Genomic DNA, 70,553 nt, shown 5'->3' with positions numbered 1-70,553 from the left:
CTAAATCCCCTCCCCCAAACAGGGGTTGTGTTGTTACACAATATAATCGTGTAAAGGTGCATTTTTGTTACTTGGGGTATATAACTGGGGTGCAAAATTGTCTTGCATTTCCACAGTTTCCACTCCATTTTTCATGTGCAGGTTGATAAAGTATATAAAAACAGTTGGATAAAAATACACTTAATAGAGGTACAGACCAAATTGGTCATACAGTCTCCTAGAGAGGCCTCCATTACACTTGTGATCTTCATTTTGAACTGAATTTTTAATACATGTTTTTTTTTTGGTTCCAGAACCCTGAATTATCAGTGGATAAAACTAATTCCGACAATCTTAGCTATATCACCTACATTGGATCAGCACTCTCCGTCTTCTTCACAGTCATCAGCTTGATCATCTATATATGCCTACAGTGAGTTTTTTGTTTCTTATTCTAAAATTCTTATTTCCATCGGGTGACTCATCCAAATATTGTAACCCTTATTTCTTGGTCGGTAACGTTCTCCAGTCTCTGTGGCTGACGAGCAGGCTACAATTTTGTTGTAGCTGTATTCTATAATCAACCCTCATCTTTGTTGTCAGTAATAACAACATGGTTAACTTGGTCAAGCTGTCATGAATAAAAGAAATAAAATAAACGACTGCTTTCACAATGGAATCGATTTATATTCCTGTATTTTATTGACCCATCCATCTCAACCTGCTTTTCACATGCACTTTGTCGCTCTATATACTACATCTCCGGACTTTTTCTTTTGCTCCTGTCATCATTACTATGCTAGATGTCACCAAACAAAACAATGTAACATGCTGCACAAAGAACCTGTGGGCTCGTTTGTAATGGCACCTGTGCATGTTCTCTCTCAGGCAGCCCAGAGGAACCGTCTTCCACTCTTCTTTGCACAGCGGTGCATGTAGACAGGGATATTTATCTTGCATGACTGATACCAACAGGAAATAACACTCAATAAAAAATGTTACACTTTATGTGAACTTTGTCCTCCTCGCACCAGTGGTGAGATCAAACCCACAATCTGTCAAAGCCTCTTTCGCAAACTTTATTTTTTTATTTACACAACGATTTCAACAATCAGCGTATGAGTGCAGCCTTTTGAGCAGCTATAAACATTTCTCTCTTCTGACAAGCTTGACAGCATGTCCCAGAAACTACTTCCCCTTGAGCATACCTCCACCTTAAAGCTTTGAGGGTACAGTCGCTCATTATTATATACATTCTGTATGACAGGAAGATCAAAGCAGGCACTGTGCTGTGGTAAAGTATTTAGTCAGCCTGCACAGGTTGAACTGAAATGCTAAATGAGTTTGACTAACATCCTTTTACCCAGAGGAGACGTGAAGAAGTGAGTATGTGAAAAAATATATATGGCAGTCCACTGGGCTCATAGGACCATGTTGAGGTGAAAGTACCTGCAGAATTTGGGTAAAAAATGGCCACATATCTGATAAATGATAAATGATAAACTGTGTGCTGTTTGTCTTGTCAGACGGCGGCGTCCAGAGAAGGCCATCGCTTTGCATATGCAACTCACAGGGGCACTGTTCTGCCTCCACCTCAGCTTCCTGCTGTGCAGCTTCTGGGTGTCGCTGATGAAGGAAAATGAGGAGAGCTTGGTTTGTAAGTCACTGGGTTTCTTGTTGCACTGGTCTCTGCTGGCCACCTTCACCTGGACGGCATTAGAGGGATTCCACCTCTACCTTCTCCTTGTCCGAGTCTTCAACATCTATGTGAGGAGATACCTGCTCAAACTCAGCTTGGTGGGATGGGGTGAGTGGAGTATGGTTAGGACAGTGTTTCTGCCAAATTTTAAAGGTGTATGAATGTGATTTCTCCCAATATACTGTTCACAAGACAGGAAAATATCCATATCCAATATACAGCTAGGGCTACCCACTGAGGTTTTCGACCACAAGGGGAGCATTAGAGTAATGTTTTGCTGTCAGGTTACACTATTTGTATCTCATGCTGTAGCATGTACACATAGTGCATGTACACTAATATGCTGAAGTCAAGATTGCCAACTGGATGAAGCAGGCTGACCCCAGATGCTGAAGGTCTTACATTCATTGCGTGTGGGCTGCTTTGTGGTTTATAGTTTGTTTTCTGGGTATATGCACCGCAAAAGCACAATATCAGCTGAAACGTTAAGGTCCTTTAACCTGCAACAGACACTTTTGGCCACTTGGGGCCAGCAGAACATCCTATAGGCGCTCATCTTTTAAGTTGATATGGCAATCATGTCACACAACCGGCAGATATGGAAGAATAAAAGCATATATCTGATTTGAGTCTCTGCTATTTCCTGACGAAAATGTCTGCTAGTTGCTAACTTCTGTCTGATGTTTGTTGATGGGTAGGTAGTGAATAGTCACTGAAAGAAGCTGCTTACTGCATCTGGGAACAATACTGATGAGAGCAATGAGAGTGAATAAAGACATATAAGAAAGGTGCAGGCAGTGATGTGGGTATTACAAATACTTGAAGGTTGATGTTAAGGTTTATTTTGCTCTCTGAATTCAATAACATAATATTAAAAACTGAGGACAGAAGTGTAACCGAATGCTCAAGCAGGAACAGTTAACCATAGTTGGGGCTTGTTCAATTAAATTCTGCACTGGCTCATCTTTCTGCAGGTCTTCCTACACTGATTGCAGTGGTTTGTGGGATTTCGGGTGTTTATGGTAAATACACTCTACAACTGAAGGATGACAAAAACACAAGTTCAACAACACAGATGTAAGAAATCAAGATTCATTGTCATGATTTTAAATGTTCAGCCATGGTGATTGATTTCTTAGCAAATACATAATCTGGTTTCACCTGGGCTCTGCTTTATTCTTTGCCTGCATGAAGGAATTCAGAGTTAACCTTTTGAATTCTTGATTTCAATGTTTTGTTGGGTTTTTTTTTTTTTTTTTTTTTTTACTAACCCACAGATGCTGGATGAGCAGCCAGTTCCCACATCGGCTTGTAGTCAGCTACATCACTACTTTGGCCTTCCCATGCCTGGTGATACTGTATAATTCCTGCATGCTGGGGGTGGTGGTGTTTAAGCTTTGGAGAGTAAGAAGAAGTAGTGGAGGTACTCAAAGCAGCAGTGTCTGGAAGAAGATGAACAAAGAGAACGGGAGCAGGTTATGGAAGGACTGTGCCACAGTGCTGGGCCTCAGCTGTGTGTTGGGATTACCTTGGGGGTTGGAGACCACCACCTTCACCTCTCTCCCTGCGATCTATGTATTCACTATACTAAACTCCCTGCAGGGTTAGTATCCATTTGATCCTCACATACTGTACGCACCATGCTTTTATGATTTGCTGAAGAATTCACAGCCTTTCTTTTCCTTTCTCAGGTTTATTTATGTTCCTGTGGTCCGTGGCTTTGTCCTGCAAGTCTCGATCTGAAAACAACTCCTCAATCAGAGACCTTTCCTCTCAGAAAATAATGACGACCAGTTTCAATAATTGATATTTACAGCTAAAACATACATATTATCCATTGCCTATATTAGGTGTTTATTGACCTTTGGACTCCAGTCATATTCAGTATTCAGTTAACTAACAATAACTTAATTTGTTGATATTTAGCTGTTAAATAGAAAATAATGGAGCATGAGCAATCTAGTTATTTATTCATGCTACAATTATGATCCTTATGGTTAAAATTATATCAGATATGAAGAGGTAAATGTTGTTAATGATTTCCTGGTGAATCGATTAATAAAGAATCTCTTATTCTTTTCTGCAAAAGTGATCATTACAACACCTTTCAGGATCAGAAAGACATCTTTGTATTTAAAGCAGTGACTATAAAACAGCTTCTAAGTTTAAAACATATTTTCTTACACTTGAGAATCACCCTCAAAAACCTTGCTGTGGCCCTAAAGTGCAAAACACAACCTTTCATAAAACAAATGGTCAAAATGGAAACAGTGTGGAGGAAAACAAGTTATAGTGCCAGAGGTCACCAAAGTTGAACACGAATGCTGACCACTGTGAAACCATTTCAATGAACTGATTTTGCTGTTGAAAATGCTGGTGTGACCAGGACTTTTAATTTGGAAAGAGCTGTTATCTGTTTTTTTTTTTATCTTTTCAATCTCCAACAAGAGGGGCCCCCCATGACCCTTTGGCCAGTGGCCCTGTGTCTAGTGATCCATGTTTGTTTACAGGAGCAAGTGACAACAGTTGTCTTCATGGCCACCACTGAATTGTTATCTGTTACTTACATTCCTGCAAGTGTTCGACTCAGCCTTGGTTACTATGTTTGATAAAAAATGAGTGGTTCATTTTGTTAATTTTATGTGTCTGGGCTTTTGTTTTCGTCACTTTGTTAAGTGATATGTGGAGTCTGTCGTTAGTGTTGTAAATGCTGCTTTGCACTTTAGGGAGAGTGTTTAACCTGTTCTGCCGGCATGGTAGTTGAAACCATCAGATTCAAGACATACCTCAGAAACAAACGTTTTTGTTTGTTTTTTGTGGGTTTTGTTTGTTTGTTTGTTTGTTTTTACAAAAAAAACTGTATACAAAATAAATAAGATACTTTTAAAAATCAGTTGGTCTAACAATTCTTTCATCCATAAAAACGTGGATTACGGTACTCACATCCTAATCAACTATTATTGATGACCAAAACATAAGAAATAAATACCCATAAAATAAAAACATAAATAAAAACAACATATAACTATATTTCATAATAAAACAGTTGAACAATCTTAACAACTTTTTTAAAAAACAACAAATTTCTGAGTGTTGAATCTCCTGTGGGATAACATACACGTTTAACCCCCAAAAAGAACACGATACTTAAGAAACATTACACTCGAGGTCGTGACGTTGTACTGACGTTGTTGTAAAGCGGAATGATACGTAGTTAAAAGTCCCAGTGCTGGTATATCAGCGCTCAAGGAATGCCTCTCGTCCAATCAAATTACTTGGTCGGAACTAACTGTTGTATTTAAGTTAAAATGTTCTACTACTAAACAAAAAACCTTAAGCTTGCATTTGATTGTTGTTCTATTGAGTTCGTCACCTGAACTCGCGTGTTGGTTTGATGAAGGAAACAGGACACTCATTCAAAGTTCAAATCCCAGCATTTATTAAAGCTAACAGCAATATAGCATTAGAAAAAGGAGAGCTCTGGCCCAAACTATCTCTCCCTGACAACAACATGCAGTTGTGCCAGTTCACGAAGTCTGACACACTACCTCTTCCTGACCCAGTCTTTCATATTCTTACACAGAGGAAATGATACAATGTGGGTTGAGTCTCTTCTTATCGGTCCATGCCGCTGTCTTCTTGTTTTGCTCCTCCACGTGTTCTCTGTTTTGTTTCACCTTGTGTTATCTGACTCCTCTATGCGGGACAGCCCTCGTGGCGGTGGATCTGTGAGAGATTCACACAAAGAGAGACAATACGCTACTCTATTCCTCGTTTTTTTGTCTTACTTCTGTTCCGGGATGTCTACCATATAAGGAGTTGTTTTTCCCCAGGTGGCCTTCAAACAATATCATAAGTTCAGTCTGTTCTTCTGTAACGTTGCACAGCAAGTTTTATAAAAAGTCACTTAGTTATAAGCATATTATGGTTACATCAACAATGCAAACATTATTTTATTAAAAGTATAAAAACAGATTAATTTAAAATCCTCTACAGTTCTCGTAATGTAAAATCATAATCTAATCTAAATAGATACATACAGTAGATAAAGGTAACCTACAGACCTGTATAATCATGCACAGGATAAACAGGTAAATGGACTGATTGATTTCAGAAATACATATCCATTTATCAAAGTCAGCCTATTCCCGAACAACACATACTTATTGAGAAAAATAGAAGTAATGGGTAAATGGTCGAAAGGTCTAGCTTCTGTTACCAGTATCTAGAAATGTAAACTTGATCTAACAAACAACAACAAACTGAAACACTGATGTTCAATTGTATGAAAACTATTGCAACAATACCAATTAATATATAATTTTACATAATTTTCAGTTTAAAATCAAAACAAATGAATACATTTGAAACACAATGGGTGTTAATGAAGGGACATGGCAGGGTGTGTCTGGAAACAAAGCTTTCTGACTTGAGCGATCTGACTTAAGTGATGACTTAAGTGATAGGAAATAATAAATAAAAAATAAATGATAATAAAAAACATTTGATTTAATCAGTTTTCAGTTCAGTTGAACAATGGAGATCCTGAGAGGCGCAGAGTTGTTACCACCATCATTGAAACAGGGGCTGAAGAATGGGAGGAGTTTGTTTGGAAAGGAGCAGCCAGTGAAGGAGTAGATAATATCTGCAGCATCAACATTATAAAAGGAGACCAGTCCCTCCTCATAGTCCACAAACACCCCCACCTTCTGAGGCTGTGATTTCAGAGACAGCACAACATCAGGGTCGGCAAGAGCTACATACTCATTTCCATTCCGCAGCTGCAGGGTCCAGTAGCCGGCCTCCGGGCTTGATGTCACTTGTCCTTTCCTGTTTGCCGACACGCTGGTCACTCCTAAATCCCATTTAGTTTTCCCTTTAACCTCCACCTCATAGTAGAATCTGCCAGAGGAGAAGCTCTGCTTCCCCAAGACCATGACACAGTATGAAAATCTCTCTGGATTGTCTGGGAGATTCTTCTCCACATCACTGTGATTTACTTGCTTACCATCATCAGACAAGATGAGTTTAGGATGTGCCGTGTTAGGATCAAGAGTCACATCCACTGCGCACTGCTGCACCCTCTTCAATTCAGACTCAAGCAGCTTCGTCGTAACTTTGTTGAGCGTTTCCCTAAGTTGAGCCACAGCTCTGGCCACAGCTCCCTCAAACGATGGCTGATGGAGGCTGACTTTGTTCCAGTCCTTAGTGTTTGGACAAGTATTCAGAGATGAGAAGTTTTGCAGGAGGTGGAAGTGATCAGAGCATGAGAGCTGCTGAGCCTCGCTGTTCCTCTTCATCAGCTCTGAGATCTCCTGGTCCAGCTCTTTGATGAAGCCCTCGGCAGATTTAGCTGTCATTTTCTGTTTCTTTTTAATCTGCTCACTCAGCTCAGCCAGGCCTGTCTCAGCAAACTGCATCAGATCGGAGAAGACATGCACACCATCTGCTGTCTCTTTGTCTGCAGCTGCCTTGCTGATCTCTGCTGACCGTCTGAGCTCCTGTATCTTCAGCTCTCTCTCCTGGATCATCTGCTGAAATCCAGCCTGCGTCCTCTCCAGGTCAGTCTTCCTTCCTTCGCATTCTTCACTAAGAGGAACAACGTCATGTGTTTCATGGTCCGACTCATTACAAAACTGACATACACACATCTGCTCAGTCTTGCAGAACAGCTCCAAGAGTTCATTGTGCTTTGTACATATTCTGTCTTCCAGGTTATCCAGCGGGTCCATGAGCTTGTGTCTTTTTAGGCCTGACACTGTCTGATGTTGCTGCAGGTGAGTTTCACAGTACGAGGCCAGACACACCAGGCAGGACTTGAGAGCCTTCAGTTTGACCCCAGTGCACATGTCACAGGGGACCTCTCCTGGTTTGGCAACCTCTGAGGCTGTCTTTACAGCTGACTCTCTGAACTGAGCAACCATCTCAGAGATAAAAATATTGACATGCAGCTCATGACTTGTGTCAAAACGCTTTTTACACACAGGACACTGGATTTTTCTATTGATTCTCCAGTTTTGAGTGATGCAGCTCCTGCAGAAGTTGTGACCACACTGTAAGGAGACAGGAGTGTTGAACACATCCAGGCAGACGGAGCACAGAAAGCTCTCTTCAGACAGCAGACAGGTGGCAGCTGACATGTTGAACACACTAAAACCAGAAGTATGGATGTGAAATACCATCAGATTATTCAACGGAACGGATCAATACTTGTCTGAAAACGTGTCTTAAGTTATTCAGAATGATTGCCCTCCAGAAATGTTCATTTTTTTCAAGTGAAATATCCCATCTACATTTGCTAAAATTGCTCCAGAGTAAAAATTGTACCAACCTGTATAACTGTGGGACTGTTTTAGTTTCCTGAAAAATGCTGGAAGAACCAGGTTTCAGTCTAAAAGCAGAGACCTGTGTCGACTGCTGCCCATCACTCTGAAAGAAAACTCTAGTGACAATGGGGGATGTGACTTCTATTTGTCAGTGTTGCTCCACCTCTTCTTGAAATGTCCCCTGACTAACACCCTGAAGTCGAACAGTCTGTTGTGTTGTTTTTCCCTCTGTCTTTCTAGTGTCCAGTTCTAAAGGCACTGTAGCCCTCCTATCACAGGATGTGTACAAAGTATGATAAAACTGCTGGAGTAGTCGATCAAGCCTGACCAGATGTGTCAGTTAACTGAGACCACAAACACACATTACATTGTTGCAACCTACTACAAGGAGAATATGAAGGACAGAGGGCTGGGCATGGTGGACGGGGGAGGAGTTTAAGCAGATTATTCAGAAAAGGCAACTGAAGACAAAGAAGTTCACACAATTGATTTTAAAATTGTGCAACATGTGAGCTAATAATTTCCATTAGTGTCTGACTATGAATGCAATTTTCCAATTGTTGTGGAAATCTGTAATAAGAATCAAGACACAGGCCCAAAAAGGTGAGAGCCCTGAAAAGAGAACAAAACCCTCCCCTAGCTGGCAGCTGGTGGTGTCAAGATGCACAAGCAGGTAGCTATAAGTTCTCAGGAGTCAAAACCCAATTAAAAGGGAAGGAATGCAGATAAAGAAATACTCCTTTACCACAGTCAAGGACAGTTCAGCTCTAACTGGAACTTTCAGCTCAGTAACTACAAAGGAATTCAAATGAGGTTGCATGACCGGTTACAAAAACAATCACATCAAAATCCATCCAAATAAATTTACATTTTTACAGTTGATAGTTATCACTTAATGTATTAGTACAATTAAAATCATTTTGGAAAAAAATTATAGTCTATAAATAAAATGTAAAATATACTCTTAAAAATAATGCTTAAAAAGATTATTAAATGTGCAAATTAGTAATCCTACTTGATTGTAATGTCTTATTTAAGTTAATTTGATTAACTTAATTTACCAATTCATAACTTAAAGCTATTTTTAAGTTTTGCTCCTGCTACATAGCCAGCGTTAGCATTAACAGGTGTTTACTTACCAGTATAGAAAATATATGTTCAGCATCAAACTTAATTCCTTTACTTACCAAGAGCTGTCTCCGGCGGTGGAAAGCAACACTTATGTTAGCTGTTGTTTTCCTTCTATTTCTATTAATTATTTTTTTTCTCCTGAAAACCTGCTAAACAGCTAGCTCCGGTCAGTTGCAGTATATCTATCCCGAAGAAGTAGGCTGTTCAGAGGGCACACTGTAACATCTCAATATAAGATATATGAGGCTACCTAATAGGCTACCTAAAATATTTAGGTTATCAGTATTATGATAGATAGATAGATAGATAGATAGATAGATAGATAGATAGATAGATAGATAGATAGATAGATAGATAGATAGATTAAGGATTCATTAAGGTGACACACACCAGACACCAATGAATGAGCTCTGTGAACGTATAATTAAGTTGACAAATTAAGTAATTTAGGGGCACAAAATTATAATTTTAGGAAACGCATAATTTATTTAACTATTTACATCTTAATTGAAAATAGAAGTCACATTGAACAGAGATCGCATTAATACAAAACAATCACATACAAATTATCATTAATACATAGACTCCAAAACAACATTAGGGCAATGGTGAATTATCTTAATAAAAAACATTAAACAAAGAAAACAAATAAATGTTTTTTAAATAAATGTATAAATAAAGGTTTAGAATATTTCTTGATTTAAGAATATGAATATCACCATTGGCAAATTGATTATATATCTTTTTAATTTTATTATTATTATTGAAGATCCAAAACGGTACAATGTTGTCAACAATAGGGATTTTCCTACCTGCTGCACTCCGCCGTGTTATGACGTTTGTGGTACCCGGAAATAAAGGCGGAGTTAGAGCTCTATCGACTTCCCTCTCTCTCTCTCTGCCAGACAGCCCAGACAGAGGAACAACATGGATCCAAACACGACGGTTTTGCGAGTCAAGCGAAAAAGGGGGACCGACCCCGCAGATGCTTTGTTGCTGGCATGTAAACGGATCCGACCGGAAACGGCCCAGAGCTCAGGCGAAACGGTACCTGAGCCCAATGAAGCCGAGGTGGAGAACTCAGTCTTCAAACTCGTGGCGACCGTAGCGACACAGGTGAGAGGCCCGCTGGCAACGGTGTTAGCTAACCGAGCGCTGCTGGTTAACGTCAGCGCTGTTTGCGTTGGAAACATTAGGCATAGGTTAGCTTTAAGAAAATAAACGTTAGTTGGCGGGTCGCTATAAACGTAAAATTCGTTTTTTTGTCAAACTGACTAGCTCATAGCTGAGTTGAACTAATTAGTGATTGTCGTCGTTGTAAAACAACGCACCCTCTATGCTAGTTGTTGTTAGCATAGCATTACGGCTATTCAGCCAACGTTAGCCATTTATAGGCTCCAAATCGCATTAGCATGTGCTATCGTTAGCTCATTAAGTTGGTGTTGTGATGTGTACAGGCCTCGGAAATTATTTGACTTCATCCAGAATCTCGTTTTAAAACTGTAACATTATTTAATCTAGTATTAAACAAGCAAGTCATGTCCGTCACGCAAGCTAATTATCAAAGGTAAAGATATCCTGGAATGTGCTCTTATTAAAATGTCTACTCCTTTTTGGTGTAATGTTATCACAAGCAAATTTCTGCCTCTATATAAATATTCATATGCGAACCTGTTGTGTTTATGTTCACTGTGCCATTTTGAGAAAAATATTGATTTAGTGATGCTGTGAATGTTTATTTAAAAAAAAAAAACTGGGTAGTGAGATGTTTTTGTTTATTACTTCGTGCAAACTAGAGTTTCGTCCAACTTCCAGGTGTCGGGAATTAAAGCTAAAGAGTCCCTCGTTTTCATATAAGAGCTCAATAGATTGTCATTTTCATCTCATCACCAGGATGCTCCCGTTCAGACCCAGGTCCGACAGGCTTTGGCTCGGCCTCGCATGGCCCACGCAATGCGCCCCTCTGCTGCCAGTTCCAAAAGGATAATTGGGGACCTACGGAGCACAAAGTGGAGCACCCGGAGGGAGGAACGCTACAGGATACTGTCCAGTCACCGTACAGGGCTGTCAAGTCCAACTGAGCCACAGAGCCCTCAGACCAATGCCCCTGAGAACGAAGGGGAGACTGAGAAAGAGCAAGACAAATGTTGGGGTCTTGGTGAAATCCAGGTGGTTGATCTCATACATGAGGATGCAGAGGAACACGGCAAATCTTCTTCCAAGGTGAGTTGATGGTTATTGTAGCTGACTAGTGATGATTGTTTACGCTACAAGAATATGTTGGGGGTTTTTTTTTTTTTTTTTTTTTTACTGTTGAGGTGTAAATCCTTTAACATTTATTAATTTTGTTCTGAATGGTATCTTTTTGTTGCTCAAGGATCAGTATTACAACAGTGTAAAACATGAAAATAGTTTTAGAAGTATGATAATAAACAGGAATCATAATCAAAATATGTGTTGGTACTGGTATCTAGCTGTGGGACATTACCCAGTCAGTACACAGTATCTTGGGGGTCAGATCTGCTTACCAACATCCGTGCCTGGGAAGTGGATGAGATGTATGGGGCAGCAATAGCTGTGGAGGTAAAGCAGGTCATCCACTAATCATCTGATGGAACATTGGTGGTTGAATGCATGCGTGTGGTCGAAAAATGTGGCTTGCAGTGTAAACTGCTTTGAGAGGTTGATAAGTCTAGAAAAATGCTATATGTGTAGTCCATTTACCATATATTTATGTTGGTGCAGCAACAGAAGCTTTCTTCAAGCTGCCCTGAAAAAAAAAACTGCATATTTATGAAATGTTGTCCCATTAGGTTGCTTCTGTTCTCATTACATACAATTGTAATGCCAATTCAGTAAATGTTAACAGCCATAACTCCTTGCTTCTCTCCTTGATCATAGTCAAAAATCCTGCAGAGTTCAATATGTAACGAAAGGTTAGGATTACTGAGAAAGTAAATAGTAGCAGCATAATGCTTCACACCTTGTTAATTAATAGTTGAAATGATTTTTCTATATAAAGAATAGATCTGTACACAAATGCTTTACGTGTTTAGCCCCTTATGGTATTGTGTGTTACCTGCCTTGGTTAATCTGTTAGATGTTACATTAGGCATTAGACATTTTTTAACATGGATAGCCTCAATGGTAATTAATTAACTCTCATGCTCTATTCTTCTTAAGACGTTGCCTTCGGATCCGGAAGTCATCCTGTGTAACAGCACAAAGATGCTGCGGGAGCATCTGAGCATATCTGGAGAGGGACTGGGTGAAGAACACCGAGAGGACGAGGACTACGTCTATGATCTTTACTACCAGGAAACAATCACACCAGGGTGGATCCAGGACATCCTGTCTGTCAGGGCCTATGCTGATGAGGGAGAACTGGTGTGTGTGGATGGATGGACAGGCGGATGAATGAGTGCTGAAATCGGAGTGAGTGAATGAAGAAATGGGTGAAATAGAGCATTAGAAATGGGGAAAGCAAGGGGTCTGAGTTCACACCCGTTCTGTGCTAACTGCTTGTGAAATCTATTCAGACAAATCAGCGAGAGTCATCTGACATGCAGCTGTTCTTGATTTTATATATATATATATATATATATATATATATATACATACATACATACATACATACATACATACATACATACATACATACATACAGGCCAACCTGTGAAATTTGTCCCTGCTCTGTCTTATATTTGGGTTAAGTCTAAGCAGTGGCCCTGAATCTAACACTGCTTCAGGTCAATCAGTACAGTGGGCTTGTTTCTCCATGTGCTGTTGTTCTGATGTGACAGATGAGGCCACAATATATAAAATGAGACTAATGACAGTAGTGGGGCATATTTTTTATTATATGTAACCCAATAATATAATATATAATAAAAGTCTATATGTAGCACTGAAACTGTTGGTGACATTTCTTGCAGACTAAATATGTTTGCCTGAATATTGTCCCATTTGAGAACCATTTTAAAATCCATCTTAAATATTTATAGAGTGCTCAGCAGGTGACTTCATTTAGACAGTTGAATAAAGTGATTGTCTAAAAGGTGTTCATTAGGGTTAGATTTATAATAAGAAAGGCTTTATTTTATTATTAATACATTTTCCCAGCCTACTAAAACAAATAATGAATTAACCAAAATGAGGCTTTCAAAATAAAGGGATGTTGTTTATCTCAGGTGCCTGACCTTGTGGTTCATGAAGAGGAGGTGTATGAAGATGAGGATGATGAAAATGAGGAAGGCAACTGGAGGAATGACTACCCTGATGAAGACAGTGATGCAGACAGTGACAGAGAGGAACGCTATGGTGGTATGTATTTATTACTGTGTTGAGCCTGTGTAGATGTGAAAAATATTTTTTCTCAAACTGTGATCTACATGGAAGATGAAATATAGACCGGACATGCTTTTGTTCACTTTGTGGTGCCTGACAGACATGTGTAGACATGTCCCAGCCTCATACAAGACTTGAAATTTCTGTTACAGAGGCACATTACTGATGTGTGTCTGGAGAGACAACGTGGACTATTTCTAATAATTAATCATGTACAATAGCATTTCCAAATGTGAGGCACTCATCCCAGTCCTTGCTTGTCATTCATCGGCTGATTTCCGCCTCGTGTCCTCAGGTTACTGGGAGGAGGAACACTCGTACAGCCGGAGGAGCTGGGAGAGCTACCAGAGGGAAGTGCTGCATGAGCTGGGCTGCCGTGGTGAAGATAATGATGAGGAGGAGGAGGATGATGATGATGGAGACAAATACAATTCCGATTGATCTACCCCCTTAACCCACACTGTCAGTGGATCTTCCCAATGCCCTCTCCTTAGATAACACCGTACTCCATAGACATCTGTGTAGTTGAGAGAGGAGGAAAGCAACTGCTAGAATGGCACACAATATGGCAACATGCCTGACAAAATTTTCTTTAAGAAATGCAATCTTAAAATGTAGCAATTAATGTGTAGCACTCATCAGATTTTTATTACGTTCCTAATTTCAAGTATTATTAACATCAGTAAAAATGTAACAGGTAAAATTTCATGTGCCAAAGTATAACAAAGTCACTGAGTCACAAAACGTGTAGACAACCAAAATGCACGTTACTTACATACCACATCACACAGCTTTTTAGTGTGAAATCATCTCTCTCTTTACTACAGATTCTTAAGGAGTAGGTGTTATTTCTAGAGGGATCCAGTGTCTTTTTTTTTTTTTTTTTTTTTTAATTGTGGTGGAGTGATTTTGTGTGTGGGTGTTTGTTCAAAGTGGATGCGTGTTAGAAATATTGCACATTAGTGTGATATGCCTCGTATGCTTTGTGCTGTTAACAGTTCTGTTAGTGAGATGTCTTGGGCCGTGTGTGGTTGCAATTTAGGGTGTTTGCATTTTGTGCATGGTAGTGTTTGGGTGTGTGTATGTGTATGTATAATTGTGTGTTAGATTTCTGCATAATTCGAAAGCGTGTTGCAACTTTTTGTGTTGTGTGTGTGTGTGTGTGTGGGTCAGAAATCCCCCTTGAATTTCTTGGATGCTTGTTGAATTCAACTTTTGTAAATATGTAGATGTGTATAAAAAGAAAGCTTTCAAAATAAACATAAAACATATCTTTTGTCAATTTTTTTTTTTTTTTACCTCCACCATCAACACAAACTGGTTCGTTTTGAAGAATTTATTGATTGACCCTAAAATTAGATCAGTTTGGAGGTTGAACATATAATCTCATCATTCAAGATCCAGAGACAGTATGCAGCCCAGTAACCCACAAACTCAAATGTTCTGTTGGAAGTGGGGGAGGGAAATGTGACAAAATAATGGAAAACTGAGATTCAGCGTTATTATTGCTGGGGTTAGTGACCTCATGAGCTGTTTTGCTCAGTTACATTCCTGAGGTGATGCAGTGTTATTTTTCTGAGGTAGGCCAGTGATGACAGGTGTGTAAAAATCTGTCCCAACTGGTATGAAGTTTTCAAACTGATGCATAAAGTATTTTCCTTTTTTAGGCTTAGGAAAAATCCCTGACAATCAATCTTTCTCATCTGGAAAATGTTCCTCTTATGTCCAGGATTTAGGGTAAACTCTGCTGTCTAGGAGGGGTTGAAATGCAGATGATGAAATAAGGTTTCATTGACATTAAATGGATTTTCCATGTCCAAAACTGCCTGTACTGCAATCATTTGGGATGTAACTGCACATTAAAACTTCACTTCCCTTAGTACTCAACAGTTTCCTAATGATTATACACATACGTATTATGCATCTTGTGGCCACATGGTACTTGTGTGTGTTACGTACAGTCAGACCACTGGACCAGGAGAACACCAGTGCCAACGCACAATCTCATTAACGGCACAAGATCGAAACCAGAGGTGCAATTTAGGATGAATTGACAGAGTAGATTCTGAGATACAGTATGTATGAAGCAGAGTTTACTTGAGACCATTTAGAACAAAGGTCGGAGTAATGTTACACAACTGGACTTAAAGATGGATAACAATAGAACTACAATGGATAACTAAAATGCTATTTTGACCCACTTCTCAATGTGTTGAGGTCTTGAACACAGCACACTGTGTACTGATTTAGTGTTAAACAGTTTAAAGCAAATACAAGGAACAGGAAGTCTCCAGCTTCCTACAATGCCAGAGTGGACTCTGCAGACACTGAACCCACCTCAGCTGAGATGCTGAACAAAAGTTAAAATGCAAAGAACACACACAAAGAAATACTATATAGTGGCACCAAAATGACATCAAGGCAGTGGCATAAGGATGATGATTCAACATCTTCACATAGCAGCAGACAAAAAATATTTTCTTCCCTTTTATCATTCAGCAAATGAATGACAGAGAATTTATGATACTTTAATTCTCAGTAAAATCATCACATTCATACACACACTGTTCATAATATGTTTCAGTTACAATAACTTAAGTCCATACCATAAAATGCACTTGCATCATTATCAGGTCCCTGTGGTCGTCTACACAGCACCTGTAAAATCTCACAGGCACATGCTACTCAAAAGGCATTTATACAATTACCTATAAACTGAAAAGGCAAATCGTTTTTACTGAAGGTCATTAAACAGTGGGATGAAGGAGTGAAACTGTAATAATATCCACAATATGTAATATATCTGTACTGACTCTACTAAAGTTTGAAATCCTCCAATGTCCTTGGATTCCAGGATGAATCTGCAAGTGAACTTGTGCATCTGTGGCAGGATTTCCAGTGTTGTAAACAAGTCAGTGAAGTCCGAGAGCTTCAGCGTTTGTGCAGTACAACAAAAAAAAAGAGTCATAAATCCAGATTCCCCTGTCTGGTCCCTTGGTGACTGTCAGCTTTGAGGATGCAGAGACTGCTGGGTAAAGTTTTTGAAGTGCACTGGATGCTATTCACTTTTGTCCATCTCTGTCAGTACGCAGTAGCAGGAGTACTGGGTAAAGTGAGTCAGAGATCCTGCAGTAAGAGACAACAACATGTTGTTAAGAGAGAGCAAAGAGTTGAAATGACAAGTGCTGGCTGTTGCCTTAGGGCTGTGTAGTACACTCACGCAGTAGCTTGGTGATGACAGGCGGTCGCTTGGACTCTGGTAAATAGACACCCAGGAAGTAGACAGGAACGCCTGACAAGGCAATGGCAATGCCGATCAGAGAGTTGACCGTGTCGCTGTAGAGAGGCACTGCCACCAGGAAAACAGCACACAGACAGAACACCACCGGGTACAGTAAAGTCAACTGTAGAGAGAGAAATCAAGAGCGTGAGCTAGAACCGCAACAAAAAAAACAACTTATTTTAAAGGTCCCATATTGTATAACGTGAGATGTCCATGTGTTGTTTGATTATAAAGCAGGTCTAGGTTCTATATTAATACTGTGAAAGTGTCAAAGTGCTCAGTCCACAGAAAAATGCACACAGCCTGTATTCAGAAACTGAGCCTTAAAACCAGCCGTCAGGACATCTGTAACTTTGTGATGTCACAACAAAGTCATGCCCCAAGCGCCACCCACCTGAACCCACCATGTGACCTTGCAGGATTTGGTTTCTCTGAGTGTTTGCCTGAAATCTGCCTTATTTTTATTTGTCAGAAGAGAGGCTCAGAGCCTCCTCTCTTCTGATTGGCTCACTGACCTGTTGTTACTAGAGCTCCAGAGAGAAGCCTGAGAGAGGAGATGTAAAACTACATTAAGATAGTTTTTGGTTCTTAAAACCACAAATATATCTTCTTAAGGATCAAAACTTAAAATAAAACAGGAAAAGTGTAAAATATGGAACCTTTAAAAATCTTTGCTTTAATGTGATGACTATGATTCAATTATTTTGAATATTTCTTCCCTTATTTGAACTCTGCACCTCTCCTGTACAGAATTTTCTACTATTATATGTCCCAGACCCAGATAAGTGGATGAATGGATGGGTGCTCAGGATAACACAGGTGTGGTTAACTGGTCTGACCTTCAGAGGTCTGGGTCTGTCAGGCTCCTTCCAGCGGAGGTAGATCTGGCCGGCAATGGACAGACCCATGAAGAACCAGTAGCTAAAGCTGTAGTAGTTGATGAGCTGAAAGACGTCCTCCACTGTCAGGTAGATCAGTGACATGACACACTGGACAGTGGACAGAGGAGGAAAAGGAGGATGGGAACAGTTAAGGAAGTGCAGCCAGATACTTTGAGTTTCCATTAACATTATTATTTTAATAACTAGTTTGTAGAATAGTTTCAAATCAGCTGATACAGTGAAAGAGACAAGCATAGTGAGGAGGCTCCACCTTACAGTATACTGTCATTAAGTGGACATTTCCTGTACTTCCTTGACCATATACATATGACTGATCCATATTCATACATTGAAGATGAGAGCAGGGACCGGAGTGAATCTCTGTATGTGGATCATGGACAGAGCGTCTGGAAGGTGACCCTCACGGGAGCCCACGAAGAACAACCTGGATGCAATACACATGAATTAAGACTGATAAAAGCAAAGTGATATAGTGTTATACTGGTCATATAAAAATGAATCTGTAAGCCATAGTAAGTAAGTAGTAGTAGTGTGTGTGTGTGTGTTTTGTACCTGGATGCAGCGATGATGGAGGCGTTGAGGCCTCCGTAGCAGGAAAGAGCTACAGCGATGGGGATGGTCCAGCTCATCACACCAAGAGTATGATCTGCAAATGTCTGAACCGAGCACATAAACTGGTTTAGCTGCAGGTTCATCTCACACACACACACATCCATCTTCTTCTCCATCTGATCACCTGCTTTAGTCAAAGCGCTTTACATTTTGTTTACTCACCACTGCCACTGCATCACTGGCCAGTATAGCGCTAACATCCAGAACAGCATAGTAGGCCACATTGGTGAGGATGTAGATGATGGTGACAATGGGCATAGAGATGGCGATGGCCAGGGGAAGGTTCCTGGAAACGACAGGATATCAGAGCATTACCAGGCTGATTCAAAAATTTTGAATTGCCACTACTCGTACATTCAAAAGGAAAAATGACCTTTCAGGGTTTTTGATCTCCTCAGTAACAAAGTTGAGAGTGTCCCAGCCAGAGTAAGAGAAGAGAGCGGAGTAGAGTGCCAGTGCGATGTCACCAGGATCTGTAGACGATCCCTGAAAGGACGATTCAAAGTTGGTTGTGTAACCTACGACACAGACACAACAATTAAAGGGTCAGTCAGTGAAATGTTATTGCATCCATCCAAGGAAAATGATCATAAAACTGTTTGTGTCCTTGAGGTTCCACTGTCAGTGGCTGCTGAGATTCAAACTTCCTTGCTGTTTCAGCAATGCCAGTATCAATAAAGTTATGCAAGTATTTTATAAATTAAGCTCACCAAGCGTTTTCCTCTGACTGTTAGGACAGAGTAAGGTTCATGTCAGCAAATATATTTTACTATAAAGTGGTAAAGTGTCATTCCTTTCTTGTATGAGTCATACTACACATAGAAGTCATGAGACAAAATGTTGGTGTGGAGCTGTGGATCAGACACGACGCTGAACAATGTATTGAAATCACCTTCCCAACACTTAGAAGATGCTGGAAATCCGTCGCCATGTTTAATTGGAATATGGAAACACATCCCATATGTGTTTTGTCGCCATGCAATGTTAACAACTCACCCTGGCACAGCTTGACGATGCCAGTGGCGATGATGACAATGAGGGCCGCCACCTTAGCATAGGTGAAAGTGTCCTGCACACGGGTGCCCCACTTCACATAGGCGGAGTTGATGAATGTCAGTAAGCCTGGGGAGAGACAGGAAGGTGTTCACAGGTGTGCTCAGTGTTGAGTCCAGTCCTGCAGGAACAGGTAGACAGACACGATCAAACAGCAGTGGGATGCAGAAGAGATGTCACATGTACTTACATATACACGCTGCAGCGATGAGCCTGGCTGCTGTGTACGGCGGTTCGCATGTTGGGAAGAGCGGCTGCACCAGGTAGTTTGCAAATGTAATGGCGATAACCGCCTGGCTGGTGGGCTCGATAATCAACAGAGACGTCCACAGACGAATAAATGCAATGAAGCCGCCAAACGACTCCAGGATGTATGCATAAGATGCCCCTGATTTGGTGATGGTGGTGCCCAGCTCAGCGTAGCACAGGGCCCCCACCACAGAGAACAGGCCCCCAATAACCCAAATGACTAGCGACAGCCCGTAAGAAGCGCTGTAGAACAGCACACCCTTGGGGGAGACGAAGATGCCAGAGCCGATCATGTTTCCTACGATCAGACTGACCCCGTTGAGCAGCGAGATCTCCTTCTTCAGCTGCATGCTCTCTTTGGGCGCCTCCAAAAGATGCGAGGAGTGGCCAGCACTGCCATTCGACTTCTTGGATTCTTCCCGGTCAGTCATGGCGCTGTTGTCTCGGCGCTGAGCCAGCGAGAGCAAAGGACAGACTGTGGACACTGTATGTCCTGGTCCCTATCTGGCAACCTCTGGAGCACCCTGTACAAAACATACAAATGTACCAAGTCATTACCAATAAGGTAAAGAGGAGCTTAATGCTAAATGATGAGTCAGAGCAGTGTCCTGTGGCTGGTACTTAATCTCTAATGTATCAAACGCCTGTAAAAGAAAGGTCATGGCTCAAGCTCAGAGTATCAAGGGAACGGGAAAGAGGTTTTGGATGAGCAGATAACAGAGAGGGCAGTGACAGTGGAAACATTAACTGCGGAGGACGCTCGTAGGTGATTCAGCAGAGCTTCTCTTTGTGCTGCTATACCATTGTCTGAATCTACATTCTTCTCAGAAACACACAGAAGAAATTAAATATTAAAAAAATGAATTACAAACTAAAAATCCACTTCCATCTCTTAAAGGTCCCATACTGTATAAAGGTAGATTTCCATGTCTTTTTTGATTATAAAGCAGGTCTAGGTTCTATATTAATACTGTGAAAGTATCAAAGCGCTCAGTCCACAGAGAAATGCACACAGCCTGTATTCAGAAACTGAGCTTTAAAACAAACCATCAGGACTTCTGTAACTTTGTGATGTCACATCGAAGCAGTCACCGCCCTCAGTCATGCCCCAAGCCCCGCCCACCTGGACCCAGTATGCGACCTTGCAGGATTTGGTTTCTCTGAGTGTTTACCTGAAATCTGCTGTATTTTTATGATCACACAGAAAACATTCAGCCTCTCTTCTGATTGGCTCACCGACCTGTTGTTACTAGAGCTCCAGAGAGAAGCCTGAGAAAGGAGATATAAAACTACACTGAGATGCTTTTTGGTTCTTAAAACTACAAATATATCTTCTTATGGATCAACACTTCAAATAAAACAGGAAAAGTGTAAAATATGGGACCTTTAATATCTGCCACAGCTAAACCAAATCAACTCCCCTCCCCCTCCCCTCTTACCCTGTGTGAACTGTTCATCTGTCCTTTACTACAGCAAGAAAGCCCTGAGGGTCACAATCAGGCCCTCACGGTTTATTGAAAGGACATTTTAATCAGAGCAAAATCATTAGTGACAACCATATTTTAAGCTCACACACACGGAAACAAAACATTAAGACAGAATGCCACAGAGACATTTAGTATCCTGGGGCTGTTGTGAGGGGTTGCAGTATCTGTTTGTCCAGTAATCCCCTTATAACTTATGTTATAAAGGATACATAAAGTTAAATTGGTTTGAAGATGGTGTCATTTCAGAGAATGATGTGAACTGTCTCCACGCAGGGCCGAGAGAGAGGAGGGGGCATATAGATGAGGGAGGGACTAGCATGGGCTGTGCTGCATGTAATGTAGGTGTGGAAGGTCTAATTTATAAGACAGTAATATTAGCATAAACCAGACTGGAGGGTCAGTTATTATCACAATGGGCTGGTGCGTGTGTGTCCTTGTGCATGTGAGGCTCATGCTTCCGTTCAACCATTAGGCATCTGCTCCTCACCACCACACCACCTGTTTACCTGCTGATGACAGACCAATCAATAAGTCAAACAATCACACTGCTACTGTTCACTTAAATCTCATCGCTCAACAACAGACACATCAAAAAAGAAGTAACACTATTTGTCTGAAGGCTGAAGTCAAGCCACATTAGCTGAAATGTGAAGGTGTTGGTGGTGTGAGTCTTCATAAGTGTATGTGAACTTGTGTGTGTCTGTCACCTGTGAAATGTGTCAAACAATATGCATCGTGGTTAAAAATTCTGAAGACGTAACATAGGTGTGATGCACAGTGAACTTTGTAATACTTCCAGTGCTGGAGCACATGGTGGGACATCCAGGGGGCGTTTAAGATGCTTTTCATGTGATTGTGATGTCCTGGGTTGGAATTTAGCCCAGGACCTTTGACACATGACACCACCTCCTTCTTTTTCTAATACAGGCTAAAAGTACCGCTCAACAACCTAAAGAGACAAACAGGAAGCTGAGTGTACTGCAGAGTGCATCAGATGAAAAGATCAACATTGTTAGAAGTCCAACCAAAGACAGAAGAAAGGAAAAGAAAAAGAAAAAGGTGCAACGTCTTCTCTGCATATGATTCAACAAGTCACACCAGCTCTATGAGCAGCTTGAAGACTTCTGTATGAGATCAGCGCAAAGTTAATAATTTATCCACTTCCAGACTTCCAGAGCTGAAACAATTGGTCAATTGGTCTTCTTGATTTTCTGATAGACAGAAAATTAATTGACAACAACGTCATCAATTTGCTGCTTTTCTCTTGCTTTTTCTCTCAGTTGGTCATACAAAGCCACTTAATTGCATATCAGCTTTAGAAAATTGTGACAGGCACAACTTGTAGATAAAACAGTTAATCGATGACAAAATAATCAGCAGCTAGGTACAGTATGTAGGTATCTGAGAAACAAGGTCAACAAGGTGGGAGCAGCTACAGGAAGGTAAACAGAGCTAGAGCTGCTCATAATGAAAACTATTCATCTACTTCTTCACTCTTTCAAACCTGTGACAGTTGACACTTCCTGCCTATGCTGTGTTCAGTCTATTACCAAAATCTATTATCAGTGGTCTGCTTTCAAGAACAAAATGTCATTTATTAATATCACAACTGTAAGAGATCCCTTTCTCAAAGTTGGATATTCTGCAAACAAGATTACATTTCAAGATTAAAGTAAAAATGTGCAGACAAACTTTGTCAACCTAAACAAAGCCAAACTATTTACAGCACATTACTGTAATCACAAAGTGAGCAACTTTTAGACTTAGTCCAACCTGTATTATATGTGGAAAAGTGGGTGAAAATATCATTTGTTTAGGCCTTTGTCATGCCTATTGAAATATTATTTTAAATTATTAGGCTATTTAAATTACTATAATTAATTTGTTAAAAAAAATATTATTATTAAAATATTATTTCAATAGGCCTATTGTGTGCCAATCTTACACAAGATCATGCTAAAGGTGGATAAATCTTTCAACCAATAATGACCCAAGCTACTTTTGGATTAGCTTCAGTTTTAAGGCTAGGTCAGCAGGGATCTGTCTATTTCCTGATATAATGTTACTTCCCTGGAGACACATGACAGCTAGGCTATATAATAATAAACATCATCATATAAAAAGACATCTTTAACCTTACCATGCATTCCGGGCCAGCGTTGTCTCACTAAAATAACCAGTGCCAAGTAACACTACATTACTACCCTACACTTCCGCTTCTACCTTTCACAATAAAGCCACAATTCTGTCTGTCGCAACTTCGGTGGAAATAAGTTATTTCTCTTTCTCTAAGTATTTTACTGAAGTTAAGTTTATGTATATAGTCCAAAACCACATAATGGTTTACTGTTTACGAATCGAGGTTAAATAGGGGTAATTCAAAGGGAGAGCCCCGTTCTACCGATAGCTGTCCTTCATGAATTAAAAAAAAAAATTACAATGAATATCCTGTTATTAAAAAGCTATCATAACAATACGCCTGTTTTTTTTCTGCATACCTTAGCGTGTTTCGACCTATGGTTTCAACTGCAGAGGTTAGTCTGGTCTTTGTTTTGATCCACTACATCACGGCTTTGAACCCAAACGATAAAAAAAAAAATGTCTGCGTCCACCTCGCATCAATAAAAATCACCTCCACTGTCACAAAATACACAATGTGGAGAAATAATTCCCAATTTAGTCTTTCACTTTGAATGTCTCCCTCCTCATCTCCGGTTCTGTCTCGCCTTTCTGCGGTTCGCTTGTCTCCGGTGCAAATAGACGCGACTTCCCTTTTGTCCCGATGTCTCTAAATCCAGGTTATCCTGTCTTCACCGGACACGGCGACACTGTCCCGCTGTAACAGAAACAATCCCCGCTCAGCAGAAACAGGCTCGGGACATGTCCCAGTCTTACCTGTGCTGGTTTGCCTCCTCCCTGGGCGGTTTGAAAGGCAGCCAACAGTGTCCGCTAACAAACGCATCAGCACCGGTAGACAACTGCTGCTGCTGCCGCTGCCGCTGCTGCTGCTCAGAGGAGGCGTCATGTGACCTGCTAGACTACAGTAGGCCTGTGCATACATTACATTATGGTTATTGTCAGGACACAGCACCTTCACTTACTGAAACAAACATTTTGTTTGTCATCCAGCAATGACCAAATTAATCTATAGCAATGCAGGAATCCGTGAAGTCATTATTTGTTTGTATAACAGGTTTCCATCACAATTTATCAAAAATGCTTAAAATGGATTAATAATTGTGAAGAAATACAAGAATCTTGAACGGTAATGATTAAAAAAAAATACTCATTGAAATACAGAAACATATGACATATATGGTCCTAAATCAAGGATGACACCATGTATGTCACCTATAAGGGGATATATTAGTGTCACATACATCCTCTGGATATACGATAGCCTAAGTGTGAAATACCTATGCGAAATACCCATAGTAAAATTTGCATGTCTTAAAAATATCTATTATGAATTTTATATGGTACGCTATAACATGTTGCAACCAATAAAAAGTGCTCTTTTGGACCCCACTGTATACATATAAGCATACATACATAAACATATATATTAGTATGGCCTAGACATATACTGTATGCCAATATATGAAATTGGTCCAATATCTAATATGTTTATAATTATTTTTACATATGTGTTTATTTTATATGCACATATATTTCATATATTTCATATATCATGAAATGATAAATATGAAATTCAATATATGCACATATAATACATTTGCTAATGGGAACACTGAATTATCAGTATTGTTACAATCAAATTGTTGGTATGGGGCATGGTATTTCCCATGTCAATATTTCTCTATTATATCAACATAAACAGTCTCATGAGCTTTTGCCATAAAGGCTGACACAGTGTTGGTGTGTGAAGAGAAGACATGTAATTAGAGTGGCCCTGCTAGGAGCAGAGGACGGGCCCTTGAACAGTATGTGCCATGTGCCATTGTTATGTTACTGAAGTGTCAGGGATGGTGAAACAGATCTACACACAAACACACAGTGAAGCGGCAAACTGGGGTTTTGCTGAGGGTAGCACACAACACAGCGATGTGCTGACATGGGTTCATGAAGTACAGAATCCATTCATAGTGATTTCATGCATAAGGTAAAGAACAGGGATGTGCTGGAAAGTAGTCCCAGTTTTCCACATCAGGTCAAAATGTACCTTAGTGAAAAGCTGGTGGAAGATGAAGCAGGGTTCAAGAGGAAAACAAAGCTGTATTAAACATGTGTTTCAATATAAAAAGTCAGTTTATTGTGTTGCATTTTTTTTAATTTAGATTTTGCCATTGTGAGAAGGAGGGAATTAAATCATACATATCACAATAAAAACAAAAAACACCAACTTATTTCTTTGTAACACAGAAACTGCCCAGTTACTGTCACCTGCAGACACAGAAACACCACGTCAGTGAGCACCAGTGTAAGCACAGTACCATGTCACACTTATATGAATATACAGTTACTTCTCTGGTCATGCTGGTGGAGGACACGCCATGGGATTTCCTGTGCGTTAAGCAGTCTGAGACCATCTTTATCTCAGAATGACCTGGCATGTCTGCATCGGGCGGCACCATAGATAAAAATAAAGTAAGCAGGAAATATTTCTGAAGGACCGTCAAAGTCAACTTGCTCCAAGGCAGCACTGATTATTATGATCTTGGGGCACATGTAGGCACACGGAGCAGTGACATTGAGCATTTCTGTGGCAAACAAGCAGCATGTTTGTGATGAGAAAATCACATCTAAAACCTCCAGGGAGGAAACACACAGGCAAAAGATAAGGAGGCATGACAGAGCAGGAAAACAGCAAGCCTTGAATGTGCTTACTGTGCACTGCTGCGCGCACACACACACACACACACACACACACACACACACACACACACACACACACACACACACACACACACACACACACACACACACACACATTTAGACAAACAGCCACTAGGTCTTTGTAACCAAAACATTTTTTATTAATACTCTGTATAAAGAAAAACTCAAATATACACAATAATTCAAGAGAAATAAAATTTGTCTTTACAAAATTAAACAGTGCAAACGTCACAGTATCTAAAAAGTCCATCGTGGCCAATTTTAAATTGAAATAACAAAACAAAACATTGTGCCAGCCAAAAATAATTTGAACTAAGACTCAATTTAAATGCATTTGGTCCATTTTGAAAACTGTGACAGAAGATCTCAATACAATCCAGAGAAAATATGGAGTCAATCTACAGTAGATACACATACATAGTGTATATGAAATGTCTTCTATTATCAGATCAATAGAAAAGACAATTCACTGAGGTTCTCTTAGTTCATTTATTAAAGACTGAAAATCTAAAGTGCTACTTTAAAAGACGTTGCTATGAAACAAAAGCGTAAACAAAACAAAAAAAAGAAAATAAAAAGCTTATCTAAGGGTCAACAAGAGCTTCAATAATAATAGTAATAATATACAGTTTTTCTTTACAGACAATATAATGAACATCACAGCACAGTAACCTGCAATCATTTCAATTCCCAAATCTCAAATAAATTCTTTTTTTTTTTTTACTAGAGCCAGTCTAGGTATTTTACAAATACAGACTCCAGGTCTGTATTAATAGTTCCTGAGTGATTTCTTCTCCACTGCCCCAGAGAAGAAGAATCAAGTAATGAAACAACCTGTTTTGAGACTGTCATGTGGATTAAAATACTTCCAGCAAGGTCATAATTATATTTAGCTAATCTCCATCCATTTGTTATGTTACTGAGAGAGCCATATGTAGCTAAAATTAAAGCTAGTGTCCAACTTTTTTTCCTAATATTTTTAGTTGAAATATGCTCCAGAACATATGTTAAGGTGGAGAAATGCTGAGATATTCCCTGTCTAGAGTCTTTGAGCAAGTTTCTGAACAGTCAGAGAAAGCTAAAATTAGCGGTGGGAGCTCACGGCTGTCAATCGATATGTGGCCACCCTGCTGGTCTACCAATCCTCTCACACTGAGGCTTCCAGCTACAGTAATAGCTGCCGGAGGACGTTGCTACAGCTGAATCACAGGCCAACAAGCTCCCGATTCCTGCGTTGGCTGAGTTTAATGCTAGAGCTAGCTTGATTTCTAGACGTTGTGTATAGTAGCTTTAAACAAAAATGATTATTTCCCAAAATGCATATGAACAAATTTTGCTATTTTGCTTCACCTTATTAGATGACTAATGAACACAATCTGAGAGTGACTGATTTAAGCCCATTTAACTTGTGAACTGGCACTAATGCTGCTGGTGCTAGAGTCCAGTGCCTATGCCTGACTTACCATCCTTACCTCCAACTGACTGAAGGTAAGCTTTGGGAAATTATATAAGGTGATGTCTGTGAATTGCACTCAGTGTGCCTGTGATGTTTAATGTCAAGGGACACCAGATGAATGATAGGTGTAGGATGTTTCCTCACTGCTTGTGGGGTCACTTTGAAATTCACTCTTCAGTTGTGCTCAGGTTTCTACAATGTCTCAGTCTGATTTCTCTTTATATCATTTGGGTTGATGAGAAGACTTGACACCTGCAGCTTTTCCCTCTTTTTTTATATACCAAACCTTTTTTTTATTCCCTTTAACTCTTCTCCTGAGCCTGTAGCATTTGTTGCCTGGTAGACCCGGTGCTGTTGCTGCCAAGAGCAGAGCCACCCGCCTGTTTCCGTATCCACTCCAGCATGTAGAACCGCAGCATTAGAAGGAAGCCTGAGGGAACAGACCAGAAGCAAGATTCATTCATCCATGTGAAATCTAAATAAAGTGGCTTCAAAAGAAGTTGTTCATTTTCTACTAAAATACTTGACTTCAAGGATTTTCTTTCTGGCACTGATCCCAGAATCCACCTGTGACTGAGTCAGGTTAGTTTGGTTGCAGCTCATTTACTTATGCTTGGATTTAGTTTTTGGTGAATCACGTATAGAAGACTTAGTATGAGACTAATATGATAAAACAACATAAAGATAAAACATTATTGGCATGTAGTGTATTTTAACTTATAAACTTGGCTTGTCTTGTCAGTGATGCAGTTTTTAATAACTATCATCTTATTTTGCTTTCAGACAGACGGTCATTTATTTTCACTGTAATAAAAAAAACTCTGTGACAGTCAGATTACATTCATTCACTTGAAAGCTTCTATTATTCAGTCCTGCTCAAAAACAGCTTTTTTTCTTTTCTTATTAATCACTGTGGTGTATGATGAGTTTAAACGCTTGTATGTCATTATTAAAATGTCACGTTAGCAAGTTAGCACATAAAATGCTCTTTCTCAACTCACAATGTGCAAGCATCAGTAGGGTTAATAAACTGAGTTCTTGGACCTGGATCAAAAAAAAATGTGCTGCATGTGAGAGGAAACAGCTTTTCTCCTGATAGTCCCCAGTAACACAGGGCCATGATTAACCACTGCCATTGTCTCATTCCCACACTGATACAATGGACAAATGGCTCCAAATACACAGTCACCAATCTCTGAGCCAACAATGAAAATACCCTCGTCCAAGGAGTGACTATATATAGTTATACCTTCTGTGAAGGTGGCAATCACGCTGAAAAAATACACAATATACACAATACACAATAAAACACAAATATGTGGCTCCTTGTGGTTCATCTCAACTCTTATTTTCTTTTGGATCAGTATATTTGCCTAGGTGAAATGAGAAAGCTCCTGGTGCCTGCAAAGCTGAGTGTAACAACATAATATAAAGCCTGAGTGCAAGTCTATTTACACTGGAGACATATATCATAAGCACAGACCTTGAAAAGAGTTGAGGATGCAGGAGAGGAAGAGAACGAAGTCAGAGAGGGGTCCAAAGTCTAGGAAGGTCAGACCCCATGTTGTTCCAAAGAGGCAGCTGAGGCCCCAGATACTGAGAAAAGCCACACGGCCCTGCCTCCATTCATCCCTGGTTTGGATCTTCCTATAGACCAGGAAGAGCATCACAATGCCAGAGGACACCAGGATGACCAGGATCGTCATGGTGGTGAAATAGTGAGCGAGCAAGGCCTTGTAGGTGGATTTCATCCAGCACCTGACGAGGAAAAGCAAATAATCCCCGAAAGAATGAATCAAATGTCAAAATTATGTTTTTTTCCCTATAAAAAGACATTTCATCAACGCCTGCTTAAGTTTTGCTGCTGTCAAAACATTTGTGATTTACTTGCTTTTATTTATTAACTATCCAGGCATTACTGCATGTGTCAAGTATCTTTATCCAAATAATTTTGCTTACATCAGATAAGGGTTGGAGACGTCATCGCTTGGCACCACCTCTCTCAGTCCATAAATGTTTCCTACTGCAGCCAAGATGATAACGGGAACAGCAGGGAGACCTGGAGACAAATTTTCAAAGGTCATACATTAATGTCACGTTCACTTTCAAATGCCATTAAGTAGATTTATAACAAATATTACGTCATGCACTCACCAAAGCCAACCAGGCTCCATAGTTTCCAAATGCCTTTGGGTAGGGGGCTGAAAACCATGTAGACCAACCAGAAAGTGTGGAACACTTCTATGCCCATCCAACTGAAGGAGATGAGCAGGGAGTAGTGGAGGCCTGCCCCCACCCAGGTGCACAAACCTTCCCCTCCCATGTTGGCCAGGATCCCAGTGAAGAAGAAAAGCAGACAGAGGAGAAGGAGAGACACAGCTAAGCCCAGGTGGATGGGTATGGACTGCTCCTGAGATCGTCTGTTGGAGGGAGAATGTGATGGAAATGAGCAATTATTTCATTATTAAAAATAATCTTTAATTGATACTTTGAACTACACATTATTTTTCAACACGGCGTATTACCTCTTCCTGTAGAGAAAAATGATGAGAGCGACGCAGCTGATCGCAGACACAATGCAGCCCACAGATGTAATGACGGTCAGCGCCAGGAGGTGGCGCACTGGTCGAGGCTCCATTTGCTATCATGTGGGACAGACAGAGCGATGAGCAGGAGCCGCAAGTCTTTCATGTGAGAGTGTAGTGTTTATACAGAATGTGTGGAAAATCATGTACAGATGTTGATTCTGCATCTAATGACTTTCTTTCTGTTTTGTTTGTGTGTTTCTTGCATAAAAAAAAAAACGTCTCAGCACATCTCACCACCAGTACAGAGAAGTAAGTCAGATGGTTACAGAAGCACTCGGTGTGTTCCTCTCCTTTCTGTTGTGTCACACATCCATCCACCAACCAGTTGACCTGATACGGATCTGCAAGTAGACAACACAAATTTAAATATGCTCAATCATCATCCGGGGGAGTTACAGTCGATGAAAAGTGAAACGCAGATAGATGTTGTAGTTTCCAGGCTTGTTTCTAACCTTTCCTGGTGTCCCATGAAACGCACCTCCGTGAATGCTTTTTCTGAAATAAAGAGGAGAAAGAGACGTGAGACGAGAGTCATTTCCCATTAAGATGCTGCACATTTTTATGCACATTAACAAAGTCCCCACTACAGTCTTCTGAAACAGCTGGCGTAGTTCAGTCATTATGTCCGAGGTGAAAAAAACTGGTTCAAGTCACAGTGTAATAAGAAATACAAATCCGATATGACACGAAACTGTGGGTTTATGCCTGTGTCTCTGAGTGTGTGTGTATGTGTGTCTGCAACAGATTACCCTAGTAGTTTCTGTGTGTTCTCTGTATTGAGGTAATAGACTGTTCGAAGGCGACGTCACGGAAGAAAACCACTTGCCTCACTTTGTTTTTTCAGTTTGAGGGGAACAGTCTGGGCTCAGCAACATTTCTGCTGTCAGAATTACCACCTTGTGGTTGTATTTCTCTGCTAACCAACCAAGTTGCAGGAAATATGGTCACAATGTCTCCTTCCTGAGTTACAGTGTTGAATAATGACCAGAAATGCTTTTGCAGTTGACATTTGATCATTTGGATATAAAATACCATCATTTTATCCTATTAGATATTTGTGTTAAATTGTGTCATAATAAGCGTAAGAGTTTGTGAGTTATTATAATTTACGTGTTTTTTTACCTTTAACCTTTGCCCGCCAAAATCGAATCAGTTCATCCTTGAGTCCAAGTGAATGTTTGTGCCAAATTTGAATAAATTCCCTCAAGGTGTTACTGAGATATCGCATCACGAGAATGGGACAGATATTTTTATGCCGCTGGCCTTGGCTGTCACCAGCACAGAGGCATAAAGATATCCAGCTGTTCTGTTCGAAACTGAGCGAGACGTGGACACACAAACATTTCCCCTTAATTACTTCACCAAAACTATTCAATTCACAATGTGTAGCATCACATACTTACAATACTACAAAACAACATTTGACAATAAGATGTGTTTATGTATAGATGTAGACAATGTAAAGTGGGCATTGATGACACTGACACAGACACAAACTTACAGGTATGGGATCATGGTGAAAGCCGATCCTGATTGGCTCAGACAGGTCAATGATGACCTCGTTCTCCACAGTGATTTCCACCACACTAGTGAGAATCATGATTTTCTTTTGAACCTCCTGAAACACACACACACACACACACACACACACACACACACACACACACACACACACACACACACACACACACACACACACACACACACACTCTTCATATAATACAGCCTACATATTACATGCTTGGTTAAAAATGGCCGACACACAAACAGACAGGTGTGTGAGGTCGTGGCGACTTCTCTTCAGCTGCCAGTGCTGACTGAAGGGAAATGGAGCATCACCTGAAACAGGGAGATGTTCTGGAAGAATGTGCAGTGGACTTTGTTCGTCCCTTTTGCAGCTTGTTTGAGAGCAGGGGGGACATGGACAGTGGTGGTGAGCTCTGCAGATGAACCTATAGTGACCTGAAAAACAGAATACAGTATATATGAAGAGAGGACTTTGGACATTGGGTCATTTCATTTTGAACAGGGAAACTACTGGCGATAAACCAACAAATCACAGAGTGTCAATTCTTAATTATTCAGTTAAATACAGGACGAAAATAAAATAAAGTGTCTACATGTTTTCAAATCTTTGACAGGCCTTGTACCACCCTGCTACTCTGCTTGAGAGTGTGCATCATAACCCCATGGTGTGCACAGCTGTAATGAGTAGACTGCATGCAGATTGCTGGGTATGTTTACAAATGGCTCTATTTTAAGGAAGTTTGAAGGGACAAATGTCGGCCCTCAACATGCATCCTCTACTTGTCAGTAAAATGCTGCTGTCAGACACTTTCATGTGGCTGAGCTCTCACCTATTTTCTGAACTAAATCACCACCACCCTCAACTTGAATAAATACTCACTGGCCAGTTTAAGATCCTGCTATAAAGTAAGCCCCTGATTAAAAACAGTCTGGATACAATCACAGTCAACTCACTGAAGTAAAATTATCAATTCACTTCTAAGAGATTATCAGTTTGATAAATCAATGCCTACGCAACCCTGTGTGAGAGCACTGCCGTGTCAGATGCCTGTGTGAAGTGTCTTCATGGTTACAGTAAGAGTGATGTGCAAAACACAATGACTGAAAAAGTTTTGTAGAGGACGGTGTGATGCAGTTGAAATCTACAGAGTTCAGTTATATTGTTACACAGATGTAGTTTATTTTCTCTTTGTGCTTCACAGGAAATGTGCCTCACTTTTCATAATGCAGCTAAAAAGACAGAACCACTGTGGTCACAATACTGCTGCTGCGGCCTGTGCAGACTGTACTGCTAGGAACACATGAAACGGTAAGACTAGCATTCCTTTCTCATTGCCCGTCAGCTTTAGAAAAGATATTAAGATCTTTTTATTTGTTTTCAAATAACTGAAGCGCCTGAATACATGTCAGATATGTTTTTAAAGTATACTCCTGCTAGACAACCCAGGTCCTCAGATACTGCCCTTTTTAGTTTTTCCTAGAGCGAGAACCAAAAAAACCATGGTGAGGCAGCGTTCTGCAGATATGCAGAATTATCTACTTATTCTATTTTATTACAGTGATTTCAGTGCTTTGTTTATTTGTTTTTACTGTTGAGCACCTAGAATTGTAGTCTTTGCATGAAAGTTGCTATATAAATAAAGCTTGATTTGATTTGATTTGATTCTAAGCCCAGAACCAACAATGAACTGATCCTATTAACAGCTATCATATAAAAGCCTGATGTATATCTTATTCCTCTGTGTCATGAAGATTAATTGTTGTCCATAAAATATTAAAACACAGGATTTTTGAGCCACACTGTCTCACTGGGTGACATCGTAACTCATTACAATGAACACAGACGCTGGTTTATTTTGAACTGATCCTCTGTGCACAGTTCTGCTGTTGTAATTACTCTCTAGTGCGCAAATCCACAGCTGAAATGATTCCCAACAAATGCACTATTTACTCCTGTTTGAGGAATGTCTGCTAAAAACTACAGCCCCCAACTGTTGTAGGAAATGAATGTGCTCTTTGTTAAACAATTAGCTATACTTAAAAAAATGATTGACTGTATTTTACTTTTAAAATATTTCTGCTTCAGTAGGAACCTGATGCTCAGCACAACTCACAGTCTGGGAAAGTTAAAGTACTGAGAGACGGACTAACACACTGTCTGTCTTTTTTTTTGGGTATTTGTTCAGAATTTAATTTAAGTTTCATTATTAGTATTGTGTTAAGTTCAAGTTCCCGTTCAAATGTAATAATACTTTAACCCTCTTTGTGTCTGGTGTCTTACAGGTGATGTGAAGTTGGAGCCTCTGAAATCGTCCTTCATCTCCACCTCAATGCTGCGAGTACAGGAATCTTCTTCTTTGATCCTGGACACACATACACACAAGCATTCACACACACACACACACACACACACACATACACACACACACACACACACCATTATGAAATCGTCATTTAAAGAAAGCAACCTCCACCCTAACATATTTAAAAAGTTTAGCTTCCTGTTTGTGGTCAAGGTTTATGCTCTTGATTGCTCAACATGAAGCTTCACAGCAATAGCCTCAGCAATCAAGACAAAGTCCTATGAGGAAGGATGTTGACAAAAAAAACCCTTTCATGCTACTTCTACTGTAAATCTGAGAAAAAACAAAGAGGAAATTACATGTTGGCTCGGGTGGGTCCGTTGATCTCTTCTGCACATAATTGTTCTGCAAAAAAAATTGATAAAAAAAAGCAGTTTTGACATGTTTAACTGACACGTACATTTCACTGAACAAAAGGGACTTTTTGGAGCAGAAAATAATAGAAAACAACTTAGCACGAGTAAAACTCATAGATTACTGATACATGTCTTCCTTACTGCAGTCAATGGATTCCCCTTTGAACTTGTAGGCACTGCGCGTTTTGTTGGTGATGAAATCTGTTCTGACCGTCCCGTTGATGATGCCGAATGGAGCTTCGGGTTCACTGGAGCTGTCGGACAGATAAGTGCAGCAGGAGCGCTGCAGGCTGGAAGGCCTGCACAGATTGAGGGTAGTTTCTCCGAGCTGTACAACAAAATAAAACAAAAAAACAAAAAAAAAAGCTCTTCAACAAAGAATTCAGAAGTCTTACACATTTCAAGTGTATGCATTTTAGTATAACACATTCTTATTTCACTTTCAGAGCTGATGCTGAAACTACTGAAGAGCAATGCACTTGTCTTTTACTGTACTTTCATTTTTTTATGAGCTTTTAGATGTGTGAGGTAAGGATCCACTAAGTCCTCATCTTGCCTCCTTCCTTTTTCTCTCTGATTTACCTGCAGCCTGAAATGGTCCAGCAGTGGTTCCCAGTGCAGACAGAATCTAATCTCCTCCTCTGACTCAAGTCCAAACTGGCGTAGGGGAATCACATCAGAGTGCTGACACTGGCTTGTGATCTTCCCGTCGATGGACAGAGAGCTCGTATTGGCCGAGATCGAGATCTCGCTACAGCCTGGGTAGAGGTTGACGCTCAGGCTCAGGAAGTTCTTGCCGTGGCGCCAGATGCCACAAAATTTCAAGTCCCGATCACTTTCACTTGAACCTGAAGGAGACAAAAGGAGGCACACACTGACCAAAGGAGAAAAGGCTTGACATTTGCTTTTGCTTTTAGTGTTACAAAATGATCTTAAATATATAAAGTAGTGAATGCGATACGAAAACAAACCCACCGACACACGGATGAGCCTCTGAAAATGAAACTGAGTCTTCCATTATTCTGATGAGCTCAAATAATGGTCAATAAAATCTTGGGCTTATGGAAGGATGTTCAGAACATAAATTCAAAGCCTACTGTAAACCTGTGAAAGTTCTGCATGAGAATATGAAAAAGGGAAAGATATGTGGTTGAAGAACAATGTGATATTTTTTATGCACAAATGATACCAACTGTGAGGTTAATGAAGCTAGCAAGTTCAATCAGGAAGAACGCCTCATTCATTCACAATTCTCTCTCACTCCACTTCTCATAATCGGCTGACTTCAGGTGTTTTCGGTAACCAGCCAAACCAGCCAATCACGTTGTCGCTTTCAAAATTTAAAATCTGTATCCTATACTTGGCATAGCTTCGCCTCCTATCAAATACGATGACATCACAATGGTGTCTAATCTCACTACATCTCACTTTTCTTCTCATGTTTTGCACATGGCAATAAAAGTTTATTTGCTGACTCTCCTGATTGAGCGACTTTTGTGGACATGTGACCTCAGACTCAGAGCAAAAATCTGTTCATGAAAAAGAATGTTCCCAGAAAAGGAGGCTATACTTCCTTGAATCAACCGGTGAGGGGAAGTTTGGCAGAGATGTGCTTGAACACTTTTGGTAATTTGATGATCAGACTCGTCTGACCTGTGGAGCACGTGAATACGGGGCGGCCTCAGAGAGAATACATCATCATACATTAAAGGTGGCCGTGTTAGAGACATTCATGGCCAATCACTTTGCAACGTTCATCCCGTTTCAACACAGGGCTCTGTTTGTGTGGAGAGTTTTCCTCAGAAGAAACTGGGATGAATGGAGTTGCATAAAATGAATACAGCCGCTCAAATAAAACGTTTCTTTTAAAGTTAAAATCCATGTTTCTGGACACTTTGAAGGTTTTTCTGTGTGCTCACGTCAGCTAGTTGAAGAATGTGAAACAAACATTCTGAGCAAAACATTGATGAAGAGGTGTGTGTGTGATTATTCGGACGTCTTCGGTGGTTTGACAAAAATAATGCAAAACACAAGAGCTCACAACGCTCTCATCCTCACCATTGAGGTTACAATGCACATCCTCCGCAGCAGCATGCAGAAGGGTTACCACAGCCCCCCACACACACGCTCTCTGCTTTTAAGTCTGTGCTCTTGCAGAGTTATTTCAAATGTTTAAAAATGGCAATTTACAACCACAGACATGATTAGAATTATTTCTGGACATCATTTCAAAAGCTCAAACTCTAGCCTGCCTTGCTTTGATAGACTGAGCCTCAGACAGCTCTTTGTACAAGTGAAACTGCATCGGTGGCAAGAGGAGTTTTTCTCATGTGTCTGCAAAACCTTTTCCTTTATTTAAGAGGCACTGAAGTTGCTCAATGATCATGAAGAGAAATTACAGTAGTTTAAAGCTAATTCACAAACACGCCAAACACAGGTGATGCTCCAAAAACCTGCTGTGTATGTTTGAAGTCTCCATTATATGAAGATCTCTACACAATGACAAAATACACCACACAGGGAAGCAAGCACGCTAGAGAACAGTATATAGCAGCAACCCAGCTGTAAGAATGGACATGAGGCTAAAACAGGTGCTTAAGATAAACATCCCAACGTGGTTATCTTACCTGTGGAGAGGAGGATGCTCAAGATGAACACAACGCTCAGGCTATCTGTCAGTCGGGGCTCCATTGGTAACACCTGCCAAGGAAAACACAGAAAGTCAAATGCAGTTGCACAAAAGGAAAAATCTATCATTTATTTCTGCATAAGACAGGGATGCTGTCAAAGGTCACTAACTGTAAAAAGCACATTCTATGTGCAGACACAGATCCTATATACTGTAAAAAAAACCAAACAAAAAAAAACAGTCTCTATGTAAACACAGCACAGGTTTGACATAAGTTTTTTTGTTGATAGTATTCTTATCCAGACGCCTGTTTTGTTATCACTACTCTCTTATCAATGAATACAAATGAGCTCAGGCTCAAAATACACACAGGGACCTTTCTATGCTGTTATCAATGGAAACACTCTTCCCCTTTAACTGGCACACGCACACATGCACATGCCAACAATTCACTCTTTCCATCACCCTATAGCAACTAGATTTTTTTTGGTTCGAAGCAAAGGCTAACACAGCTGACAGACTGTGTCGCTATGAATGCACTGCAGAAATTACAGAAGTCAGAACGGAAGAGAATACAATGCAAAGTTCTCTAGGGAAAAAAACATTACACTTAAATATCAGACTTACAGAGAAGTGGTACCAGACGGATGTGTTAATTAGCCACACACACACGCGCACACACTCTCTACCAAAGATGCAAACTCATCCCACGTCCCCCGTTTTCATCACACAGACTTTCAAGGTTTTCACATTGCACTCAACCCACTCATCACCTTTGCAACAGCAGAGGGACATAAATGCACAGTCACACCTTTTAAGTCAACTCTGCAGCTGTGACTGCATGGAGTTACTGTACACTACATGAGACAGTGTGGGAAAAGATGAAGAAACTGATTGTGGAGGGGAAACAGAGCAGCCAACATGTCCTCAACATCACAAAGCAGACAGGAACCAGTTGAACCACAGAGAAAGTTGAGAGATGGAAAAAGAAAAAGAAAGAAAGACATAAACGAACAGAGCGACTGCACAGCTCAGGCCGGACAGCTGGCTATTTATAACTATGTACGCTGGAGCACACACCTGATACTCGAGATGGACTTAAGCCCTGGACAACCACACAGTGATACACAGGCACGCCGATAAACAAACACACACACACACACACACAGACAGGGAAGGAAGTTTAAGCAATACGAAGTGACATGTTAGATCACATTTTTGTGACACTTCAGCACTTTAACAGGTGTGTTCCAAAGTATTGTGTATGATTTAACCAACCAGCCAGCAGTGCTAACATTAATCTCCTGGGGAGATAACTTGCTTGCTAACCTTTAACCGATATAGCAATATAGCTAACAAATTTCTCTGTCCGGAAACTCAGTGTTCCGAGGTCTCACTGTGGTATTCATGCACAAGCTCAGTGGTCACTACAAAGCACAATTTGCAGCACAGTTATCATTAGTATTATTACCGAGTTTGCAGGGAGGACAGAAATGAACTCACAGTGTTCGGTGGCAGAATGTGCATAAACCAGCAGTTAAGAACGGAGCAAGCCTGGTCCAGCTGGGTTTCAGGTTTACAGCTTAACCGAGCTTAACTTGTGTTAGCATCCATCAACAACACTGACATTGCACTTGCCAAATTAAAACATAGAGCTACATTTGTTAATCAAATGTACAAAAACAGCATAAATATATGCTACTACAATTCCTTTAAATGTAAAGACAAAAAATGTCACTAATCACCTTGAGGACTAAGGTTGTTTCGTGGAGCAGCTTTTAATAACTCTTTTTGCAAGGAAAGTTTTTACAGACAATTAACAAATTTATAGTTAACAATGTGACATAATACCAAAGCTTTTCAATTCTCCTCTGCTTACTTTAATTATTATATTTATCATACTAATATCCTTTCCTCTCTGTTAATCAAGGTGTAGGTGTAGGCTCTCTGTGCAAGAGCTGCAGTAAGTTTGAGGTGTTTGAGACACATATTGAAGTAGGAAAACACAGGATTCTGCATTGTCACTGGAGTATGTCATTGTCAGCTAATGGTAAGCTAGGTTCTTCAGCCAGGAAGGAGTGCAGCAACAGTGCAAGGAGAGAGACTTTCATTACAGGAAAGACAGTCACCACAAAATCATGAGACAGGACAGATCCTGAATTTCAGAGGGATTTGCTGCTGCTATTGTCATGGAAAGGTACGTTTCAGTCTGGTCCACTTTTGTCATCGGTGTAGACAATAGATGAATCACACATTCAGCTGCTGGTTGGTAGGCGGAAGGAAGAGTTTAGTAATGCTTGTTCTTCACATGCCACTGCTATAATATAATATAATATTCTACAATTATGCACAATGCACTATATTGAATATACAAACTACTCTCACTTCAATTAAAGTACACAAAGTGAAACAGTAACCCTTTTCACAAAACATGACCGTGGTTTTGCCACTTCCCTTTTTGATAATTCAAGATACACATTAACATTTTAGTTGAAAAGGTGCAGGGGTGTGACTTCAAAGTGGTTTATGATAGGAAACAGACATAAACAGAAACACACAGATTCTTGTATGCATGCCTTCAGTACGTTTGACTCAACTGCAGGAAGGTCAGGATAAACCCCTATAGTTAAATTTGTGCATTGTTAGCACCATAAGTGTCATGTTGCTACAGAGACATCCTGGCCTACAAATCATAATCATAAAATGAAAATGAAAAAACGATCATTCATATTGAAATTATGATTCATGTTGAAATATCTACCAAAATAATTGTGATATGATTTGTTTTGCGTACCGTGCAGCGTTAGTTCACACCCGATCAGCTCTCAGTAACCAAAAGGGTGCTGCCCTGCGGCAGCAACAGATGCGAATATACGGGTGTGGTTGTGTACAATGCCACAACGCCATGGTTGCACCACGGCCTGCAAAACCCACAGCACTAGCCTATCCATTGGGTAAAGGTGTTCAAGGAGGTTTCTTTAACAGCAGAGTTAAATATAGCTCAATATATGTTCTGTGAAAGAGTACAATTTCTGAAAATTCACTTGAATAACTTTAATTTAAAAAAAAAAAAAAACAACACAAAATGAACAACTACGCTGGCATTTTTTATTTAAAACCATAGATAAAGCTAAAGCTGTTTGCTGACTTTGTAAAGTGCAATAATGTTAGGACCGTAACATATTTTGAGAATAGGATACAAAAGTTATGTTCAAGCCAATTCAAATTAATTATATGTTTGTTCAAATTTGTTAAACCTTGATCTTTTGAAAGCACAACAGCCTTTTCTGCACTTAATTTAGTTTTGAGTAAATTTATGATCATTTTAAAACCCCTCTTGGCCAATGAGTTAAAATGTTAGAAGGAATTTTCCTGGAGTGTTCATCCCACAGAAAGCTACATTCGTAGCACTTCAACATAACACAACAACATCAATCTATATTGGAAAAAAAGCCAATAAAAGCCACTCGAAATAAAGCATTATATTTTTATATACTTTGGTATGGATTGCATACCATTCGATTCAAGAAAGACACGTACTTGGCTAAATTTAGACCAAACCAGACGTACAAGGCCATGTTTTGGGTGATGCTATGACACATAACTCAACAACAACATTCTTCAATGGCCATTCAGCATCAAGCTGACATCAAGCATTAATGTGTGTGACTCACATCAGCCTCAACCAAAACCCGCTTAGTAGGGCTCTGTGACTATAGACAGTATATTGATGAGGAAGACTGAGGGAAACAGTAAACCAGTGTCAACACACAGTGGAAGTCTCAGTTCTCTAGACATGTTTGAGAGGAGGCAAAAATGGCCCCCACCTTCAAGACAAAACTCTTCTGTGTGTGCATGTGTGAAAATGTGTGCCCTGCATGAAGACTTACAAAGAGTTAACACTGTATAGAAATATTCTGCACAGGGTACAGGGTGTGTATGTATGGCCCTGTTCAGACCTGGCATTAATATCTGTCTCAGGCGATCAGATCGCAAGCGGCCGTATTCTGGTGTGAACGCACCCAAGATGCATTGAAGGCGCATTGGGAAGTGTGGTCTTATTTGCATATGAAGCAGGGAGGTGACATCTGATCACAAGTGCTCAATCGAGACCCTTTACATATAATATATGTATACATATAATATATGTATGGGGCTTTATAACAGAATAACATAATGATTCACTCACTCACTCTCAGCTCAAACCTCTATGTTCAACACAACATATGAGCTGCTGAATTGGCAGGACATATAAAGTAACTCTCTGCTCCTACCCCCACCCTTCCCCTTTTGTCCCTGCACAGCACCCAGGCATCAATTCAGCAAAAGAATTTCCCGTTTTTTTTTTTCATTTCCCAGCTCTTATGTGTATGTGTGTGAGCGAGAAGCACAAACAAAAGACTGGCATGAATGGATGTGTGTGTATGAGTGTGCGAGATGTGGGCTGGAACACTGCTCACACACTGTAGACTTAGCATTTCTCATTTTCAGTATCAAGCTCACACTCATCTTGAAACCTGCTGCTCCACTGCATACGCCACTCCTACACACTCGTGCTTGTTTATGTGTGAATGTACGCATATCCTCCAGTAACCTGTGTGAACAAGACAGACCCCGTAACCCCGGGACCTCTCAGTCTGTCGCTCTTTTTTCCAGTAAAATTTCCTGTGCTTTCCCATCTCTGACTCACCCACCTATATCATTCATCTTTCAAGTCTTGTCTGACTTCAGGCACATTGGCGTGACAGCCAGATGTGTGTTTGGCACAGACTGCATTAAAGGTGACAAAGTGGGCAACAAATCAAGTCATCTAAGAAACATTTGAGTCATTTAAAGAGTTATGGAGGTGCTGAATTTTTATCTTCTGCCACAAGTGTCAGTATCGATTGGTCCTTCCAGGTATGACCTAGACTAAAATAGCTTAACAACTATCAAATGTATTGCCCCTAATTTTCGTACAAACATTCATGGTCCTCGGAGGACGGCACCTACTGACTTTGGTAATCCCCTTACTTTTCCTTCACTGCCACCATTAGGTTAACATGTTTTCTTTCTTTTTTTTTTTTTTGAAATGTTACAAAAACCTCATGCCAATTGCCATGACATTTGGTTTCCATGATACCCAGATGATAAATACTAATGACTCTAGTACCATCATTGGTCAAAATTTAAATTTGTCCAACCATATGTTTGGTTTATGCTGCAGGGATGAGGTATTTTTTTAGGCCAAACCAGATATTAGCATCACCTTGGTTCCCTTGACAAAAAGCCAATGGGATTTTTACATTGGCTTTTGAATTTACTATGAATAAGCACTGTGACAAACAAAAATTTATTAAACTTTGTTCTGTCTGTACGTTGTTCAGCAGGATAATCTTCACAAAGAAACAACACTTTTATGACTTTTGAAGTCATAAAGTCAAATAAAACCACCAGAGGTAAAAAGGTAATGTTAAACCTTATTTCAGTCATCTAAAAAACCACTGACTTTAGCGAGCTTAAATGCTTAAATGCTAACTTATTTCTGGGTTTTTGGACTCATTCCTGCACATACATAACACCACTGACATTGTGAGTATGTTATCAAGCCGACATTTTCACCTAAAAGCTCTGCTGTGCATGAGTGCAGCCTCACAGAGCTGCAATCTTGGCACACGCCTTCCAATGAAATGCCACCGGTGCCACAGCTGGAACAAACTGCCTTGTATTTTACTACAAAAAATAAATGTCAGTCTTGATTGTGATTTCTATCAAAGGGCAGATTTGGCTTTTAAGCTGCAGCTGCACCTTAGACCTCGATTTCAAACCCTGTCGAACCTGTTTTCAGTACAATAAACCACCTTGAAAATACAACTTCCTGCGCCTCGCAGAAGATTTTAAAGTCCCTGGGCGTCATATTTTCGGTCTGTCCTTCTGTCTTGCTGACTGCTCACCTGAATGAAATGTTGTCGTTCAATTGTCAGTTTTATCTATATGTATAAATTATAATATGCACTTTTTGCGCCTCAGTTTTCGCATACCACAATTTAGGTACATCTAACAACCAAGCCTGAGACTTAGGAGAGCTGACATCATTATCTTGCACCCACATTTACAGCAGACTGAACCTGAAGTTTGGATTTCGTCCAACAGAGTTTCAGTCTGCATTTACCCTCGTCTCCTACAAGCAGCAGAGTGAAGGAGCAAAGAATGTGCATGGAAGAGTAATTCAGGGAACAAAAGCAGCTCTTTGTTGTCAGGCCTTAGAGCTGAAGTGACAGTGAGCGTGAATAAGGGTCAAAGATCACTGGCTGGTTCAGAGGCTGTTTAAGCCAATGGTTAAAAGACATATACACACAAACAGTTCTCACTCCCTGCACCAAACTCAGCCAAAATGAAAGGCAAAGTACGGAGGATAAAGACCTCTTTGGAAAACTGTTTTTAAATTGTAACATGAGTGAATTGGTGTATTTTTATTTACTGGGGTTTTTTCCAGCTCTTTAGAGTTTTCCTTCAAGAGCAAAGACGGAGTCAGATACATGATAAAACACAATCACATTGAGAAAACTGCTCAGGAAATAGACCCTTCTCACTTTTTCTTCTGAAACAACATAGTGACCTTATTCGTCTTTCTCATTTGTCTTTCTGCAACATGTGCAGCTGTGGGAAGACTGCACTGTGGTGTGATGTTGTGCACCGCTGGCAACATGGTTACAGATAAGATTTGGATTTGTTTTCACAAAACAAAGAAGCAACCTGGCAGCTGTTTGACATGTTGATTTACAATAAACATAGTACAAGCAGCTCAGGACTTGTGTGTGAAAATGGCAAGTTACAGTCATAATGAACAGCTACAGAGGAAGCTTGTGAAAGTGAGAGTCATGACATATAATTGAAAGTATTCATAACAACTATATGTTTTTTTTCAACTCACCAGATGCAACAAACACTAAAATAAAACCTGGAAAAGCAGGAATGAGAATCCAAGTCTTTCGCACGGACACACTTTCAAGTTGAAGACTAGGAGTAATATGGCTGATGAGGAATGCTCCCTAGGCTACATTTGTATTAGAATCTTGCATTCTTTGTGATAGCACCATAGTGATGCACTGTGCATGTCTCTCTGTGAGTGTATTTGTGCGTTTATCTGTATCTTGGTATCCTCCGTGAGGAAATTGGAGGAGCAGGTGGAATGCTGCTGCAGATATTACCTTTGGGGCTATGAATAAATCAATAAAACAACACATGCGCACACACAGACACACACACACACACACACACACACACACACACATACAAAGACACATGCACAGACAAAAGCCAGCATATTATTAGGCCTCAATCATCCCCAGTGTGGCCTTAAGTGTTAGTTACAAGGTTCAGGGGCTGTCTTTTCCTCATTATGAAAAATTTAGTCAGCACAATAGAGAAGGAGCCATTGCAATGAGTCACACACCCACTGCACATATTTGTATTTCAAAGGATGGAGAAAAATCCTTCCTCATTTATCATTTGTTCACATCCAATTTCAAACATCAAATGCTTCTCTGATCTGAATGCGACAGTTTACACGTTTAAACTGTTGCTACTCTCTCTAAGACGTTTTCACACTATCGTTTTTTTCACTGAGTGAACTCTTCTGATTGTGCACCTACAGGCTCAGTCAGAAAAACCGCACATTACAGCTGTATGAGAGCGACGCAGAGCCGTACTGGTTCTACTCCTGCCTTTGATGTCAGTCAGACCGATGTGAAGCCAAACATCATCTGACTCTACAGGGGTTTTGTAATTGAACAGGAATACACTCATACCTGGAAATGGTACAGTACATATGTAATATACTTTGCACCCATAGCATCTGGTTCACCTTATTATCACGCTCTTCTATTGGTTATACGAAATAAATAAAAAAAAACTAAAAATAAAATAATAATAATAATAATAATAACATGTTTTCCAGAAATTAAAACATTTTTAGTTAATAGTGATACAATAAGAACATTTCAAGAAGTGCAACGATGAGATACTAATGAATTTCTGAAGCGCTAAAATTAATTGTATTAACAGCATTAACAGCCCAGCTTGTTTCTATAGAAACTTAACGTTGATATTTTGACAAAGGGTGTGTACGTTACGCAGGCTTACCTTGAGTAGTTTTCCAGTCAGCTCACTCTGATGCTCAAAGCCTGGGATAGACTTCCAAAAATCAGTCAATAAACCGATTTAGCTTGAGCAGAAGGAGAAATAAACTTCACTCGCGTCCACCTGCTGCTTTTTCAGGTCATTTCTGACGCCGTCTACACGCTTCAGACGCTTCAAGAGTTTTTCAAAAATGGAAAGTCCGAGGAACAAGGAGCCGGGCTGATGCGTTGAGTGAAGCCGTGACACTGAGCCTCTGCTGGGGTGGCGACTGTCAGAACGAACGAGGTGAGCTGTGAGCTACTGTTACTGGGGCTACAATAAAGGGAGGGCTACTTCCGTTTTCACTTTCACAATAAAATAACATAACAAACAACATAAGAATTATTATTAACCCTTTTAATGTATGAAAATACATCAGATGTTCTTCACCTGTACAAGCTATTGTAACCTATTCTTACTGTGTGTGTGTGTATTTTTCTTTCTTTTTTTTTGTGACAATTTTGAAGGCAAGGTTATTTCCTGGTTTGCTTCTACTCTTTGTCTAACTTGACAGGTGTCAAGGCAGCGGGGGGGGGGGGGGGGGGGGTATAGGTTTAGTACAATCAGTCAAAGCACTTTCCAACAACACTCTCAATCTAAGAAGCTGACAGACCTCTGTGTTGCATTGCCTTCGGTGTTTAATTAATGAAGAAATAATCACTTAATGACATTGGTTTTGACCCATAATAACCCTTTACTATATTAATCTTTGCTATTACATCCTATACCCCCCTCAAATGTATAACTGGATGTATATTACTCATTGTGTTAAGACTTGCTCTGTTCAGGCATGAGGTTAGAGTTCAATCCAGGATATTACATAAGTTTTCAAATAAGAGCCACTTAGTGCCTTTGGGAGCCTTATCAATCTATGTTTATGTCTATTGATAGAGGAACATGTTGACTTTGTTATCTCCTAAAGCCTTACCAGTGACTTCAGTGCAACTATGCCACTACCACTTCAGTGCCACAAGCAGCTGGCATGCTGAAAAGTTTCAGCAGTCACCGCAGACTACAGTTTCATCATGAGGTGGCTTTGAAGTTTGTAGAAATGAAAAAGAAGAGGAAAAAACAAAACAAAACAAAACAAAAAGAAAAGTATTGATAACTGCTTCTGAAAACAGGCACCTTCTGCTGGGAAAGGTAAAGCCTCTTGGGTAAACGATGAGACCCGTAAAACGGTTTTAAGTCGGAAGCTGTTTAATTAGCATAAATGGCAAAAGACTAAACTGAAGCCTCAATGAGATATTCAGACTGAACAGCTACAACAGAGAACTGATACATCATCAGCTTCATCAGATTATTGATTCCTTTCATGAACAAATTTCACTGAAACAGATAATATTAGTATTGTCACTCTAACCACCAAACATTGTACATAGCATTTCTTGTGACTATAGAATGAGCACTTGTGATTTCATTCTTTACAAAGAGATGAAATCAATACAAACCCATTTTCCTGCTCTTGTATTCTGCTCCTTTTTCCGACTACATTTTAACTTTAAAGCTCCTAATGGGATCACAGTACATTTTCTGGCTGTGTTACAATATGAGCCAACAAGGTCTCAGATTTTTGGGATTAGTCCTCTTGAAGTGAACCAAACACGGAAGGGAAGAACCTTATTGTATGACCTATGCACGTGTATGTTGGTTCATGTGTAAAAGCTTTTTATGTGCAGCGTATTGTGTTTGTACTTTAGTTTTAGTTTAGTAAGTTTTATGTAAAGTACGTGGTGTTTCCTCGTCAATGAAATTTGCCAAGTAAATAAAATGTAAATAAACTGGACTTTTAGATGTCTTTGTATTCTGCTGTGCGCAAAAATCTGTACTCACCTGAAGCTGCAGGTGATAAAGTAGGTTAATGTTTAAACCCACGGCGTTATCTGATGTCATTGTTCGTGCCTTAAAGTACATTTTCAACTTTAAATACTCAACCTTAAACACTCTAATTCTGGTTTCTAAAGGGAAAAATGAAACAGAGAGGGGGGAGGGGGGAATTCAACACCTGGTTCCTCTACTCTGTTCAACTGTCTACGTGAGTGGTTGAGCGCATGTCTGGAGCAGGATTTGTCAGTTGAACTGTGCGGGCTCGAGTAATAAAGGGGCTACTGTCTCGGTGATGACAGGTGTGCTTGGAATCAGACACACACTCTCACTCTCACACTCTCACAGTCACACACACACACACACACACACACAAACTACGGTCACAGGCAAAAGTGACATTAAATTTGTGACCCAATGGAGGACAGAGAGAGTCAGAGTGAGAAAAAGGCTTGATGAAAAGGTGAATGTGGTGGTGGTGGGTGGGTGGACAGACACACACATAAAAAGCAGCAGCACAAGACAGAGTGGGAGTCAGCAGACAAACTCAAGCCTACACAGGTTTGTTATCTTATCATCCATCTCCATGTAAAATCCATATATAGAATAGACTCCGTCGGTGACTGGGGTACTTCCTTAATAGATGAACTATTAGGCCTGGTGTTAACGGGGCAGGGTGCAGCAGAGCAGAGCATTTTGTTAGCAGCGAACAATGTCTTACACTTTTATGTTGGCCCCTGGCTTCTACTGTCAAAAGCTCCAAATATGGTCAAAAGGATCTGTGACAGTCTGAACTTGAACAAAATACTTCTGTGGTCTATCATGTGACACGGTCAAGTTGCCTGACAGGTAATATAACAGCGCTTTGTGTTTAGTAGATGATTTCACATCCTGCTATTATGGTTTCTCACCAGCAAACACTAAAGGATAACATACAAAAGCAAATATTCTTAAATCCATCAAGCACAAATATCACATTGTTAATGAAGGGTTCCGTCAGTCAATGACTGTTTACACTGTAACTGTGCAAATAAGCTGCGGAGTGAGGGGAAACACTGCCCTCGTTAGAATAAGACACTACCCAATACTCAAGGTATTACCAATAACACACTGTATGCTGAAAAAAACAGTTGATGCACAAGGAGCTGCACTGAAAAAACATGACACATTTCATTATAGACCTTGATGTGAGGGATGTCTGGACCAGGGTGCATAAAATGTTTAAAGTTACGCACACCCTACAGAGATACTCTTCACTGTGGTATAACCCTGATGTTTGTATTGGAAGGAAATCAGTTTATTGGGAACAATGGCATTCAAAAGGTTTGAACAAGATTGGTGATCTTTTTGAAAATGGTGTATTCTTGTCACATGATGTGATGATGCAGAAATTTAGTTTGGTGGGGAAAGGTCATTTCTGGAAATTCTTGCAATTGAGGAGTTGTATCGGCTCACGGCCATACAATGATGCTGATAATGCGATGCTAGAATACATGAAACTCCCGCCTGTTAAACGTAACGCTTCACAATTTTACAAAATTGCTAATTCTTCTCTCAGCAGTGATTCCAACCAGCTAAAGATGATTTGGCAGAGAAGCGAGAGGAAAACTTACACAGTACAATGTTTTACATAGATACTATTATACACCATCTCGACTGTATACAATGAAACTTGTGGGTGATGATTTGTGTTGGAAATGCAAAAAAGAAACTGGAACTTTCCTTCATTGTATGTGGGAGTGTGCTTTGATCAGGTCTTTCTGGACTCGGGTCCGGAAAATTTTGAGTAATCAGTTTGGATCAGAAATTTCTTTGAACCCGGAGCTCTGCTTACTGGGGGATAGATCCCGGCTGCCCACTGCGGACAGGAGGGATTTTTCTGTTGTCTCTGTGGGTACGTCGACGGCATGCAGAGTAATTTTGAGACACTGGAAAGCACCTGAGGCTCCACGGGTGAAAGAGTGGATATATGCGATGACTGAGACAGCATCATATGAATGTATGCTTTATAGGCTGAGTGACGACAGGGGGGGAGGGTTGACCCCTTGGGGTAGGTTTTGGGATTATATGAAGGTGGATTGATATTTTGGTTTTATTTTTTCATGTTTTGTTAAAGGTATGGATTTCTGGATGCTTGTACTTGGAGGTGTGTGGTTATTTTTCTTGTATCGAGTGTCTGTCTGTCGCCTATTCTATCTATCCATGTGTGGAGTACCATGTTGAGATTGTCTTGTGCCATGCCTGTAAAAGTTCAATAAAAACTTAAGCTTAAAAAAAAAAAAAGACCTTGATGTGGATTCCTCCACTATCTCTGCATCTCAGCGTAATGTTCTAAAATCCCCGTACTCGATTTCACTCTCACTGAGGTTAAGACACTCGTAGGAGCCCCTTTCTTGTTAACTTGAGCAACAATGGTCTCAGAGCCTTTTGGGTCTCAGGGCTACATCCACTGTGGTTTAAATGACTTTACAGCTCTGTCATAAAAAATAAAAGATTTTACAGGGGTTTGAATCAGCTCTACACCTGTCACAAGTTCAGCCATCCATCCACTCCAACTTTGGAGTTTTGTGTTCAAGTATATTTCACCCAGTTTTGTTGCAACTGTTCACATCAGTCTGAAGTTAACGCATCGTTGTTATCAAGTTATTTCTTGCTACATAATTATGATGGTTTGTTTGCATGCTGTGTTTGAATCCTTTTTGGTCATTTCATTTCAAGTGTCAGTGTAAATGTTGCCCCTGTATGCAGATATGTGCTGACCTAGGCTTGTGGTGCTCCAGATCATTTATACAAAGCTATACAGACATTATTAATCACATGAAATGCCTGTGGAAAAATGAGTTCATTAAAACATACTAAAATATGCAAAAAACAATTTACAGTAGACATAATGCTCACATACAGCCCTTTGAGGCCTCATTGAGTATTAATAACAAACACTAGGCAAATAACCTACCTTAATCCAACACTAAGCCACAGTAGCTGCAAAAGAAGAGCTCCTGTGTGTTCAGGTGAAAATAACTCATTTAGAGGCTAATGACTGAAAAGGACCCCTGAAGCCCACAAAGAACTACAATTTACCAGATTCCTCAGCGAGGGCCCCTTCAGGCTCTCTGGGTCCAAGAATGGCTGTTTTGAGAGAGAGCAAACTAATGTTAACGTTAAAGTGCAGTTTACAAAGTTTAGCACATGAGAGAAGCTCAGGATGTCAGAACATCATGTTCAGTTTCCAATATACTGAGCTCACTCGAAAGCAAAAAAAGGCCGTAAAGGTTTAAACCTTATACGCAACTGAGAACCTAATTGTGAAATTTAATCACAAATACTTCAGGTTGAACTTTAAATACAAATAATAAATGAATTTATCTGGTTTGAATTCTTCTCTTTGAAATTTCCATTACTTTCAAGTGGTGCAGTTCAAAAAAATTGACTACTGACTATTTGTATGTGAAAGTCACTAAGTGAGAATAACCTCAGACAGTTATGACCAGACTCTGCAGTTCCCCTTAACTCTATGGAACTTTCTGTGGTCAGTAAGCCTGTTAAGGTTCGTGCTCAAAAAAAACCAAACTGACCACCGGCTGTACACTACCGACTTTCAAAGTAAAATATTTCAATGCTATCATCGCATTGCATCATTCTCTATTCAGTATTGATTACATTTTACAAGTAGGCATTCAGATGCTTATAAAACTGCAATGCAAATGTTACAGTGAACAGTGACCTTACAGTTTACAGCAGTTCCACCTGGGAAGTAAAGCACCTTCAATTTCTGACATCTCTATTTTTACACACTGTATTCTGCATTAACACCTGGTATAGTGAAAAATACACCAAAAGATGCTGAAATTCTCTCCACACAGTTTTTTCAGTAACAAGAGATTTTAAAAGAAGCTGTGGTTTGAGTGGCAGGTAGTCTGAGAAATCATGCAGCTTATCTTTAACTCCTTGTTCAGCCTTCCCTGTATTTTCTCCTCACTGTCCTTTAAAACTCTTAAAAACCTTCCCCTTTGTGTCCTGGCAGGCAACAGAGAGCGCTTTATGGACTGTTGCTGTAAAATACGACAAATTAGACAAAACATTGAGTAGTTTATGAGGATTTGTGCCTAACAGCATATTACACGCTACATATACAATACAAAATATGTGGTGAGTTTTGTTTTACAGACAATTTCTCTGCATTTTTTATCTCTCATCTCTGTTTATTCTGCCTCTTTGTCTGGAGTACAGACACGGAAATCTGCAGGCTATGTGGGCTAGACAGACAAACACACACACACACACACACACATACACACACACAGACACACTCACACGCACACACACATACACACACACACACACACACAGACACACTCACACACACAGACACACTCACACGCACACACACACACACACAGACACACTCACACACACACACACAGACACACACACACACACACACACACACACACACACGCACACACACACACACGCACACACACACACACACACACAGAAGGACATACACACTGTCTCGCCTTTATGCATTATTAAAAGATTGTTAAACCAGCATCACACACAAGCAATAAACCACACACGGGTCCTAATCTGCCCGGCTTTGTCACCATGGTGACAAGTGTGTGTCCTGCCAGAGACCAGCTGGTGGACCCTGGCTGTGATATTGCGATGGGAGGGACGTGTGTGTACATGACAAAGAGAGACAAAACAAAGGGAGAACACACATTGCAGCTTGGAGCTTTAGTCTGTTTCTCACATCATTTTCCTGAACACACACCTGACACCCAATAAGCAGAGAGAAAGCACAGCAGACATTAGCATATTGATCCTTGTATTGATTGCCACTTGCAAATGAGTATTTATTCTCCAATTCATTTTAACATCTTTATTGTGGTGGGGGTAGTGTTGACACTCCAGGCAGCGTACCATCTGTTTCTGCCACTCTGCTTCCAGAACTGTAGGGAGCATGCAGGGACAGGTCTGGCTGGCACAAGCAGAGCTATGTGTTTGTCTCAGTCTCATTTAACATGATTACAGACTTTCTACAACTAAAACATCCAGGCCTCCCTTCCACCATTCCTCAATGACTTACTCAGTCTCATGAAAGACTTTCTTCTCGCCCAACCGTCCGCAGTCAGCCCTCATTCACCCACACTTTAGACAACAGCCGCGCATTTGTGCATGTAAATTATATGTTAAATTTCATGCTCACAGAGTATCTTAATTCAGCGTTGAGGTTAGACTTTGCCTGGAATGAGCTTGTGACTAAAAGAGCTGAACACAGTGCTATAAAAAAAAGTCCCCAGCCACGCACTGAAACCATGGGATGTTCTTATTGCACAGTCAACAAATCAGACTTTTAAGACATCCGACTGTTGCAGAAATTAAATTCAAATGACTTGAAAGGGTCATTGATCTGAAATAAACCTTTGGACTTTTTGCTAAGCTCCTGCTGACTGTAACCTTATATTTCAAAGACAGGTATGAGAGTGGTATCGATGTTCTCACCTAACTCTCAGCAAGAAAGTGACTAAGCTTATTTGGCAAACATCAAACTATTCCTTTACATTGACATCACTGTTCTTAATAACAGTATGATCAAATGATTATATTTTGATCAGATGATCAAATGTGAGATAAACTACAACAGCCTATGTAACTACATGGATAAAAAGTATAAGGAAATTATGGGGATTTGTGGTCTGGATCAGGTTCTCTAAGTAAAAATGTTTCACTTCCCACACTGCTTATTTGTTAGTGTTGTTTTTGTCCATGGGTTACAATACATACATTAAGCAAAATAAATAGACCTGTTAAAAAACACATTTTGAAAAATTTGGTCTGTGGCGCTGTTGACTGTAGTATGTTGACAGGCATCCTATGATTGCGTCCATCTAATTCAAATCAATGAGGGTAGGCTAAACAACAGCAGCACAAGCTGCAGCCTCCAAAATGATCATGGAGTTGAATCAACACCTCTTTAACACAGGTTCAACAAAAACTGAACATTATAACCTTCATGAGGGAGGATTAACTGCAGGGCTGTTGTATTAAACTAGTGTATATATATATATATATATATATACTGTATATATTGTAAAAAACATTGTAAAAAATACCTGACCCCTACAGTGAGCGGCTGTGGTGGCTCTGTTATACTGTGGGAGTCATTTTGCTGACATGGTTAGTATGGATGACAAAAATTGATATAAGTATAAATAAATAAATGCAGAAATTAATTATTAAATACATAAATGAATGCAAAAGAAATATATTTTGGTACTGAAAAATGTAAATTCTGCTTTTTTACATTTAGTTATATATGCATTTATACAGAGTTGTTGTGAGTGATCACCTTTATCCTATGATGAAACATCTCGATCCCAATGGGGGTTGGTCTCCTCCAGGATGACACTGCCCTCAGGGGTCACTGAACAGTTTAGAGAGTAGGAAAATATTGTGAATCATATGCTGTGGCCTTAACAGTCACCAGATCTCAAACCAGTTCAACACCTATAGGAGATTTAGGACCGACGTGTTAGACAGAGCTCTCCACCACCATCATCAAAACACCAAATGAGGGAATATCTTTTGGAAGAATGATGCTCATTCCTCCAGTAGAATCCAAAGACTTGGAAAATCAATGCCAAGTGGCTTAACACCTTACTGAGACACTTTATGTTGTTTTATTTCCTTTAATTCATCCTTATGATGATGTCCTGACATTATGTGTATCGTCCATAATAACAAATAAATATTTATTGAAGGATGACTGAACAAAGTAAAGAAGTAGAGTGGAAAGGAGTTTGAGTTCAAAATGTTTTACAAAATGTACAAGCAGATGTAATAAAAGGGGGAATGCAACTTGAAGTTAAGTATTGTGTTAGAATCCTCTTTATTTACATAAATGTAACTACATGTGATTTTACCGTACTAGCACTATACTAAGACTTTACTTTACAACCCACCACAAAGCAGCAGTGGAAACAAAGATAAAATTTGATGCAGATCTTGGATTTTCAACAAGCCCCCTCTGTTGTAAAATCCATGGTAATTGTACTGGAGCGCCCTCTAGCAGCATTTCTCATCAAAAACAGAAAAAAGAGATGGGGGAGGAAAAAGTGGATAAAACTCATTTAGGAAGGGGCAATGAAGTAGTACTTCACTAACATGACTGAACATGACCACTGGTTCCAGCAGAGGTGACACACTCTTGTTATAACTGGATCTATACCTTCATCAGTTTTAGAGGAGATTGTTTACAAGATAGTTATCACAGCTGGATGGGGGCAGAGGATGTGGAAGTTCATCCCGTTGTGCATCACTGGTCATTATTCATCACTATTCATCCATTCTGGGCCAGATCACTGCCTGTACAGGAGATAGGCACACGGTAGTCATCTAGCTGTCGTCAGCCTGGAGCATCTTCTCGATCTCTTGGTCCCACTGGTCGTCTTTGTTGTCTGACTCGGTCACCACCTCGTACTCCTGGAGCTCTTGCTGCAGCTCCTTCTCCCAGTCGGCTGACTCATCTGGGTCAAAAGAAAGGAAAGGTTATGAGCGAGAAAATTATTTTTTTCCTGGACTTTAAAAATACACAATACAGTCACAGAGTGATGTCTTGTAAAACTGACCATCAGGAGAGGGGGTGCTCTCCTTTTTATCCAGCACCAGCTGCTCCATCTCTTTCCTCAGGTCCTCCTGGTTGATGGCTGTTGAGTCGAAAGCGTCGCTCACAAACTCCGACACTCCAGGACTTGTGGACATCTCCTCCTCTTCTTCCTGAGGTGGCTGGAAATGATGCAGACAGGAGTGAAAAAGTAATTCACTGCACGACTCTGGAAAATACATGCGCACACACACGCACGTAGTCTTACCTTTTGTATGTCGCTGATAGAAACTGGTGGAGTTTTTGGTCTGACAGTGTCTGTGAAGTAATGTGAAATAATACAGTGCTGTTAGTTTTACATATGCAAATCACACTCTGCTGTTCGCTTGACTGTGTTCCATGGCTTTTCCCCTGAAACCACAGCTGTGTCTGTGGTTTGTAACAGAGGTTATGAGGAGTACAAGCTGAGATAATAATGAGGTTGGCGACAAGCACTGAAGACTTTAGTTTCAATACTTTTAACACAAAAAAATTCTGAACATCCCTTTCACCACAGATGGTCTTTGGCCAAGAGCTCCATCTACAGAGCTCAGTAATGCTTTACACATACCTGCCCATTTTACATAATTAAGGAGTGTAAAGAGAGTACACCTGGCATGTATGTGCATAAATAATGCATACACCCTTTAACACATATTAACTGGTATTTATAAAGGAACAATGTGTGGTGAGAGTGTGTGAATACTTTTTTTCAAGAGAAGCCACTGGTGATATGGTGCAAATGAACAATAAGGTGAGGGATGGAACATTATTCATTAAGGTGGTTCAACAATGTCATTGAGTGCCTGTTATTTTTGAAGTTATTTTTGGGGGGATTTTTATGGTTTTATATGACAGCAACAGTGGAGACACACAGGAAGTACAATACGGTCCGGCTGGCCAGGAGTCAAACCGGGGACCTGCTGCTCAGAACTGACTGCCTGATATTTTCTGTACAGTGTTGGAAAATTCAATCAAAGGCACATGTATAAACTTTATTTTAATTTTGTGAGATTGACATTATTATTCTCTTATTGAAGGCATCGTTTTATTAACTTGTGTTGACACTCTCTTCATTTTATCCTCAGTTGTGAAGTGTTAGTGCTACATCAGATATCTCTCTGACATTTAACAATGATTTAGATATTGCCGCCAATGGTGTGTGAATTCTGTTTGTGCACATGTATCATTAATGTGAATTAATGATCGTGTTGGAGTGGTGGATCAGGCAGAAGTATTGACATGCAATGTGCACCTAGTTCATCAATGATTGAGGTTTCTAAAACAGACACGCTGCCTCATGAATCTGATGAAAACAATGTGTAAACATATTTCTGGAGTTTTAATCGCAAATCTCCACAGAGTTTTATATGCATTGGTTGCTGAAGTTTGTTCGGTACCCTTGTGAGATCCAAGGATTGTCACAAAGAAACAAATGCAGTGGTCCCTATTGATATAACAGGTGAAAACGACCCTGCAGATCGTCTCTGCCGTGTCTGACCTGTAAGGACGACGTCCTCAGGTGAAACACCGGCGCCTCTGTCCTCATCGTCCTTCTGCTGCTGCTGAGCTGCCAGCGCTGTGAGCTGAGCCGACTGCTTGATCAGAGACACCCGGTAGAAATAATTCCTCCAGAACACCTCCTCCTTCACGCTGTCGAAAACAAACACATCACCATCTATTCTGCGAAATCGTTTCAAAGATGATGCCACAGGTCAAAGTAACTGTGTCCTGTTAACACACTTGCAGAAACAATCACATAATGTAAAGTGTATACTGTACACACACACACACACACACACACACATACACACACAAAGTTGGAACACTACATACTGTTTGGGAACCAGGTCGAAGCGCATGCGGTTAAGGAGCTGGTCTTCCTCCAGCATCACTGTGGCCAGAGGATACATCTGCTCCATGTCGAAGTGGAACTGAACACCAGCCGGAGGGTCCCGCAAGAAGTTCCTCTTGTCCTGGAATCAGCAGCCAGAGAGCTCAGTTTGATCATCAGAATGTCACACACGTAGTAATAACACATTCATATAGTCGTGTCTTTGCTTACAGCTGACAGAGCAAGGATCTGTTGCTGGATGGTCTCTTCCTCATTGTAGCCAACCCAGGGAGGCACTGCTGCTTCTAGACACACACGCACGCACGCACGCGCACACGCACACGCACACGCACACGCACACACACACACACACACACACACAGTGATATGCTGTAAAAATTCCCTGTAAAGCACTTTGAATTGAATGTCACTAACCTGTATATAAGGCCTTATAAACAAAGTGTGACTGACTGATTTAATTGTATTTTTTTTTTTTTAAATGAATGACTGTATTATGCTTGAAAAAAAAATCCTTGACTGGAATTTCTGGGTTTTGAAACTCGACTACTGAACGAAGAGGATGATGCTATTACCAAACAGCTCAGTGGGCTTGTTCCATTTTCAGTCTGTAAACTACCTCATGAAGGACTTCAAAATTTTTATGGATCATGCTTCTTGTTCTTCCTTATATATCTTAAGAAGTTGTTCCCCTGTATATACTGTACATGCATGTATAAATGTTCATGTACTGTATATGTTGTATGACTAGAATCCTACTAGTTATCAGGAGTGTCTTTATCATATTTTTCCATAAAGCAGGACAATGCTTAGGATACAGTTTTCCACAGCAAATGACATTTGAGTCTTTGTCATTTTGTTGCTATTTTCCCTGGAGGTTTGACATCTGATGTTGTATTTTTAGGGATCATCAGGATGTAAGGATTTGGGCAAATTGTTAGAACATTAAAAAAATACTCCACCCAAAATCTATTGTTCGATCACCTCATGTTGACTTAACATATGTGGCAATACAATATTTGCACTTTGATCCACTACTGAGAACAGAGGCTGGTGTAAGTTTGGATTAATAGTATAGTGATTACAGTGGATTCCAGTAATGACAGACACATTTTGGAAGAGTACCACTTCAAGTATTCACTAAAACTACAAATCCTCATCGGTCCAATAAAGCTGTATTAATAGTCTGTTCAGAACACAGTGTGTTCCTGTTGGATTCAGCTTTAGCTTCTTCCTATTGACAAAATGTGACATGTTACGCCTCATTGTTACTTTACTGACACTTTACTTTTCCACTGTCTCACCATCATTTCTCATCAAGAATTCTGTGTCATACTCACCATTTTTCCCACAATACTCTGTGATATGCAAAGAATGTGACTTCACTGGAAGCTAGTTTACTTTGTAAAGCAACGCTTTTTAAAAGAATAAAAACTCATTTCAGAGAGATCACATGTAATTGGCAATTTACTGAAAAGAAGATTCTTTCCCTTCTTATTTTACCTGATTTTTTTGCTTTTTTCTCTTGAACAAACTTCTCCTGCTCCTTTTGGAAGTCTCCAAGAAAAGTCTGCAAATACACACACACACACACACACACACACACACACACACACACACACACACACACACACACAGAGCTATACTTAATGTCATGTCATATAATGATAATGTCATGTCATGCTGAGCACATAGCTCAACAACATGCAAAATCTTTGATGTTCCACTTATGAACCCAGAATTGCCTGTCTCTTCTAAATGCTGCATAACTTGTCAAACAAGCCAATAGAGCAACATGCCTTGTCTATGATGCCGTCAATTTTCCCTTCTTCCACAGTCTTCTTGATGGTCTGAGCTGTCTCTACCATTGACTCAGAAATTTTCTTGGTGGCACTGGAGGCAAAACTGAAGATGAAATCTTCAGATGGAGGAGGAATAGGAGGAAATGGGGTGGTTAAAAACAGCATCTGTTATTAAAATACACCACTACAACACGAGTAAATGTATTAGAAGACAGCTAAGTTTGTCCTGGACAACAAACAACAAAGTTGAAGACGAAAAACCTTAGTTAGAATAAAAGGATGGGGGAGCCTTTCACTAGGAATTACAACCTACTGATTTAATGGATTTATGAGGAGTTGATACAGAGGCAACAAAATCCAGAAGCTACTGAGAAGCTAATTTTCTGACGACCTATCTTGACGTTAAATAAAACCACTTCGCAATAACAGCGAGGATAATTTAAGGGAAAACAGTCCTTTCTCACCACCCAGTCCTTTGCTGTCCTCGGAGTTCTCCAGGTTCGTCTCTGGTTCTCCATCCTGGTCAGCTGGTTGCTGTTTGTTTACCTCGTTTTGTGCCTCCACCACCTTCTCTTCCTGCTGCACGCTCAGGTTTTCTTTGTCGTCTGACGTCTTCGTGTACGTTGGGTTCTCCAAACCCAACCACGTCCCCAAACCTTTGAACATGTTGGTCAAAATAAAATAACTGTTCGTTTAAAGATGAGGAAAAAACAACAATCTGTACAGTGGGTGATTCTTGACTTTATGTAACCAGGAACTAAACCGACAGGTTTTCTTCTTCCCTGGTTGCTTTTTGTGCAGTTCAAGTTGTGTGTTACTCCCACCCAGTGGTTAAAAGGTAAAATTATGCCGTGCTCCGTACTGCACATTAGGTGCTTTTGTCGGATATAATTTCAAAACATACTACAAAATTTATTTATTAAATAAGAATACAAAAATATTCACCGTAACAAACCCTAAAAACTCTAAGTATTTAAGGTAACATAATGTGTTGAATTATATTAGTTTATCTGTGATATCGACACTTTACCAGCAGGTGGCGGTAATGAGCCCAGAGTTGTTGCACATCCTGTAACACAACAAGACGAGGAGAGGAAGCCAGATCAGTGAATTCATGACAGGCAACTCTGAGGTCAGTTTGCTATTCATCACCGGTTCCCTTAATGTCGTGTGATTTATGTCTCTGTGTCTTATGCTTGATGCAGAAATCACTGTAATGTATGTTGTTCCTCTTAAAGCTGATCTGAATTTTGTTGGAACAGAAATTAAATGGAAGGATTAGCCGGTCTGCTAGGCCGTTTACTTGGAGGGAGACGAAGTTCTACCAGATTCCTTACAAAAAATCAGTCACTTAAAACGTAGTGAGTTTAAACTTAAGTTTTATAGTGATTAGGAAATAACTCAAAACATTTCAGGATTAAATGATATGTTGTGATTCAATCGGCATATAAGGGAAAGCCATTTATTGGAATGAAATGGTTGGTTGGTGTAGTTTATTGGAGTCAGTCACGGTTTGTAAGATAACGCTAACTTGGTTGAAAGTAATAAACGGACAGAGCTGGACAAAGTACACAGCTCAATTACTTGAGTCAAAGTATAGATCCTCCTATTTAAACATTACTCCAATACAAGTGAAAATTGTTGAGTCAAATTTTTACTTGAGTTAAAGAACTGGAGTACTTTCTTTTAAGAAATACTAGTACGAGTATTCGAAAGTAAATATTTTATGTAAAAACATTGTTGTATTGTCCCAGTGTAGGAATTGGCTGTGATCGGTTTCTCTTGTTATTAGCACAATGTATGGGCTGTCACATTTTCAAAATAAAATTAAATAAATTCCGCTGACTAAAAGCTCTCCTTCAAAGTAAGAGTATTTTATAGAAATGTTGTGGAGTCAAAAGTACAATATTTGTCTTTTAAAAAAAAAAAAAAAAAAAATATATACTTAACTACAGTACACAAGTAAATGTACTTTATTCCTGTGCACCCCTGTAGACGGATTATTCAAATAGATAGTTTCATATACAAACCCAGGCCTAATGTCAGGATTGGAGTGAGCAAACACGCCTAATACAACTTAATATCTGACAAGAATATCAGTGAAAATATGCAATTAGTTTTTAGGTATAAAATAATTATTGTTCTCCAACCAGGTCTTGTTGTATATTTTTTCTTTATTTCAAAGAGTTATTATGTCTTTTTACAGGTGAAAAATGAAGACTCTGATGGTGTTCGATTTTGACCACACTGTGGTCGATGACAACAGTGATACCTGGGTGGTCAGGTAAATAATGTATTGATTGATTCAATTAATTAATCACTGTAATATCCATCACAAATTGTAAGGTATAGGCTTTTTATGCTGCAAAATGCATACAAATCTATAATGGTACTGCTGCAAGACTATTATAAATCAAAATCCAATACTGACAGAACCACAGATGAAACATGATTTTCTATATTGTAATCACAAGCAACATCACTGTTTACTGCATAGTGGATCTTTTGTTTTTTGGGTTTTCAGATGCCTTCCAGGTCAGACTCTTCCTGACTCTGTGAAGAGTTCCTACGAAAAAGGCCGCTGGACTGAGTACATGGGCAGAGTGATGAACTACATAGGTGAGAATTAATTGTTGTTCTTTCATACATGCATAGAGCTGCACAAAATATTTTACATTAATATTTTTACTTACAACCTGCTCATTCTTCAGTTCTCTGACCTTTTTTTGTCTGTCCATCCAGGTGAGCAGGAGGTCAGCCCTGACAGGGTCCAAAGTGTGATGGAGACCATACCTTTCACAGCTGGAATGACAGACCTGCTGACATTCATATCACAGAATAAAAGCACCATTGACTGCATAGTCATCTCTGACTCCAACACCATGTTCATAGAATGGATCCTCCACGCAGCTGGGCTCCATGTGGCTGTCGACCAGGTTTTCACCAACCCGGCTAAGTTCAATGAGCTCGGGTACATGGAGGTACAATGCTACCACTCTCACGAGTGCAATCGATGCCCCGTCAACCTCTGTAAGAAAAAAGTCCTGGAGCTTTACCTTTCAGAGCAGTCTGACGGAGGTGTGGAGTATGAGCATATATTTTACGTGGGAGATGGTGGGAACGATCTCTGCCCTAGTTTCTGTCTGAGAGGGCATGATGTTGTGATGCCCAGGAAGGGGTACACCCTGGAGAAACTACTGGCCAAACTGGACGGTCAGGAAGGTAACAGCTCTGTTAGGGCTAGAGTCCTTGCCTGGAGCAGCGGCACTGACATCCTCCAGGAACTGAAAGCAAGCATGCAGTCTTAGAAGGGCCCATGGAGTAGAATACTTGATGGACTTCTTTGTTGCTTTTCTAGCCAATATTGTATTTGCACTGGAGGGAGCGTCTTCTGCTCCCTGTAATTGTTAACATTTTTTGTCACAGTATCAGGACAGTATTTATGATTTTAAAAGTACAGCTTTAATGAAGGCAGACACGTCAGCCCAATTACAACACAAATATCCTACAAAAACAATATTTACATGTGCAGTGTATGATGGACACTGGATTGTGATTCAGATGTTAAATTTAGTATTGTTTTCAAAATGTTAATTGTTTTCTGGGGCAGGATCCAAGATGCAAGGAAGTGCTCTGGAAAGAAGGACTTACAAACTAACTAGGATCTAAAAATAGTGAAATTCAGGGAAATCTTGGATTTTACACTCCATGAACAGGTTTTACAGAAAAAGCCCCTGTTTAATACAGTAGCTTGAATGAAAGTACAGTATCTCTTATAATGGCAACTCCTGTCATGAAAGTAACCTGCAATTTAGTGGGCCTGTTTTAGTGCAACAGACATTTTCTTTTACAGCAAACATTTTGAGTTGTCATAGTAGAAGTGAAGGTGTTACTAATAATATTAAGTGGATCCATTATCCCAGTGAGCCAGAATGAACAATACCAGGACCTTATACCTTAAGCAGCTAAATGGAATTCAGCCATTATTCATTAGCCCATTGGCACCTGTGCTTTTCAAGCTGTGACATGACAAAATGCCTTTAGTTAAAAAGGCATAATATAGTCAATAAGTATAATTTTAGATCAGGGCTGTAGCCACCATTTTAATGTAACACCTCTAAATTAACTTACTGCAGTTTCCTTATAGGGAAGATTCAAGAAATTTTTTTTCCACTGTTGAAACATCTTTCTAGTTTCTGTTCAAAATTCAAACTGTCTTGACACATAAATTGCTCAGAATATGTCTTAACCTCACAGCTGAAACTATAACACCACTTCTAGAAAGAAGAAGAACTGCCACACTGCTGCAACCCTTTATTTTAAGATCACACTGTAGGAGAACATGTACATAACCGAGCGGATTATGTATTAAACACAGCTGGAGTTTTATATTTATTTGCCTATTTTACCTTAACTCTTTATAGAATGTTTATAATATGAGCTGCTCTGTGGCTGTAAATGTCTCTGCCCTCGTTGATTTTTTCATACCTCAGGTCTGTGGTTTGAAGTCGTATATGAAGCTACCTGTTAGATGCTAACTGTTAAACTAACAGTTTATGAAAAATGAACAAAACGTCCAGGTTATTTTAGTCCTGTTATACAATACCCTGCAGGTGGATAACCTTTAAAATTGACGTCCGTCCATCTATGCTTCACATGTTTGAGAAAGTTTCAGGTTTTATTCAGTAATATTATCCAGATCCACAACATGTCCTTGTTAGCTTTGGAAAAGTATTGGTGTTTCGTCCAGGTTTATAGCCAGTATACAGTATATTATCAGGACTGAGTGCAGGTAACATATACTTGACTCAGTCCAGTATTGCTGTTGAGGTGGATCAGCATTGTTCATGAGATTTGTTGTTGACACTGTCATGAGGCAACATGTTAAAATTTATTTTTTTATTCTTGCTCTTGTAATTCTAATGATGCAATTAAAACCAGAAACCTCTTGGGCCCATTTTTTCTTTATGTACTGTTCACTGAGTGACCACTAAAAGAGGCAGTAATGCAATCAAACATCAATGTAGCAGTCCATTATTTAATAATGGCTTTGTGAAAGTGCTGTTGGATTGCATTATATAGTTACATTTCTATACCTTGTACATTGTTACACAGTCATTTCACAGGAGAAGTGAAAACTTTCACCTGCTGTTGGCGCCAAAGGAAAGTTCAGGGGATCACCAGAGACAGTGGGCTTCATTCTCTGGAGATAATGAGATTAAAAAAGAAAAAATGTATGAAACCTACTTAAAGTTCCTGAGGAATCATTTTTGTTGTCTTTATTGTCGTAACTTGTGCTGTCGTCACCTACACTTCAACCAGTGGGTTATTGGGCAACTGATATATCCATCCTGTTCAAATACATCCTGTGAAAATGCAAAGATATTCCTTCCCAAGACTGACAGAAAAACAAACAAACAAACAAACCCCCAAAACACTAGACTGGAACAAATGGATAGGGATTTTTCTTCCAACAGCTCTTGCCTAAGATCTAACCTGGTATTATGGTCCAAGTCTCAGCAGGCTTTGTTTACTTTCTGAGTTCTCCCTTCGGTGGGAAGAGGCTTTAGTTGAGGCTTGCTGTATTAAAGGAAGATGCTTAGTTGCATAAGTAACAGGCACAACAGTGAGGCTGTCAAACTGGGATGCACGTCTTGGAAGTTTGGACTAGTTTACTCAGAAAGTTTGGTGTTGAGGCCAGAAAGATGGCGCAGAAACGGCTGATGACCAGAGATTTTACTCCCATCATGTTATGAATTGTTCCATTTATGTTATTATGGTCACTATAGTCACAGTTTTGGGATTGCCACATTCACTGTCATCCCATGGATAAACCTAATATTTGTTTGGGGTCTTTTATAAAGTAGTATCAGTGCATCTACCTGGATGGCTCAATAGACCAGCATGCATTGCAGCCAAAAGGAATGTTAAGTTTTAATGAAGGTGCTGGGACCCTTTTTATCTAAAAGTGTAAATGGACCTATGAGTGGAATTTTCTTTTCATAGATCATCTAGAGCCCTTAACTTTCTTTCATAGTATTTTAATGTTTTTTAAACAGTTTAGACAGTTTTATTGGTGGAATAAATGTTGCTAAATTTGTTATTTCAGTGAATGTTATTACTTTTGTATAACAGCCTCTTGTATTTTTTTTTTTTTTTGTTATTTTCCACTGAGATTAATTATGAGTGCAGTAGTTTGCTGTATTTCTTGTCATGGGCCAATTTTATACCAAGAACAGTCAGGCTCACTCGCTGTTTATTGATTAGTAGAAAATATGAGTCATTTTTAAAAATAAGAAATGCCAACATTCACAGGTTCCAACCTCTCAAATGTGAATGTGAATATTTGCTGGTTTCGTTAATCTTATATGACTGTAAACTGAGGATCTCTGGGTTTTGGACTGTTGACCAGACAAAACCAGACACCAGAGGTAGTCACCTTTTCATCTTATAAACTGTCTATAGTGACTTTTTGAACCACCTTTATTTAGGAACCTTTCCTCTTGCCTTAATAGGCCTATTGATTAAAATCTGCTCAAGCCTAAAGGTCTTTTGAGTGAACCCTCCCCCTGCTGCATGCCTCTCCTTACAGCCTCTATAATCTCACTTCCAGTTCTATTGACAGCAGTAGTGACAATGTGGAATGTGATGCTGGTTGATTTAACAGTGCCGTGTCAGAGGTCAAGCCTTAATAAGGAGCAAACCACAACAGGACAGACTGCATCATTCAAAGCCTTCAAGCTCTGAAGGCTCATCAGTGACAGCTGCGTCGAGGTAGAAGCAAGATAGCCTGAGCACTGCTGATTGGGTCTCTGAAATAAAAGCATGTTTTTTTACTTGTTGAACAGGTTAGCAGTTCTTGTTGTTGGGCCACCAGTTGGGAGCTAATTAGAATTGTGTTATGCAGTGTTTTGTCCTTTAACCAGTAACAATGCATAAAATTCAATCAATTGATAAAATGTTGAAATATAGAGTGGAAGTATAAAGTAACTGAAAATGGAAATTTACTAATACATTAAAATTGTAAGTAAAGTACTATAAAGTAAATATAATTCCGGCTTGCTTAAACTGGCAATGTGAAAGAATTGGTGTCAAGTGTCAAATTCATACTCCAAACAAATGGGGGACAATGTCCACCTCTACTGTAAGAATTGAGGAAATGCACTCTTTGAGTTCAGTTCTACTGGATTTCAAAAGTATTTGCAAAGATAACTACTAAACTAGTTATCTTTCTCACAGATGAAGCAGATAACTACTTAACTAGTTATCTTTGCAAATTCTTTTGAAATTCAGTGGAACTGACACCAAATCCTGTGGTTGACCAGGTATATTACGGCCATTGTCCATTTACATTGATGCTTCAGCTCAGAATATGGCTTTGTTTAGGAAACGCTTTCTTTTTTTATTACTGTAGATTCACCACACATTTTAAGCTCATTTACAAGAGGGACCATGTGTTGCATAATAATAAGAATAATGCAAAAGCCAATATTGTACTTTTAATAAACAGTGTATTAAGGATGTTTAGAGCAAGTGTGTCAATGAAGCTCATTGACACACTTGCTCTAAACACCCTTAATACACTGTTATAGTTATAGTAATACTTTTCTAATATGTTTGCCATTTGTGTTATAGCAACAGCTCTTTGAGGGAAACTGGATCTTTAGGAGAAATTCAACACTGTAATTTAACACCACAACTGATGCATGTATACAGTATATATTACATCACCATAACAGCATTTATTATGCATGAAGTGTTGATAAATATTTAAAGGAGCAATCCTTGATAAATCCTCATGAGCAATTTACATCCCTCTTTTTCTGATACATTACACATTTTCCAAAATACACCATTGCATCATAACAAATGTCCTTATTACAATTTACATTCAGAAGATGTCATTTTAATATTCATTTGCTAATATGCTAGAGGGATGATTATTTCATTTTCGGCCTGTAAGACAAGGAAAAAACTGAAGATAAAACAATGTGTTAATGGCCGAGCTTAAAACTAAAGAATGAGCTACAGTATGTTGATTCTCAACCTCCTACCTTATTGTAAGAAATAGCTTAGATAGCCTTTTAATGCAGGATGAGAAGACCAAACTTAGATTTGCCAGACAAAGACTTTATGAACATGGGAATAAAAGGGAGCCATTTGTGAAGTTCAGAGTAATCGCATATATGACAACAAGCTCATAAATGACACCTTGAAGACATTCTACTGTAAGCTCTATATATCTGAACAGCCAAATGATGCATTTCACTTAATGGAAAAATTCTTCTCTCCGTTCAGCCTGCCTGCTATAATAGAGCAGCAATCTGACCTTAACACCTCCATTTCCAGAGAGGAGGTATTGAATCCTAAAAGAACCTTGCAGGAAGGAAAAGCCTCCTGGACCTGACGGGTGAATAGTATAAAGAATTTGGCGATTTGTTAGCAGATCCACTACTTGACATGTTTAACCATTCATTTTTACATAATGGACTACCTCAGAGTGTATGGAAAGTGAATATTTAGCTTTTTCTGAAAAATGGGAAATGCCAAGACTCCTGCATGGAGCAATAGCTCTTCTTAATGTGGACTGGAAGATGTTTTTGAATATTTAACCACTCGACTTGAAGACCTTGCCTGAAATTATAAATGAAGATCAAAAGTTCCATAACAGGGCGAAATCCAAGGTCAGGTGCCTTGTCAGTGTCATTCAGGCTTTTCAGATGGTTTAATGCTTCATGTGTGAGAAGGCCTTTGACTGAGTAGAATTTGCCTATTTATTTTTTTATTCTTCAAACAGATTTGGTATCGATGAAAATTTTATTACATGGGTCAAGGTCTTGTATGACAATCCTCAGGTAGCTATTTTGACTAATGGACTTAGATCATACAGTTTCCCTGTGTTTAGTATAGTCTAGTTTCTCAGTGTATGTGTATGTATCATTGTATCCTATTCAAATTATTCCTGTTTTATTCTTGAACAGGGTGATGAGAGACCTAAATGGCTGGCCCAGTTCTTTTTTATGGCGTAAACACAGACCAAAGATTTACCGCATATCAGAAAATATCAGCTATGAGGTCATATGACATCTATTTATGACTGGGTCGTAAATAATCCAAACTCTATCTGGCTGGGTGTGGAAGCTTTCCTTCCAGTATCAGCCCCTCTGTGTCCACTAAGAGTGGGGCTGATACTTGATGCCGGTTTGGCACAGTGGGGAAATAGTGGCATTAGTATACTGAAGGACCTATTTTCTGATAATACGGTAATTACATTTGAACAAATGATTGAAAAATATGGTATCCCCCTTTATTTGTAGATAAAGAATTATATTTTGGACAGTGTAACATTAATTGACAACCATGCAAGAAGCAGGGGGAGTGGCTGTCAGGTTATTCTACTGTATGAGGCTACGCGTTTTGCACCCCGTTACTTTACAGGGGCAACATGGCAGAGGGAGCTATCTATTACAATCAATGTTGAGGAGTGGGAAGATACCTGGAGACATGCTATATCGATTTCAGTCTGCAATTGTGCAGTTTAGGATCATAGACTGAATGCACATATCATAACCCGACTGTAGACGTAGTTTCAACTCTACTCTTTCCCCCCTGTGCCTCAAATACAAGACAGAAACCGGTGCTTTAACTCACTGTCTTTGGTCATGTTGTAAGCAGTGTCCGTCATCCCGGGCCTCTGAAGCTGATATGTAACATTCCACCTCGTCCTCCAACCTGAACAACCATTTAGGTGTTTTTTTTCAACCCTCAGACACGAGCCATACAAGTGTCTCCTGAAATAGTGCAGCTATATTGGCAAGCGCATTGGTCCGGCATCAAGGTTATTATTGTAACTATAACTAATGAAATAATGAAAAACTAGATGTGAAAAAAACATTTTCGTTAACTGAACTGAAAATAAAAAATGATAACTAACTGAAACTGTGTTGTGTGTTTATAAAATTAACTAAAATAATCTAAAATTAAAGACAAAATGTCTTTAGTTTTCGTCTTTGTCAATTTATTTCACACATAAGCCTGTTATTGTTGGTGGATATAAAATCTATCTTCCAATTTTTTAGCTGTGCCAGATTGAGCAGTATCTTAGCAGCTGATTGGCACTTTAAGTGTCCATAACTAAACCATGTAAAACCTGGTGTCTCTGCTGCTCTCAAATGTTGGTAATGTTGCACATTACCATTGTAACCTTGTGTCGTGTGTATGAATCTGAGCAGGTCTTGTGTGTTTTTCTTTCCTGTGGATTTCATAATGTATCCATCTTCTGCTTGTTATTAAAGTGAAAAATAAATGTGTTTATTTGCCAAAATCAAAGCGATAATAGGAATCCAAACCTATAACAACTATTGTGACATGGCTGTTTGTTTAATTTTGGTGCTTTGGCACTGAGTCAGACCTTGCAATGCCACAGACCCAGAGATCTGTATGATGCCTATGATTTCCATGATGTATGGAGGTGGTGGATGCCCGGAGCGCCTTCTACTCTCATGGCCTATTCACAAACATCATCGCCCTGCAGTGTTCTTCTGCCCAGCTCCCGCACTGCCACAAGGCGGCGCTCTGTGTACGCAGCTCAAACTTCAGGGTCATATGCACTGCTGACATGAGGGAGAGGACCAATAGCCTCATCAGGTATGTATGAGTATGTGAGAGAAAGGGAGCGGACGGGGTAATCATGAATGGATTATGCTAATTGAAGAAACTAGCGCGCTCGTACTCGATGCCCCACTGCCATCTGCAGGAAACCCACCTTGTGCATCCGCATCAGCCTAATCAAGTATCTGCCTCATGTCATCGTGTACGCAATATCACATATTGAAGGAAGACATTCTTGTATGCAGATTTGTGTGGGTGACTGATTAAAAAGAACTTAAATGTATGAATAAGAAATATGAAATCATGACTACATAATAACGAGAGCATAGGCGGGGGTGTATGTGTTCCTGCTGTGGCTCACGGCGTCGTATACACCTGATTGGCATTCATTATCCAGTGGAGGACATATTGCAAATTTAACGGTTCAATGATTTAAAAGGCAGTCATTCAAGTGGATAGCCTTGGCTCAAGTCAGATGTTGCCCATTTTAGCAAACATCTGCTGAGCTGTACAAGCCTTTAGAGAGAGAAAGTGACCTATGACCTTCCTGTAAAAGAAGGGGAAGGAGAAAAGAAAGAAAAGAGTCATCAAGAGATCAATTAATTACACAACATACTGTGGCCAGGGTCCTGTGTCCTGCATGACCAGTTGGTGATATTGTCAACATTTCCTCCATATTGTCCTCCGCAATGAAATTATGGGGAAGAAAGTGGATGACCCAAGTACCCCTAGCACTTAGGGAATAATAATTAAGTTAAAGATAAAAAAAAGAAGGTGAGACAGCAACATGCATGCCAGACAGCAAACAGGTGACATACTGTATGGTGAGGATGTGTATCATAGGTTTTTCATAGGTGATGTTCACATTTGCTTAGTGCACGTGATTTTTTTTTTCTTTACAGAATGTTTTTATCAGGCTTTAAGCTGCCGCAACTTCACTGTAAGGAGCTCTTCCTTCCATGCACTTGATGCTACATCACCTGTTGTCTCTCATCAGATGTCAATATTTATCCCACTCAAAATTCAGCATGGCTGGAAAGTAAGGAAAGGGCTTGCTCCACTCTTATTCTGGTAATTTGCACTTTCCACACTTCATAATTTCTCCTCTCCTCTCCTCTCCTCTCCTCTCCTCTCCTCTCTTCTCCGTGGACGTCTTGTCAACCTTGGACCAGATCTGGACTCCTCCAGATTCACCACAGCCCAGCTGAAAGTGGAGCGTTTGCTGAAGGCTGCTGAGGTGCTGCAGTCTGGAGCGGTGAAGAGGGCCTGTGAGACTGCTGCATGTAGACAACTGCCTCGGCATGCTGGCATTCTCCCAGCTCCACGTATATGTCCTACCATGGACAGATGAGCCCGCAGGCTGCTCGCAGGTAAGCCAGAGACTAGCTCTCTCTATTTAATAAAATATTTTGCAGAGTCAAAATCTTAAATTTTAGAACCGAGACAAAGTGAAAGCAGAGCAATTTTTCTGAATTGTAGTCTTTGCTTTTCATGTCACTGAATATTTTTCACTGTGTTGTGGTCATCATTTAATGTGAGGCTCTTCAAAGAAATGTTACACATGAACAAATGAGTGCATTTAAAAACCTTGGCTCTTAATTAAGTTCTCTTTTCCAAGGATATAATAAATCATACTGATCTACTGTAGTCCCTCTATGCATACATATTTTAACCAGCTGTGACAGCAGGGCTGGTATTGTTTTCACCTTGTGAATCTGTGTGTGTGTGTGTGTGTGTGTGTGTGTGTGTGTGTGTTTGTCATATTGGCAAAATGTGGTTGGGATTAAATCCTTTGGCACATGTTCATGTGTC

At 39.8% G+C, this 70,553-nt stretch overlaps 7 protein-coding genes across 10 annotated transcripts in view; 3 read left to right on the top strand and 4 right to left on the bottom strand.

The window, feature by feature from the left end:
- The window catches only part of LOC130174168 (adhesion G-protein coupled receptor G1-like), a 7,885-nt gene extending 3,320 nt beyond the window's left edge, over positions 1–4,565 (top strand). Inside the window, exons 9-13 of the mRNA XM_056383809.1 lie at positions 294–412; positions 1,506–1,786; positions 2,653–2,755; positions 2,956–3,281; positions 3,370–4,565. Of these exons, the coding sequence (XP_056239784.1) occupies positions 294–412; positions 1,506–1,786; positions 2,653–2,755; positions 2,956–3,281; positions 3,370–3,485 (945 nt within the window). The 3' untranslated portion in view covers positions 3,486–4,565. The remainder of the gene's footprint in view (positions 1–293; positions 413–1,505; positions 1,787–2,652; positions 2,756–2,955; positions 3,282–3,369) is intronic.
- Positions 4,566–5,118: 553 nt separating this feature from the next.
- On the bottom strand, positions 5,119–7,821 carry LOC130170567 (E3 ubiquitin-protein ligase TRIM21-like). The gene has a single exon (XM_056378011.1). The coding sequence runs from the start codon at positions 7,816–7,818 to the stop codon at positions 6,199–6,201; it is 1,620 nt and encodes a 539-aa protein (XP_056233986.1). The 5' UTR covers positions 7,819–7,821; the 3' UTR covers positions 5,119–6,198.
- Positions 7,822–10,022: 2,201 nt separating this feature from the next.
- slc7a6os (solute carrier family 7 member 6 opposite strand) lies at positions 10,023–14,753 on the top strand. The gene is made up of 5 exons (XM_056377936.1): positions 10,023–10,251; positions 11,029–11,358; positions 12,319–12,522; positions 13,326–13,458; positions 13,778–14,753. Exons 1-5 carry the CDS (start codon positions 10,063–10,065, stop codon positions 13,921–13,923), a joined length of 1,002 nt encoding a protein of 333 aa, XP_056233911.1. The 5' UTR covers positions 10,023–10,062; the 3' UTR covers positions 13,924–14,753.
- On the bottom strand, positions 14,352–24,089 carry slc7a6 (solute carrier family 7 member 6). Of its 3 annotated transcripts, none has more exons than XM_056377901.1 (10): positions 23,964–24,089; positions 19,523–20,105; positions 19,276–19,401; positions 18,653–18,797; positions 18,442–18,565; positions 18,220–18,323; positions 17,995–18,091; positions 17,605–17,754; positions 16,703–16,886; positions 14,352–16,608 (listed from the first exon to the last, which is right to left on the bottom strand). In XM_056377901.1, the coding sequence occupies exons 2-10, from the start codon at positions 20,010–20,012 to the stop codon at positions 16,541–16,543; spliced, it is 1,488 nt and encodes a 495-aa protein (XP_056233876.1). In that variant the 5' UTR covers positions 20,013–20,105; positions 23,964–24,089; the 3' UTR covers positions 14,352–16,540. The 3 variants fall into 3 exon arrangements, with proteins under 3 accessions (XP_056233876.1, XP_056233897.1, XP_056233887.1); XM_056377922.1 differs by lacking the exon at positions 23,964–24,089 and adding an exon at positions 23,567–23,923; XM_056377912.1 differs by lacking the exon at positions 23,964–24,089 and adding an exon at positions 23,209–23,265.
- Positions 24,090–26,041: 1,952 nt separating this feature from the next.
- adgrg1 (adhesion G protein-coupled receptor G1) lies at positions 26,042–45,257 on the bottom strand. The gene is made up of 15 exons (XM_056381994.1): positions 44,969–45,257; positions 36,843–36,915; positions 34,798–35,063; positions 34,357–34,543; positions 34,159–34,204; positions 33,778–33,859; positions 31,809–31,931; positions 31,471–31,587; positions 30,422–30,464; positions 30,204–30,310; positions 29,907–30,022; positions 29,536–29,801; positions 29,341–29,440; positions 28,865–29,139; positions 26,042–27,811 (listed from the first exon to the last, which is right to left on the bottom strand). The coding sequence occupies exons 2-15, from the start codon at positions 36,904–36,906 to the stop codon at positions 27,684–27,686; spliced, it is 1,920 nt and encodes a 639-aa protein (XP_056237969.1). The 5' UTR covers positions 36,907–36,915; positions 44,969–45,257; the 3' UTR covers positions 26,042–27,683.
- Positions 45,258–53,704: 8,447 nt separating this feature from the next.
- On the bottom strand, positions 53,705–58,909 carry syap1 (synapse associated protein 1). Of its 2 annotated transcripts, none has more exons than XM_056382729.1 (9): positions 58,595–58,909; positions 58,128–58,246; positions 57,832–57,898; positions 56,542–56,612; positions 56,313–56,452; positions 55,978–56,129; positions 54,706–54,755; positions 54,463–54,619; positions 53,705–54,360 (listed from the first exon to the last, which is right to left on the bottom strand). In XM_056382729.1, exons 1-9 carry the CDS (start codon positions 58,794–58,796, stop codon positions 54,230–54,232), a joined length of 1,089 nt encoding a protein of 362 aa, XP_056238704.1. In that variant the 5' UTR covers positions 58,797–58,909; the 3' UTR covers positions 53,705–54,229. The 2 variants fall into 2 exon arrangements, with proteins under 2 accessions (XP_056238704.1, XP_056238696.1); XM_056382721.1 differs by having other exon boundaries at positions 56,542–56,615; positions 58,595–58,908.
- Positions 58,910–59,199: 290 nt separating this feature from the next.
- Positions 59,200–63,082, top strand: phospho2 (phosphatase, orphan 2). Its single transcript, XM_056384538.1, has 4 exons — positions 59,200–59,262; positions 60,337–60,414; positions 60,655–60,749; positions 60,873–63,082. The coding sequence occupies exons 2-4, from the start codon at positions 60,344–60,346 to the stop codon at positions 61,436–61,438; spliced, it is 732 nt and encodes a 243-aa protein (XP_056240513.1). The 5' UTR covers positions 59,200–59,262; positions 60,337–60,343; the 3' UTR covers positions 61,439–63,082.
- Positions 63,083–70,553: the final 7,471 nt, after the last annotated feature.

Source organism: Seriola aureovittata, chromosome 1 (genome assembly GCF_021018895.1).
Source record: "Seriola aureovittata isolate HTS-2021-v1 ecotype China chromosome 1, ASM2101889v1, whole genome shotgun sequence".
Lineage (NCBI taxonomy): Eukaryota > Metazoa > Chordata > Actinopteri > Carangiformes > Carangidae > Seriola > Seriola aureovittata.
This window is presented reverse-complemented; position numbering and strand designations above follow the sequence as displayed.

Bases quoted from the DNA above. Each gene is read 5' to 3' on its own strand.
- slc7a6os (XM_056377936.1), top strand. From the start codon at position 10,063: ATGGATCCAAACACGACGGTTTTGCGAGTCAAGCGAAAAAGGGGGACC. The intron at 10,252-11,028 runs GTGAGAGGCCCG...TCTCATCACCAG, and splicing joins TGGCGACCGTAGCGACACAG to GATGCTCCCGTTCAGACCCA. The intron at 11,359-12,318 runs GTGAGTTGATGG...ATTCTTCTTAAG, and splicing joins ACGGCAAATCTTCTTCCAAG to ACGTTGCCTTCGGATCCGGA.
- slc7a6 (XM_056377901.1), bottom strand. From the start codon at position 20,012: ATGACTGACCGGGAAGAATCCAAGAAGTCGAATGGCAGTGCTGGCCAC. The intron at 18,092-18,219 runs GTACAAAACACA...TATTGCATCCAG, and splicing joins TCCATCATCGCTGCATCCAG to GTTGTTCTTCGTGGGCTCCC. The intron at 16,887-17,604 runs GTCAGACCAGTT...CTCTCTCTACAG, and splicing joins ACAGACCCAGACCTCTGAAG to TTGACTTTACTGTACCCGGT.
- adgrg1 (XM_056381994.1), bottom strand. From the start codon at position 36,906: ATGGAGCCCCGACTGACAGATAGCCTGAGCGTTGTGTTCATCTTGAGC. The intron at 34,205-34,356 runs GTAAGGAAGACA...TTTTTTTTGCAG, and splicing joins AGGGGAATCCATTGACTGCA to AACAATTATGTGCAGAAGAG. The intron at 29,140-29,340 runs GTAAGCAAAATT...TTTCCTCGTCAG, and splicing joins GTCTCCAACCCTTATCTGAT to GTGCTGGATGAAATCCACCT.
- phospho2 (XM_056384538.1), top strand. From the start codon at position 60,344: ATGAAGACTCTGATGGTGTTCGATTTTGACCACACTGTGGTCGATGAC. The intron at 60,415-60,654 runs GTAAATAATGTA...TTGGGTTTTCAG, and splicing joins AGTGATACCTGGGTGGTCAG to ATGCCTTCCAGGTCAGACTC. The intron at 60,750-60,872 runs GTGAGAATTAAT...CTGTCCATCCAG, and splicing joins CAGAGTGATGAACTACATAG to GTGAGCAGGAGGTCAGCCCT.
- LOC130170567 (XM_056378011.1), bottom strand. From the start codon at position 7,818: ATGTCAGCTGCCACCTGTCTGCTGTCTGAAGAGAGCTTTCTGTGCTCC.
- syap1 (XM_056382721.1), bottom strand. From the start codon at position 58,796: ATGTTCAAAGGTTTGGGGACGTGGTTGGGTTTGGAGAACCCAACGTAC. The intron at 56,616-57,831 runs GTAAAATAAGAA...GTGTGTGTCTAG, and splicing joins GAAAAAAGCAAAAAAATCAG to AAGCAGCAGTGCCTCCCTGG. The intron at 54,361-54,462 runs GTCAGTTTTACA...CTTTTGACCCAG, and splicing joins GAGCACCCCCTCTCCTGATG to ATGAGTCAGCCGACTGGGAG.